The sequence below is a fragment of the Heteronotia binoei genome, chromosome 8 (assembly GCF_032191835.1).
Source record: "Heteronotia binoei isolate CCM8104 ecotype False Entrance Well chromosome 8, APGP_CSIRO_Hbin_v1, whole genome shotgun sequence".
Classification (NCBI taxonomy): Eukaryota; Metazoa; Chordata; class Lepidosauria; order Squamata; family Gekkonidae; genus Heteronotia; species Heteronotia binoei.
This window is the reverse complement of record NC_083230.1, coordinates 131197699-131268415: the sequence shown is the minus strand read 5'-3', so window position 1 is coordinate 131268415 and position 70717 is coordinate 131197699. Positions and strand designations below refer to the sequence as shown.

At 50.4% G+C, this 70717-nt stretch overlaps 2 protein-coding genes across 2 annotated transcripts; both read left to right on the top strand.

The window, feature by feature from the left end:
- The first annotated feature begins 13468 nt into the window (after positions 1 to 13468).
- LOC132575960 (acrosin-like) lies at positions 13469 to 27488 on the top strand. Its single transcript, XM_060244648.1, has 5 exons — positions 13469 to 13565; positions 16491 to 16694; positions 18469 to 18734; positions 21653 to 21798; positions 26681 to 27488. Exons 1-5 carry the CDS (start codon positions 13492 to 13494, stop codon positions 27323 to 27325), a joined length of 1335 nt encoding a protein of 444 aa, XP_060100631.1. The 5' UTR covers positions 13469 to 13491; the 3' UTR covers positions 27326 to 27488.
- An 8191-nt stretch (positions 27489 to 35679) lies between these two features.
- LOC132575838 (acrosin-like) lies at positions 35680 to 53996 on the top strand. Its single transcript, XM_060244526.1, has 6 exons — positions 35680 to 35783; positions 38470 to 38673; positions 43932 to 44197; positions 49918 to 50066; positions 53540 to 53811; positions 53957 to 53996. Exons 1-6 carry the CDS (start codon positions 35680 to 35682, stop codon positions 53994 to 53996), a joined length of 1035 nt encoding a protein of 344 aa, XP_060100509.1.
- Positions 53997 to 70717: the final 16721 nt, after the last annotated feature.

The window sequence follows — 70717 nt, the reverse complement described above, 5'->3', positions numbered from 1 at the left end:
GCCCTTGAGCCTCCGTATGACCCTGAAAGGGATTCTGGGCAGCCAGACTCTCCCAAGGAATTTTTGGACTCCTACGATGAGGGTCTTCCAGATCTACCTGCCAGTGGGTCAAACCCCTTCTACTAAAACTGTCCAGACAGACAGGACATCCTGCTGAGAGCCCATGACGCTTCCAGGCCTCGGGCTGTTCTCTGATAGGCAGTCCGCCACAAAGCGGTGCCATTTCTCCAAAGCCAGTGCCCTGGATTTCCAAAGATGCAGTCAAAGAAAGACGGTAGGAATCACAACTGACCTCTAGTTCTCGGCCGATGCAGGACTTCTCCAGGACATCTGGAAGGGCGTCTTGAATGAGAGTGGGTGGATATAAGTGAACCAGTTGCCCTGGGTGGCAACTGGACATGTGGGAGTGGCAGAGCAATACACAGAGTGAAAAAAAAATCTCTGCACCTATGTCTGGTTTGTTTCACGGGCAACTGGAAAATTCTGCAGGGGTTCGTTCAGACAACAGTTCCTGAGAAGGCTCATGAGAGTGGTCCTCATGAGAGTGCTGATCTTGGCACATGGGGCTCAAGGTTCGACGAAGCTGCACAAGGCTCTTTGCTCCAGAGAGGCAGCTGTGTTAGTCTGTTGCCATCCAGACAACCACTGTATAGAACAGGAGTGGCCAAACTGTGGCTCAGGAGTCACGTGTGGCTCTTTCGCACACATTGTGTGGCTCCCGAAGCCCCCACCACCCCATTGGTCATCTTGGAGAAGGTATTTATCTCATTAAAACACTTCTCCAAGCCCGCTGGCAGCTTGGAGAATGCATTTAAAGTTAAAGTTGCTTTCGTTCTATCCCTTCTTTCTATCCCTCCCTCCCTTCCTCCCTCCCTTCCTTCCCTCCCTTCCTCTATCTCTCCCTTCCTTCCTTCCTTCCCTCCCTTGCTTCCTTTCTTCCCTCCCTCCCTCCCTTCCTTCCTTCCATCCTCCCTTCCTTCCTTCCTCCCTCTCTCCCTTCCTTCCCTCTCTTGCTCCCTTCCTTCCTTCCTTCCCTCCCTCCCTTCCTTCCTCCCTTCCTCTGTCTCTCCCTTCCTTCCTTCCTTCCTTCCTTCCTTCCTTCCTTCCTTCCTTCCTTCCTTCCTTCCTTCCTTCCTTCCTTCCTTCCTTCCTTCCCTCCCTCCCCCCTTCTTTCTATAATACTTCCTGTGGCAGAACATTACGTTAAGGAAGTTTGGCCACCCTTGGTCCATCCAGTCCAACACTCTGGCGGATTACAGACCGGCAGTTTGGGGAGACCCGGAGATGCCTCAGAAACTGACTTTAAAAATCCGTCCAAACAAGCACATCTGCCTGCCGCCCCCATCCCGTCCTCCGGTGTCCTCAGAGCAGCTCAGAAAGTTACCACATTCGAAGTGGTAGCAAATTTCTGAGTCACACACCAGTCGCCTCATTGGTGTCTGGACGCAAAACCACGCAAGCGAGGTGCATTGGCGGTGTGACACTTCTGACTTTTTTAAAAAAAGATATTGCTTTCCAGCACATAGGCGCATAGGTACATGAGCGCTCATGTGCATAACACAAAAGAAGTCCAAACCAAGCTACAGGGAATGGTGAGCAACAGATGTCTGATTGTGCCAAGTTGCCCTGCAGATGGAATGGGAACGGCTTGAGGGGAGTGTTTGGATGATGCTTCTTTTGGAGCCAGCCTGATGTGGGACACCTCCTGTCCACCCCAAACTGGCTGTCTGTTAACCACCCAGGTTCCATCAGGAGGTCCGTCAGTGGGGCCAGAACACTAGAAGTCCTCCCAATGTGCCCCCAAAAGCACCAAGAATACAGAGCATCACTGCCCCAGACATAAGAACGTAAAAGCCATGTTGGATCAGGCCAATGGCCCATCCAGTCCAACACTCTGTGTCACATAAGAACATAAGAGAAGCCATGTTGGATCAGGCCAATGGCCCATCCAGTCCAACACTCTGTGTCACATAAGAACAGAAGAGAAGCCATGTTGGACCAGGCCAATGGCCCATCCAGTCCAACACCCTGTGTCACATAAGAACATAAGAGAAGACCTGTTGGATCAGGCCAATGGCCCATCCAGTCCAACACTCTGTGTCACATAAGAACATAAGAGAAGCCCTGTTGGATCAGGCCAATGGCCCATCCAGTCCAACACCCTGTGTCACACAGTGGCCAAAAACCCCAGGTGCCATCAGGAGGTCCATCAGTGGGGCCAGGACAATAGAAGCCCTCCCACTATGCCCCCCAAGCACCCAGAATACAGAGCATCACTGCCCCAGACATAAGAACATAAGAGAAGCCATGCTGGATCAGGCCAATGACCCATCCAGTCCAACACTCTGTGTCACATAGTGGCCAAAAACCCCAGATGCCATCAGGAGATCCATCAGTGGGGCCAGGATACTAGAAGCCCTCCCACTGTTGCCCCCCCCCCCCCAGTACCAAGAATACAGAGCATTACTTGCTCCAGACATAAGAACATAAGAGAAGCCATGTTGGATCAGTCCAATGGCCCATACAGTCCAGCACTCTGTGTCACACAGTAGCCAAAAAACCAAGATGCCATCAGGAGGTCCACCAGTGGGGCCAGGACACTAGAAGCCCTTCCACTGTTTCCCCACCAAGCACCATCTCAGACCTGTGCCTGTTAATGTTCTGCACTCCCAGAGTCTGTGAGATGAGCACTGAGGGAACCTTTCACTGCTGCAGAGGACAGTCTGGGTAGGGGGTGGGTGTGAAGGCAGAGCTGAGTCTCTGCACCGTAGTCCAGCTGCCTGAGAAAGTCTACACTCAGGCTTAGAAAGGAAATGTAAGTTCGTTGTTGTAAGAGAACTCCACACTGGATAGGAATGGTGGAGTAAAGGATATCTTTCTAAGGTAGGAAGCAGAGAGATTGTAGAAAGCATCCCCCCTGCCCCATTGTAGAGGCCAGCCTCCAGGAGGAAGTGAAACCAAAGAGCATTGTGTTAACAAGAATTGTTAGTGCCATTTTCAGTAACAATTGATCTACAGTAAGAATGAAGACACAATGGAAATGTCTTTACTGGCGCTTTGCATAAATATGGAATCCCATGTGACAGGCAGTTGACCTGATATTCTTCAGGCAAGGGATAATCCAATTTTCATGAATATTCCATAAAGAAGATTGTAGATTTATACCCCACCTTTCGCGCTGAATCAGAGACTCAGAGCGGCTTACAGTCTCCTATATCTTCTCCCCCCCCCACAACAGACACACTGTGAGGTGAGTGGGGCTGAGAGGGCTCTCACAGCAGCTGCTCTTTCAAGGACAACTGCAATAGTTATGGCTGACCCAAGGTCATTCCAGCAGCTGCAAGTGGAGGAGTGGGGAATCAAACCCAGTGTGACGGACTCAGGCCCTTAGCCTGAGTAGCTGAGAAACAGGCTTGCAGCGATTGGCTGAAGCATTGCCCAAGCAACGGAAAAGTATCCTTTTGAGGTTTGCTCAGCAGAAAATCACCTCAGGATTTTTAGTCTTAGCCAGGGGGGCCTTCGAGAGAAGTCTCCAGAATACCAGTCTGAAGTGAAGACAGTGGGCTTAGGCCGGGTAGTTGTAAAACCAACTGGACGAGGGGCTGAGAGCAGCCAGAGTGGCTAAGCTCCTTGTGACAGACACAGCTGAGTGGACTCTGTCTGGAAAAGGGAGTTTTCAGACGGTTTGAAACTCTCTGAGGGAGATTTTGCCAGCGCATCAGGCAACCTCCAAGTACAAACTAGATCACACAAATACACACTGAGGGGAGAACTGGATTCTGGGGATCAGCAGGATTGCCCAAGATGCAGACCAGAGGACTAGCTGTGGGGCTGAGACACATCTGTATTGAGGGGTGGGAGTCCTGGAAGATAGCTAGTGTGAGATGGTCTGTGAGGGAGAATATACTGACACCAGTCAGGCCTTCTCTATGTGTGTGTGGAAGAGTGATTGAAGTTTGTTATTTATATGATTTGGCACTGCCGAAGCTAGGGCTTAAACAACTGACTTGCCTTTTAATATTGAACAGTTACAATCAATATTATCTCATCCCCCTCCTTGACTTTTGTTACCTAATAAACATTTTGTGGTTTTTGCCTTTAAAAACGTCTGGTGCCAATTATTAGGAGTTCTGACAGGATATCTGAGAGTGTTACTGAGTGTTACTGAGGGAAAAGTAAACCAGGAGAAATTTACAGTGGTTGTCCTTCCAAGTAATGGGGTACCTCACACCCAGTTCTCCCAGATAAGAGTTCACACACTTAACCACTACACCAAACTCACACAATATTTCTGAGCACGTTTCTGGTTTGAAAGTATATTGCGGAGACTTGTGACCCTTTTGGAAATTTTCAAAAAACTTCACCAAATTTTGTGACATTATGGAAGTCGACTGCCTGTCACAGAGGATTCCAAATTTATACGGAGCAGAAGTTGAAGAAATTTCCATTGTGTGTCTTCGTTCTTCCACAAGACAGAAGAAGAAGAAGATATTGGATTTATATCCCACCCTATACTCTGAATCTCAGAGCAGCTTTAAAAAGGTAATGGTAGTTCCCAGTGCAAGAACCAGTTGCATCACCCCAGATTACATCTTCTTCCTTCATCTTCTTCCCCACAACAGAGACCCTGTGAGGTAGGTGGGGCTGAGAGAGCTCTTACAGCAGCTGTCCTTTCAAGGACCACCTCTGCCAGGGCTATGGCTGACCCAAGGCCATTCCAGCAGCTGCAAGTGGAGGACTGGGGAATCAAACCCACTTCTCCCAGATAAAAGAGCTCTGGCTGACCCAGGGCCATTCCAGCAGATGCAAGTGGAGGAGTGGGGAATCAAACCCAGTTCTCCCAGATAAGAGAGCTCTGGCTGACCCAAGGCCATTCCAGCAGCTGCAAGTGGAGGAGTGAGGAATCAAACCCAGTTCTCCCAGATAAGAGAGCTCTGGCTGACCCAAGGCCATTCCAGCAGCTGCAAGTGGAGAAGTGGGGAATCAAACCCGGTTCTCCCAGATAAAAGAGCTCTGGCTGACCCAGGGCCATTCCAGCAGATGCAAGTGGAGGAGTGGGGAATCAAACCCAGTTCTCCCAGATAAGAGAGCTCTGGCTGACCCAAGGCCATTCCAGCAGCTGCAAGTGGAGGACTGGGGAATCAAACCCGCTTCTCCCAGATAAGAGTCCGCGCACTTAACCACTACACCAAACTGGCTCTCTCTTGCTATTAAGAAGGCTACTTGAAGAGGATTCCTCTTTTGTAACCAAAAGTGCCCCTGTCTTTGCACCAGTAGGGCTTGTTTCAGTAGCTTTTGTTTCAGTATGTAATTGACATTTTGCTGCTGTCAAGTCTACTTACATTTATTAAGCTCATAAAGTTGTTGAATTGCAAAGTTTATTATTATTCCATCGAACCCTTCATAGCTGTTTGGTCGTGTTGCTTATATTCCTGTGTGATTTCTCTTGCACAACTCGGCGACTGGAGACTCCGGCAGCCTCAGTAAAGTGTCGATTAAGACGGAAGATTGTAAGCTACAAAGGAATCTGGCGTCTTTCTTAAAATGTCCGTGCATAATGTGCTGAAAGTGCAAAAAAAAACCTTTCACCCCGTCTACCAATGTGCTCAGTGCTGCAGCGTCTCTCTTTTTTGTTAATTTTGGCCTCAATATCTTTTCAGGGATAATTGGGGCCCCAATTGAACCTTCTTTCCCACCCACTTTCTTTCGCCTTTGATCTTCCAATTAATTCTGTCTCACTAATTTGCCTGCGGAAGATTCAGGCTCCTTCGCTGCCAGAAAGTAGTAGCAGCTTAGCTCGGCCGAAAGCCGACGGAAGGTAGGAAAAGAATGATTGAAATATGTTCTCTTCTAGTGTTCTGCTATGGTTTAGGCTTGCTTTGGAACTGGTGGCTGCCAGGTTTACAGGCTGTGTATTCAAACTGCACACCTGAAGTCACAGGAAATGAACTGCCCCTGAGAGCAATGCTTATTAAGCACAGATCTGAAGCATCCGGATTAACCAGAGGAGTTCCCCATGGCATCTTCAAGCACTTCCCTAACAGGAAGAATAAAAAGATAATGGTAGTCCCCCCGTGTAAGCACCCAGTCATCACCGACTCAAGAAGAAGAAGAAGATACTGGATTTATATCCCGCCCTTCACTCCGAAGAGTCTCAGAGCGGCTCACGATCTCCTTTCCCTGCCTCCCCCACAACAGACACCCTGTGAGGTAGATGAAGATATTGGATTTATATCCCGCCCTCCACTCTGAAGAGTCTCAGAGCGGCTCACAATCTCCTTTCCCTTCCTCCCCCACAACAGACACTCTGTGAGGTAGATGAAGATATTGGATTCATATCCCGCCCTCCACTCCGAAGAGTCTCAGAGCGGCTCACAATCTCCTTTCCCTTCCTCCCCCACAACAGGCACCCTGTGAGGTAGATGAAGATATTGGATTTATATCCCGCCCTCCACTCCGAAGAGTCTCAGAGCGGCTCACAATCTCCTTTCCCTTCCTCCCCCACAACAGACACTCTGTGAGGTAGATGAAGATATTGGATTCATATCCCGCCCTCCACTCTGAAGAGTCTCAGAGCGGCTCACAATCTCCTTTCCCTTCCTCCCCCACAACAGGCACCCTGTGAGGTAGATGAAGATATTGGATTTATATCCCGCCCTCCACTCCGAAGAGTCTCAGAGCGGCTCACAATCTCCTTTATCTTCCTCCCCCACAACACACACCCTGTGAGGTAGATGAAGATATTGGATTTATATCCAGCCCTCCACTCCGAAGAGTCTCAGAGCGGCTTACAATCTCCATTACCTTCCTCCCCCACAACAGACACCCTGTGAGGTAGATGAAGATATTGGATTTATATCCCACCCTCCACTCCGAAGAGACTCAGAGCGGCCTACAATCTCCTTTCCCTTCCTCCCCCACAACAGACACCCTGTGAGGTAGATGAAGATACTGGATTTATATCCCACCCTCCACTCCGAAGAGTCTCAGAGTGGCTCACAATCTCCTTTCCCTTCCTCCCCCACAACAGACATCCTGTGAGGTAGATGAAGGTATTGGATTTATATCCCGCCCTCCACTCCGAAGAGTCTCAGAGCGGCTCACAATCTCCTTTCCCTTCCTCCCCCACAACAGACACCCTGTGAGGTAGATGAAGATATTGGATTTGTATCCCGCCCTCCACTCCGAAAAGTCTCAGAGCGGCTCACAATCTCCTTTCCCTTCCTCCCCCACAACAGACACCCTGTGAGGTAGATGAAGGTATTGGATTTATATCCCGCCCTCCACTCCGAAGAGTCTCAGAGCGGCTCACAATCTCCTTTCCCTTCCTCCCCCACAACAGACACCCTGTGAGGTAGATGAAGATATTGGATTTGTATCCCGCCCTCCACTCCGAAGAGTCTCAGAGCGGCTCACAATCTCCTTTCCCTTCCTCCCCCACAACAGACACCCTGTGAGGTAGATGAAGATATTGGATTTGTATCCCGCCCTCCACTCTGAAGAGTCTCAGAGCGGCTCACAATCTCCTTTCCCTTCCTCCCCCACAACAGACACCCTGTGAGGTAGATGAAGATATTGGATTTATATCCCGCCCTCCACTCCGAAGAGTCTCAGAGCGGCTCACACTATCCTTCCCCCCCCCCCACCCACAACAGACACCCTGTGAGGTAGATGAAGATTTTGGATTTATATCCCGCCCTCCACTCTGAAGAGTCTCAGAGGGGCTCACAATCTCCTTTCCCTGCCTCCCCCACAACAGACACCCTGTGAGGTAGATGAAGATATTGGATTTATATCCCGCCCTCCACTCCGAAGAGTCTCAGAGCGGCTCACGATCTCCTTTCCCTTCCTCCCCCACAACAGACACCCTGTGAGGTAGATGAAGATATTGGATTTATATCCCGCCCTCCACTCCGAAGAGTCTCAGAGCGGCTCACAATCTCCTTTCCCTTCCTCCCCCACAACAGACACCCTGTGAGGTAGATGAAGATATTGGATTTGTATCCCGCCCTCCACTTCGAAGAGTCTCAGAGCGGCTCACAATCTCCTTTCCCTTCCTCCCCCACAACAGACACCCTGTGAGGTAGATGAAGATATTGGATTTATATCCCGCCCTCCACTCCGAAGAGTCTCAGAGCAGCTCACACTATCCTTTCCCCCCCCCCCACAACAGACACCCTGTGAGGTAGATGAAGATTTTGGATTTATATCCCGCCCTCCACTCTGAAGAGTCTCAGAGGGGCTCACAATCTCCTTTCCCTGCCTCCCCCACAACAGACACCCTGTGAGGTAGATGAAGATATTGGATTTATATCCCGCCCTCCACTCTGAAGAGTCTCAGAGGGGCTCACAATCTCCTTTCCCTTCCTCCCCCACAACAGACACCCTGTGAGGTAGATGAAGATATTGGATTTATATCCCGCCCTCCACTCCGAAGAGTCTCAGAGCGGCTCACGATCTCCTTTCCCTTCCTCCCCCACAACAGACACCCTGTGAGGTAGATGAAGATATTGGATTTATATCCCGCCCTCCACTCTGAAGAGTCTCAGAGGGGCTCACAATCTCCTTTCCCTGCCTCCCCCACAACAGACACCCTGTGAGGTGGGTGGGGCTGGAGAGGGCTCTCACAGCAGCTGCCCTTTCAAGGACAACCTCTGCCAGACCTCTGGCTGACCCAAGGCCATGCTAGCAGGTGCAAGTGGAGGAGTGGGGAATCAAACCCTGTTCTCCCAGATAAGAGAGCTCTGGCTGACCCAAGGCCATTCCAGCAGGTGCAAGTGGAGGAGTGGAGAACCAAACCCGGTTCTCCCAGATAAGAGAGCTCTGGCTGACCCAAGGCCATTCCAGCAGGTGCAAGTGGAGGAGTGGGGAATCAAACCCGGTTCTGCCAGATAAGAGTCCGTGCACTTAACCACTACACCAAACTGACTCTCCTCACGACCTCACATCACAACCTTTTCCTGGCAGATTCCCCAGTCACCTACACTCCCCCCCCCCCCCCCAGCGAGCTGGTTACTCATTTTACCGATGGAAGGATGGAAGGCTGAGTCAACCTTCAGTAGGCTACCCAGCACTGGCACACGGGTGCCAACAAAAGGCCGGCCCTGCAAACAAGGCACTGCCCCTGCCCCATGGCCCGCCCCTTCCTTCCATGGTGAGCCTGGCAGTGCGGTACGCCTCCCGCGTCTGAGAGTGTGCACGCCTGTTGCTGGGCCACTACTGTTCCACCTCCTGGCTTAGGGCTGCCAATCCCCAGCTGAATGGTCTTCTTTATGATATTATGAGTGCTGTGCATAATATGGCTGTGTGATGACACATTTTTGTATAAATTATGTGATCTGACATTCTGTGTACGGAATATTTTGTATGTTGTATCTGCTGTGAATATAGTTTGCGGTGTCTGTGTCTTGTAGCATGTTGCGTTAGAAATATGTTACTTTACCTTTAAGAGGTTTGTGTAATGAGATGCTTGCCTTTTTAAACATGTTAGTTGCACCATTGGGGTGCGCAAGAAGCCTCATACGGAGCTGTAGCCGGTATGAAATTGCTTTTTAAAAAAATTATGTAAAAAATCTATGTAATTGAATGGGGAGGGATGGTGGCTCAGTGGTAGAGCATCTGCTTGGGAAGCAGAAGGTCCCAGGTTCAATCCCTGGCATTTCCAAAAAAGGGTCCAGGCAAATAGGTGTGAAAAACCGCAGCTTGAGACCCTGGAGAGCCGCTGCCAGTCTGAGTAGACAAGACTGACTTGGATGGACCAAGGGTCTGATTCAGTAGAAGGCAGCTTCATATGTTCAATATGTAAGTATTATATTTTTTCACTGGAAGAGTGTTGGTGGTGTCTGAATGTCCTTCTGATATTTTTGTATAATATTTTCTTTTGTTAGTGGTCCCAGGTCTGATGAAGACAGGAAAGAAACAAGGACTTCATCGATTGCCTTGTCAACACACTACTTTGGGACTTGAATGTACATGTTTTGGACATTTGGACTGGTTTCTATATACTGCTTAGTAAAAGCTTGTATTATTTGTTGTGTTATCCATTATAGTGACCTCTCTTGGATTGTATTCTAATCCCCAGGTGGGGGCAGGGGATCCCCAGGTTTGGAGGCCCTTCCCCTGCTTCAGGGTCATCAGAAAGTGTGGGGCAGGGGAGGAAAATGTCTGTGGGAACTCTCTTATTCCCTATGGAGACTTATTCCCATAGGAGATAATGGAGAATTGATCTGCGGGTATCTGAGGCTCAAGGGGGGGGGGGCTGTTTTTTGAGGAAGAGGCACCAAATTTTCAGAATAGCATCCAGCACCTCTACTCAAAATACCCTCCAAGTTTCAAAAAGATTGGACCAGGGGGTCCAATTCTATGAGCCCCCAAAGAAAGTGCCCCTATCTTTCATTATTTTTCATGGAGGGAAGGCATTTAAAAGGTATGTAGTCCCTTTAAATGTGATGGCCAGAACTCCCTTTGGAGTTCAATGATGCTTGTCACAGCCTTGATCTTGACTCCACCCCTAATGTCTCCTGCTGGCTCCACCTCAAAGTCTTCTGGCTCCACCCCCAAAGTCCACAGATATTCGAATTGGCCTTGGCAACCCTATCCTGGCTTCCAGAAGCTTCTGGAAGCTGGGAGACAGAGTGAGGGTGACCCAATGGCAGAGTGCTCTGAGGCGCAGGAGCTGTGCCATGCCACCAGGCTCACATATTTCCCTCACCACGGAGGCGAGGATGGGAGGGAGTGCTGAAACCGATGTCCTCTCCTGCCCGACGGCTGTCTAGTGGACATGCAGCTACCCGAGCTTGGTCTACAATACTCCAGCTGACCACTTTGCACCACCTTATAACCAGAGAGGATTGTGAGGCACTCCAAAGGGATCTGTTGAGGCTGGGTGAGTGGGCGTCAACGTGGCAGATGCGGTTCAATGTGGCCAAGTGCAAAGTAATGCACATTGGGGCCAAGAATCCCAGCTACCAATACAAGTTGATGGGGTGTGAACTGGCAGAGACTGACCAAGAGAGAGATCTTGGGGTCATGGTAGATAACTCACTAAAAATGTCAAGACAGTGTGCGTTTGCAATAAAAAAGGCCAACGCCATGCTGGGAATTATTAGGAAGAGAATTGAAAACAAATCAGCCAGTATCATAATGCCCCTGTATAAATCGATGGTGCGGTCTCATTTGGAATACTGTGTACAATTCTGGTCACCACACTTCAAAAAGGATATTATAGCATTGGAGAAAGTCCAGAAAAGGGCAACTAGAATGATTAAAGGTTTGGAACACTTTCCCTATGAAGAAAGGTTAAAACGCTTGGGGCGCTTTAGCTTGGAGAAACGTCGACTGCGGGGTGACATGATAGAGGTTTACAAGATTATGCATGGGATGGAGAGGGTAGTGAGAGAAGTACTTTTCTCCCTTTCTCACAATACAAGAACATGTGAGCATTCAATGAAATTGCTGAGCAGTCGGGTTAAAACAGATAAAAGGAAGTACTTCTTCCCCCAAAGGGTGATTAACATGTGGAATTCCCTGCCACAGGAGGTGGTGGCGGATACAAGCATAGCCAGCTTCAAGAGGAGACTGGATAAAAGTATGGAGCAGAGGTCCATTAGTGGCTATTAGCCACAGTATACATATAGGCCACTGTGTTACACAAATTGTTGGACTGCAGGGGCCACTGGCCTGATCCAACATGGCTTCTCTTATGTTCTTATGTGACACAGAGTGTTGGACTGGATGGGCCATTGGCCTGATCCAACATGGCTTCTCTTATGTTCTTATGTGACACAGAGTGTTGGACTGGAGGGGCCACTTGCCTGATCCAACATGGCTTCTCTTATGTTCTTATGTGACACAGAGTGTTGGACTGGAGGGGCCACGGGCCTGATCCAACATGGCTTCTCTTATGTTCTTCTGTGACACAGAGTGTTGGACTGGAGGGGCCACTTGCCTGATCCAACATGGCTTCTCTTATGTTCTTATGTGACACAGAGTGTTGGACTGGATGGGCCATTGGCCTGATCCAACAGGGCTTCTCTTATGTGACACAGAGTGTTGGATTGGAGGGGCCATTGGCCTGATCCAACAGGGCTTCTCTTATGTTCTTATGTGACACAGAGTGTTGGACTGGAGGGGCCACTGGCCTGATCCAACAGGGCTTCTCTTATGTTCTTCTATGAAACAGAGTGTTGGACTGGAGGGGCCACTTGCCTGATCCAACATGGCTTCTCTTATGTTCTTATGTGACACAGAGTGTTGGACTGGAGGGGCCACTTGCCTGATCCAACATGGCTTCTCTTATGTTCTTTTGTGACACAGAGTGTTGGACTGGAGGGGCCACGGGCCTGATCCAACATGGCTTCTCTTATGTTCTTCTGTGACACAGAGTGTTGGACTGGAGGGGCCACGGGCCTGATCCAACATGGCTTCTCTTATGTTCTTCTGTGACACAGAGTGTTGGACTGGAGGGGCCACTGGCCTGATCCAACATGGCTTCTCTTATGTTCTTCTGTGACACAGAGTGTTGGACTGGAGGGGCCATTGGCCTGATCCAACATGGCTTCTCTTATGTTCTTCTGTGACACAGAGTGTTGGACTGGAGGGGCCACTTGCCTGATCCAACATGGCTTCTCTTATGTTCTTCTGTGACACAGAGTGTTGGACTGGAGGGGCCACGGGCCTGATCCAACATGGCTTCTCTTATGTTCTTCTGTGACACAGAGTGTTGGACTGGAGGGGCCACGGGCCTGATCCAACATGGCTTCTCTTATGTTCTTCTGTGACACAGAGTGTTGGACTGGATGGGCCACGGGCCTGATCCAACATGGCTTCTCTTATGTTCTTCTGTGACACAGAGTGTTGGACTGGAGGGGCCATTGGCCTGATCCAACATGGCTTCTCTTATGTTCTTATGTGACACAGAGTGTTGGACTGGATGGGCCACTGGCCTGATCCAACATGGCTTCTCTTATGTTCTTATGTGACACAGAGTGTTGGACTGGAGGGGCCACGGGCCTGATCCAACATGGCTTCTCTTATGTTCTTCTGTGACACAGAGTGTTGGACTGGAGGGGCCATTGGCCTGATCCAACATGGCTTCTCTTATGTTCTTATGTGACACAGAGTGTTGGACTGGAGGGGCCACGGGCCTGATCCAACATGGCTTCTCTTATGTTCTTATAACAGGAAGAATCGCTAGATTTAACCACCCTACTCTCTGGGTCACTCTGGGCCTGTCAGTTTGAGGGGGATAATAAGAGGAAGGGTAGGTGAGGGGCTTTGCCTTGAGTCCTTTGGAGGCCGGGCAGAAGCTGAGAGGGCTGGACAGACCGGGCTACACCAGGCCTCGCCGTTCCCCGGGGGGAGGCCGAGAACCGCAGGTTGTTCCGTATGATGTCATACTGCCCGCCTGCTGATTGGACAGCTTGCAGTTTGTGATGTCAAGCGGAGAGGGAGGGAGGGAGATGGGAAGCGGCCCCTGCTGCCCCCAAGAGAATGTGGAGGCTGTTCTTCCATTTCCTGACCCTGATCACGATCCGGCCGGCCCACGCCGTTGAGAGCAACTGCAAGTGAGTAGGAGTCCTCCCAGGGGAGGGTTGTGTCCCCCAGACCAGCCACTTGCTCACTGTGAAGGGGGCTGAGGTTGGTGAGCAGAATTATGCCCCATGATGAGACGGAGGAAGGGGCAGGTCCTGGGTGGGGGGAGCGCTGGGCTGCAGGCCTGGCTCCTAGCTTGGGGCCAGACTTGGAAGCTAGGCTACCGCACGGCTCCCCAGCTGCCTGAGATGAGCCCAGGGGTCCCCGAGCAGCCTCCCAAAGGCCTGAAGAATGGGGAGGGAGACCCACTAGGTCTGGTGACCTTAGGGTTGCCAGGTCCAATTCAAGAAATATCTGGGGACTTTGGCAGACTGTAATTCAACTTTGTCACCTTGAATCTTTAGCAGTTGATTATATGACATCGCTCTTTCTTCCTCAGATTCAGCTGTTATTTTTATTACTTCTGCTGGCACTATCCAGAGCGGCTTTCTCTCATCACCATATTTCTTATATTTTATCGAAGTGTTTAATAAGCTATTTCTAATATAGTGGTGAGAAAAAAGACCGTTCATCTTATTTTTCCCATAGTACAAATAAGCGTGCCAGCCGAATTTATTCCCGTGAGCCTCTAACCATAAAAGCTTTTTATCCAACAGCATTATCCAGTCTTTAATCCATGTCAAGCAAACTGCATCATGATACAATCTTAAATCGGGAAGCTGAAAACCTCCTCTCTCCTTAGCATCCGTTAAGATTTCCATCTTAATCCTTGGTTTCTTCCCGGCCCATACAAAGTCAGAAATCTTCCTTTGCCATTTATTGAATTGTTTGCTATCTTTCACAATTGGAATAGTTTGGAACAAATACATTATTCTTGGCAAAATATTCATCTTAATTGCAGCAATCCTGCCCAGCAAGGACAAATTAAGTCTGTTCCATTTCATCAAGTCTTTGTCCATCTTGCACCATAGCTTTTCATAATTATTTTTAAACAGGTCAATGTTCTTCATTGTTATTTCCAAGCCCAGATATTTAACTTTAGAAGTAACTTCACATCCTGTCAAAGTCTGCAATTCTTTGCAATGTTCTAAAGTTCCAGTCATTATAGGGTTAACACTGTGCCTGATTCCCTGTTTTCTGCATGACCTGAGAAGAAGATACTGACTGCTGTCAATCAAGGTCTAGAAGCGGGAAAACCCATTTTGTCTGTTTGGGCAGTTAGTTAGGTGACTTCCTTTGTTCAGGCAGAGAGGTCAAGAAGAAGGAGGAAGTGGTCTTCCATTAAGCACATAAGAGAAGCCATGTTGGATCAGACCAATGGCCCATCCACTTAGGGTTGCCAAGTCCAATTCAAGAAATATCTGGAGACTTTAGGGGCGGAGCCAGGAGACTTTAAGGTGGAGCCAGGAGACTTTGGGGGTGGAGCCAGGAGACATTGGGGGTGGAGCCAGGAACAAGGGTGTGACAAGCGTAATTGAACTCCAAGGGAGTTCTGGCCCTCACATTTAAAGGGACAGCACACCTTTTTAAATGCCTTTCTTCCATAGGAAATAATGAAGGATAGGGGCACTTTCTTTAGGGGCTCATAGAATTGGACCCCCTGGTCCAATCGTTTTGAAACTTGGGGGGTATTTTGGGGAGAGGCACTAGATGCTACACTAAAACTTTGGTGCCTCTACCTCAAAACATAGCCCCCCCCCCAGAGCTCCCAATACCCGTGGATCAATTCCCCCATTATTCCCTATAGGAATCATTCTCCATAGGGAATAATAGTGCCCAGTAGGCATTTCCCTCCCCCCCCCATGTTTTCTAAAGGGGGGAGGGCCTCCAAACCAGGGAATCCCCTGCCCCCTCCCTCTCTCTCGCACACAAATATACTTACTGGGTCTTGTTCCTGCAGAACTTTACTTGATCTGAAAACGAAAGCAAAACAAAGGGAGGGGCCGTTCTCCGATGCCCGTCCTGTTTCCTGTTTCCTGCTTCCTGCTCAGCCTTAAAGGCACATATTTTAAAAATGGACCTGCAGGAGCTATAAAACTGAATGGAGATTGTGGGGGGGGGGCTTCCCCCGCCTGCCAGCTGGCTGGGGGCGGGGAGAAGCCTGTAAAAATGGGGGATCCCCCGCTGGGACCTGGGGATTGGGAAGCCTACATCCAGTCCAACAGTCTGCATCACACAGTGACAAAAAAAAAAACCCCAAGTGCCATCAGAAGGTTTACAAGTGGGTCTAGGAGCCCATCCTCCCCCCCACCCCCCAAAAGCACCAAGAATATAGAGCATCACTGCCTCAGACATTTCCAAAAATATACTGTGGCTAATAGCCACTGATGGACCTCTGCTCCATATTTTTATCCAATCCCTTCTTGAAGCTGTCTGTGGAATTCACCTCCTGTGGCAGTGAATTCCACATGTTAATCACCCTTTGGGTGAAGAAGTACTTCCTTTTATCCGTTCTAACCCGACTGCTCAGCACTTTCATCGAATGCCCACGAGTTCTTGTATTGTGAGAAAGGGAGAAAAGGACTTCTTTCTCTACTTTCTCCATCCCATGCATAATCTTGTAAACTTCTATCATGTCACCCCGCAGTCGACGTTTCTCCAAGCTAAGAGCCCCAAGCGTTTCAACCTTTCTTCATAGAGAAAGTGTTCCAAACCTTTAATCATTCTAGTTGCCCTATTCTGCACTTTTCCCAGTGCTATTTTATGAGGTGTGGTGACCAAAATTGTACACAAAATTGTAAGCATGTGGTTCTAAATGTGTTGGCATGTAGTCCTTAGAGTTGGTTGTTTTATCTCCCAGTACCCTTTCCCTGTAGAAATAAATATGTGCTTGCTTTTTCATGTTAAAAGTCTCTCAATTATTATTTGATCCAGTGACCCATCGCACTGAGACAAAGAAATAGAATTCCCAACGGAATTCGCTAGCAGGGAGGACTGACTGCGCTTCCTGTTTGCAGTGTTGTCTGCGGTCAACGCCCCTTGGCCCCCAGCCATGGCCACTCATCGCGGGTGGGGGGAGACGCAGACACGTTGCCAGGAGCGTGGCCCTGGATGGTCAGTATCCGAAGGCCTGTCGAGTCCGGCTACCAACATACATGTGGCGCGTCCCTCATCAGCAGTAAATGGATCCTCACTGCGGCCCACTGCTTTAAACAAAGGAGGTAAGACAAGAGGGGCCTTCCCAGCACTGGTGGGGCAGCCCGGGGAATTGGGGCACTGCCTTCAGTTTGGGAGAAGGGGTGGGTCGGAAGGGATCCTGCTTGGGTTGCCAAGTCCAATTCAAGAAATATCTGGGGACTTTGGGGGCGGAGCCAGGAGACATTGGGGGTGGAGCCAAGATCAAGGCTGTGACAAGCGTAATTGAACTCCAAAGGGAGTTCTGGCCATCACATTTAAAGTGACGGCACACCTTTTCAATTCCTTCCTTCCATAGGAAATAATGAAGGATAGGGGCACCTTCTTTGGGGGCTCATAGAATTGGACCCCCTGGTCCAATCTTTTTGAAACTTGAGGGGTATTTTGGGGAGATGCACTAGATACTATACTGAAAATTGGTGGCTCTACCCCCCAAAACAGCCCCCCCAGAGCCCCAGATACCCGCGGATCAATTCTCCATGATTTTCTATGGGAATAAATCTCCATAGGGAATAACAGAGTTCCCAGCAGACATTTCCCTCCCCTCCCCCCGCTTTCTGACGACCCTGAAGCGGGGGGAGGGCCTCCAAACCGGGGGATCCCCTGCCCTCACCTGGGGATTGGCAACCCTAGATCCTGCAGAACAGTGCCCCCCAACCTTTTTGGCACCAGGGACCGGTTTTGTGGAAGACAATTTTTCCATGGACTGGGGGGGGGGCAGTGCTGGGGTTTTTGCCACCCCATCCCTGTCTTTAAATAGGGGGGGGGGGGAGATGTGGCAGAAGGCCAATCTGCCTCCATCTCCCATTTAAAGACCCCCGCCGATCAGCTGAGGGACTTCAGTGGGGTATAATGCTAGGAGTCCACCCTCCAAAGTAGCCATCTCTTTCACCTGGAAATCAGTTGTATAGCAGGAGAGCTCCAGCCACCACCTGGAGGTTGGCAACCCCAAAGGGATGGCACCAGAGTCCCCCCCAACCTTTTTGATCCTGTGGACAGATTTGGAATTCTGACCCAGGATGGTGGGCACAGCCCCAAAATGGCTGCCACAGGAGGTACAGCCAGCAACAAAATGGCTGCCCCAGGAGGCGAAGCCAGCCACGAGATGCCTAGGAGTGAGGTCATGCTTCACTCCAAAATTAACTCTTCGACATTTCAAACAGAAGCTCCTTTTAACAGAATGCCGCGTCAAGTGAACAGATGGTTTTAAAAAATATTTCTGAGCCTGCTTTGGCGAGGAGGGCAGGACATAACTTAAAAATTATTATTATTATTATTATTTCCTTGCATTTTCTCAGCCTACTTTGAGTCATGCAGTTATGATTTATTTCATTTCATTTATTTCATTTTATGAACTTATATTCCGCCTTTTCCCATGAACAGGCTCAGGGTGGATAACAACATCGGTTAAAACAATTCAAACGGACACACTAAAGCCATAACAATACAATAAAACCAATAAAACTTTGGCTGTGGGAGCTACTGCTGAGGGAATCTGCTCAGCCAATCAGAAGCAGCTGTGGGAGCTGCTGCTGCTGCTGAAAAGAATTTGCTCAGCCAATCAGAAGCCCTCCGGGGCAAAAATCCTGATTGGTGTTGCCCACTTTCTGAAAAACTCCCATCACGCACCAGGAAAGCGGTTGGCAGCACCATTGTGCCAATGAGCGTTGTGTTGGGGGCCCCTGTATCAGAAGAAGGATGCCTTGCCTCAACGTGGCACTCCCCCCACAGTCCGCAGCAAAGACCCCCAGAAGTCTCTTCCTAGCCACCTGGTCCAACCACCTCCCTTCTTGGCTCTAGGTCTCTTGAGAATTGGGAACTGGCCTTTGGTGTCACGAAGCTCTCTCACCCTGGTCCCGATGCCCAGATGCGCTTCCCCAAGAGACTGGTGGAGCACCAGGACTACCAGCCGGAAACGGAAACCAACGACATCGCCCTGGTGGAGCTTGACGAGCCCGTCCAGTGCAACGACTACATCCAGCCCGCCTGCCTGCCGGACGGCACCATGGACGTGTCTGAGATGAACCATTGCTACATCAGCGGCTGGGGCTACATCCAAGAGAAAGGTGAGAGCCCTCCCAGGGCCGGTCAAGGTATTTTGCAGGTGCCTCTTCTTGGCTTCTCATCTACAAGACGGTGTGGAGTTGGCTTGTCGTCAACAACAGGGGTGGCCAACGGTAGCGCTCCAGATGCTTTTTGCCTACATCTCCCATCAGCCCCAGCCAGCATGGCCAATGGCTGGGGCTGATGGGAGTTGTAGGCAAAAACATCTGGAGAGCTACCGTTGGCCACCCCTGGTCTACAAGATGGTGTGGAGTTGTTTTCTATGGCCCCAGAAGGCAGGACCAGAACCAATGGGTTGAAATGTATAGTATAGTGCAGGGGTGGCCAACGGTAGCTCTCCAGATGTTTTTTTTGCCTACAACTCCCATCAGCCCCAGCCAGCATGGCCAATGGCTGTGGCTGATGGGAGTTGTAGGCAAAAAAATCAGGAGAGCTACTGTTGGCCACCCCTGATATAGTGGGTTCAACGAAATAAGGAGGTGAGGTGGAAGTGATCGTGGCTCTTTATTAGGTACAGCATAGTATAGGGCTGCACTCAAAGACTGAAGAGCTGGGTCAAAGAGGCCAACTATATGCAACTCAGAGTTCCCGCGCAAGAACATTATTGGGTCATAGCAGGGGGCCCGTGATTGGAGCAGAGCAGCAGGGATTTGGATCCTGCTGCCCGTTGTTCCCAAGTCCCCAAGCTCCGTTCTAATGGCTCCAACGAGCCAAGCAGGAACACCCATACAGGTCTTCACTAGAGTCCCCATACACAACAAAATGAAATCAGAAGAGTTTCCAGCTCAACATTAGGAAGAGCTTCCTGACCGTTAGAGCGGTTCCTCAGTGGAACAGGCTTCCTCCTGGGAAGGTGGTGGGCTCTCCTTCCTTGGAGGTTTTTCAACAGAGGCTGGATGGCCCTCTGACAGCAATGAGGATCCTGTGAATTTAGGGGGAGGGGTTTGTGAGTTTAGACGGGTTCCTCAGTGGAACAGGCTTCCTCCTGGGGAGGTGGTGGGCTCTCCTTCCTTGGAGGTTTTTCAACAGAGGTTGGATGGCCATCTGACAGCGATGGAGATCCTGTGAATTTTTTTTGTTGTTCCGTCACACAGTCGAGTCCAACTCTTTGCGACCCCATGGACAAAGTCACACCAGGCCCTCCTGTCTTCCACCATCCTCTGAATTTATGGGGTGGTATTTGTGAGTTTCCTGCATTGCACAGGGGGTTGGACTAGATGACCCTGGAGGTCCCTTCCAGCTCTATGATTCTATGAGTCTACTCACCTGGGCACCCATCCTCAGGTCCATGCAGCAGAGACAAACTGGCTCAAAACATCAGCTGTTGATTTGCAAGGAGACAACTCCAGCAACCAGCATCTTCCGCTAACGTACACAACTGGAAGCTGAAACAAGAGCCCACCCCATAGGACCAGACTCAATCACACACATATAGAAGTGGTGGTGGTGGTGGGGAAGTGGACTGTTCACTTACATATATACAGTAATACACCACACTGTCTGGGGAGGGGAAACATCTGCCCCCACCCCCAAACAGAGCAACAAGCTCTCACCTGCCTGCTATCTATCTATCTATTAGATTGGTGGGCCTCCCCCTATGCCCTCACAGCCCGCTGCACCCCTGAATTGTGGTGCTGTATTGTGACATTACTTTTGTGCTATACTATCTTGCTTCATATCATCTTGCTGAAATAACCTGTTGCACTTTACCGAACGTTGAAGCTGATTTTATTATGATTTTACTGTGATTTTTATCTCAAATTGTTGTACTCTGCTCTGAGCCCCCCAAAAGGGGGAAGGGGCGGAAAAGAAATAAACACATAATGGTAACAATAATAATAATAAATAATATGAGCTGAGTTCAGATTCCAAAGGGATCCTGATCCCTGGGGAGAATAAGGTGCTCGAATAAGGCAACCACTCTGAGTTGGGAGATCCCTGAAGATTTGGGGGTGGAGCCTGGGAGGGTGGGGTTTGGTGAGGGGAGCGACCTCAACCAGGTATAAGGCCATAGAGTCCATCCTCCAAAGGAGCCTTTTGCTTCTGGAGACCTGGTTTCTGTTGTCTAGAGATCAACTGTAATCTTGGGGATTCTCTCCCCCACCCCTCCCCCCAGAGGTTGAAAGCTAGTTTGATGTAGTGGTTAAGTGTATGGATTGTCATCTGGAAGAATCAGGTTTGATTTCCCACCCCTCCACTTGCAGCTGCTGGAATGGCCTTGGCTTAGCCATAGCTCTCGCAGAGATATCCTTGAAAGGGCCACTTCTGTCAGAGCTTTCTCTGTCCCACCCACTTCACAGGGTGTCTGTTGTTGGGGAGGAAGATTGTGAGCTGCTCTGAGACTCTTCTTCTTCTTCTTGATGAGCAAAACTACAAGAGCACAGCTAGGCTGAGTAAAACTGGAGGAAACCGTGCTATAATAAAGACAATAAAGACAAGGCTTACAAGCACCAAAACTTTTCTGAGTGAACTATTCTCTAATGTGACATAATCATGCAAAATGTTACAGTGAGCACAATATATCGTACTGAGGTATAATAGTAAACTATTGATAGCAAGTCCATCATAAGAGAAAGTCCGTCACGAGGGTCCAAAATACCAAGTCCGAAAAAGGCTTCATTGCAGAAATATCTTGTCCCATGCAGCAATCTCAAAGTACAACACACCCCCTAGGCGAAATTTGCCTGTTTCGATAATAATTCTTCCTCAGGCGACTATTCTCCTGGAGCCAAAGCTCACTATTTTAGGCATGCATTCAGGAGCAGCTTTCACGGTTCTCCGTTTCGGTGGTTATAAGCTTTGCCCTTTATTGTATTTATTATAGCACAGTTTCCTCCAGTTTTGCCCCCCCCCTCCCGAGGTTGGCAACCCTCCTAAAGAGGAAGCGCATTGAAGTAGTGCCACTTCCTTCTCTTTCCAGCTAAGAATCCATCTGACATCCTGCAGGAAGCCATGGTCAATCTCATTCCCCTGTCGCAGTGCAACGGCAGCCTCTGGTACAACGGCCACATACAAGCCAACAACCTGTGCGCCGGGTATGAGGAAGGCGGCACTGACGCTTGCCAGGTGGGTAAGTTGCACCCCCCCCCCCCCGCTCAACCCCACCCTGGAATTCTTACCCACCTGGGGCCATGTGACCAGGAAAAAATACCCAGCCAACGCCATGCTGGGTATTAGTAGGAAGGGAATTGAAAACAAATCAGCCAGTATCATAATGCCCCTGTATAAATCGATGGTGCGGTCTCATTTGGAATACTGTGAGCAATTCTGGTCATCGCACCTCAAAAAGGATATTATAGCATTGGAAAAAGTGCAGAAAAGGGCAACTAGAATGATTACAGGTTTGGAACACTTTCCCAATGAAGAAAGGTTAAAATGCTTGGGCCTCTTCAGCTTGGAGAAACGTCGGCTGCCACTGTGTGACACAGAGTGTTGAACTGGATGGGCCGTTGGTCTGATCCAACATGGCTTCTCTTAGGTTCTTATGTGACACAGAATGTTGGACTGGATGGCCCATTGGCCTGATCCAACATGGCTTCTCTTCTGTTCTTATGTGACACAGAGTGTTGGACTGAATGGGCCACTGGCCTGATCCAACATGGCTTCTCTTCTGTTCTTATGTGACACAGAGTGTTGGACTGGATGGGCCATTGGCCTGATCCAGCATGGCTTCTCTTCTGTTCTTATGTGACACAGAGTGTTGGACTGGAGGGGCCATTGGCCTGATCCAACATGGCTTCTCTTCTGTTCTTATGTGACACAGAGTGTTGGACTGAATGGACCACTGGCCTGATCCAACATGGCTTCTCTTCTGTTCTTATGTGACACAGAGTGTTGGACTGAATGGACCACTGGCCTGATCCAACATGGCTTCTCTTCTGTTCTTATGTGTCACAGAGTGTTGGACTGGAGGGGCCATTGGCTTGATCCAACATGGCTTCTCTTCTGTTCTTATGTGACACAGAGTGTTGGACTGGAGGGGCCATTGGCCTGATCCAACATGGCTTCTCTTCTGTTCTTATGTGACACAGAGTGTTGGACTGGATGGGCCATTGGCCTGATCCAACATGGCTTCTCTTCTGTTCTTATGTGACACAGAGTGTTGGACTGGAGGGGCCATTGGCCTGATCCAACATGGCTTCTCTTATGTTCTTATGTGACACAGAATGTTGGACTGGATGGGCCATTGGCCTGATCCAACATGGCTTCTCTTATGTTCTTATGTGACACAGAGTGTTGGACTGGATGGGCCATTGGCCTGATCCAACATGGCTTCTCTTCTGTTCTTATGTGACACAGAGTGTTGGACTGGATGGGCCATTGGCCTGATCCAACATGGCTTCTCTTCTGTTCTTATGTGACACAGAGTGTTGGACTGGAGGGGCCATTGGCCTGATCCAACATGGCTTCTCTTATGTTCTTATGTGACACAGAATGTTGGACTGGATGGGCCATTGGCCTGATCCAACATGGCTTCTCTTATGTTCTTATGTGACACAGAGTGTTGGACTGGATGGGCCATTGGCCTGATCCAACATGGCTTCTCTTCTGTTCTTATGTGACACAGAGTGTTGGACTGGAGGGGCCACTGGCCTGATCCAACAGGTCTTCTCTTATGTTCTTATGTGACACAGAGTGTTGGACTGGATGGGCTGTTGACCTGATCCAACATGGCTTTTCTTATGTTCTTATGTTCTTAAATTTGAAGTGGGGAGTGAGCAGGGCCCCAGAGTCCTGGCTGCCCTTCAGAAATGCTCCCCTAAAGCAAATTCTGTTTCCAGCAAAGGGACCAGCAGAGCCCAGCGGGGACACCCAGTGCCACAGCAAACCATCCGATGTCTGCCCTAACTAGGGGTGTCAGCTCTGGGTTGGGAAATACCTGGAGATTTTGGGGTGGAACTTGGGGAAGGCAGAGTTTGGGGAGGGAACTCACCAGGGTCTAATCCCACCCAGTCCCCCCTCCAAAGCAGCCATTTCCTCCAGGGGCAAAATTCAAAACTGCACCAGTTGAATTATAAGAACATAAGAGAAGCCATGTTGGATCAGGTCAATGGTCCATCCAGTCCAACACTCTGTGTCACACAGTGGCCAATATATATACACACACACACATACACACACTGTGGCTAATAGCCACTGATGGACCTCTGCTCCATATTTCTATCCAATCCCCTCGAAGCTGGCTATGCTTGTAGCCACCACCACCTCCTGTGGCAGTGAATTCCACATGTTAATCACCTTTGGGTGAAGAAGTACTTCCTTTTATCCGTTTAACCTGTCTGCTCAGCAATTTCATTGAATGCCCACGAGTTCTTGTATTGTGAGAAAGGGAGAAAAGGACCTCTATCATGTCACCCCGCAGTCGACCTTTCTCCAAGCTAAAGAGCCCCAAGCTCTTTACACATCAAGTGTGTAAATAAGCATTTATAAAACAATGCCTGCAGCAAAACATTAGAACGCACCCCCTCTCATCGCTCCCCCAGTCCGTTTTCCTTGTCTAGGTCTTAGAGGTGTTGCCTTCTGCTGTTTTTTGCAGTGTGCAACTTCTCTTAGAGAGAACAAAGACCGTATTTCCTGGATTATTTACGGTTATTTACAAATCTCTGTGAACGTGTGCGTTGATCCATGAATGAAATCAGTGTACTGTGGCTCCAGTAAAAGCAACGCTGAGAGAAGGCTGAGGAAGGGTTACTCCTACTAAACCGTAAATAATCCAGGAAATACCGTCTTTGTTCTCTCTAAGAGAAGTTGTACAGAACGAGACGCCCCCAACTCCACCTGAGGCCTCTAAGACCTTGACAAGGAAAACGGACTGGGGGAGCGATGAGAGGTTGTGCGTTCGAATGTTTTGCCGCGGGCATTGTTTTATATTGCACTAAATGCTTATTTACATACTTTATGTGTGGGAGTAATAATTCAACTGGTACAGTTTTGAATTTTGCCATTGTTAATACACCGGTGCCTGTGTTATTATTTCCCCAGGGGAGCTGATCTCTGCCAGCTGGAGTTCAATTGTAAAAGCCCTCTGGGCTGAAATGCGTTTGGTCCTTTGGTTATTATATATGTGCAACCATTACAGAGATCTGGCATCTGCATACAAACCACTTACACTTGCTGTTGTATGCTCTGCTCTGCGCTTTCATTTGCATTTGATGTAGGTTCTTTTCAAGCTTAAGTTTTGTGTACCGTGTAATAAATAGTTGTATTTTAGGGGGGGGGGGGGGTTGCACTGTGTAATAAATAGCTATATTTTACAGGGGTTTTTTGCACTATTTAATAAATAGCTGTATTTTAGGGGTGGGGTTTTGCACTGTGTAATAAATACTTGTATTTTAGGGGGTTTTGGCACCGTGTAATAAATAGCTGTATTTTACTGGGGGGGGGGGGTTGCACTGTGTAATAAATAGCTGTATTTTACAGGGGTTTTTTGCACTATTTAATAAATAGTTGTATTTTAGGGGGGGGGGGGTTTGCACCGTTTAATAAATAGTTGTATTTTAGGGGTTTTTGGCACCGTGTAATAAATAGCTGTATTTTACGGGGGGGGGGGGTTTGCACCATGTAATAAATAGCTGTATTTTTTTGGGGGGGGGTTGCACCATGTAATAAATAGTTGTATTTTTAGGGGGGGGTGCACCGTGTAATAAAAAGCTGTATTTTAGGGGGGGGGTTGCATCATGTAATAAATAGTTGTATTTTAGGGGGGCGGTTTGCATAGTGTAATAAATAATTGTATTTTAGGGGGGGGGGTTTGCATCGTGTAATAAATAGCTGTATTTGGGGGGGGGATTGCACCGTGTAATAAATAGTTGTATTTTAGGGGGGGGTTGCACTGTGTAATAAATAGTTGTATTTTAGGGGGGGTTGCACCGTGTAATAAACTGCTGTATTTTAGGGGGGGTGCACCGTGTAATAAATAGTTGTATTTTAGGGGGGGTTGCACCTTGTAATAAACAACTGTATTTTAGGGGGGGTGCACCGTGTAATAAATAGTTGTATTTGGGGGGGGGGTTGCACCTTGTAATAAACAGCTGTATTTTAGGGGGGGGTGCACCGTGTAATAAATAGTTGTATTTTAGGGGGGGTTGCACCTTGTAATAAACAGCTGTATTTTAGGGGGGGGGGTGCACCGTGTAATAAATAGTTGTATTTTGGGGGGGGGGGGTTGCACCATGTAATAAATAGTTGTATTTTAGGGGGGGGTTGCACCGTGTAATAAATAGCTGTATTTTAGGGGGGGTTGCACCGTGTAATAAATAGTTGTATTTTAGGGGGGGGTTGCACCATGTAATAAATAGTTGTATTTTAGGGGGGGGGTTGCACCGTGTAATAAATAGCTGTATTTTAGGGGGGGTTGCACCGTGTAATAAATAGTTGTATTTGGGGGGGGGGGGTTGCACCATGTAATAAATAGTTGTATTTTAGGGGGGGGTTGCACCGTGTAATAAATAGCTGTATTTTAGGGGGGGTTGCACCGTGTAATAAATAGTTGTATTTTAGGGGGGGGTTGCACCATGTAATAAATAGTTGTATTTTAGGGGGGGGGTTGCACCGTGTAATAAATAGCTGTATTTTAGGGGGGGTTGCACCGTGTAATAAATAGTTGTATTTGGGGGGGGGGGGTTGCACCATGTAATAAATAGTTGTATTTCAGGGGGGGGGGTTGCACCGTGTAATAAATAGCTGTATTTTAGGGGGGGTTGCACCGTGTAATAAATAGTTGTATTTTACGGGGGTGGGGGTTGCAATAAATAGTTGTATTTTACGTTTTTTTTGCACCGTGTAATATATAGTTGTATTTTAGTTCATGTTCATGTTTTAGCTGCTCAACCTTTTAGGTCCCAAAGCCCCTCCCCGCTTCTGCTGCCTCCTCCAGCCTCTTCCAATGCAGATCACCCTGCAGAGCCCCCGCTGCTCCTCACGACTCCTTTTCTCCTTCCTGCCGCAGGGTGACAGCGGTGGCCCCCTCATGTGCCGGGAAGAGCGGTCGGAGCGCTTCTGGGTCGTGGGCATCACCAGCTGGGGGGCCGGCTGCGCCAGGTCCAAGAGACCAGGGGTCTACACCTGCACGAGGCACTTCTACGACTGGATTCAGGCCTACGTCAAGGGAGAGAGTGCGGCCGAGACCGAGCCTCCGCCCCACACCACCCTCCCGCCCCAGCCACCCTTAGAGCAGCCAAGTTTGACCACCCAGCCTCAGACAGAGACGACACCCCCGACACAAGAGACGTCCACGACCGAGCTGCAGCCACCCCCACCCCCCGAGCCGGAGCCTGGGTCCCAGCCTCCAGCACAGTCAGAGGCCAACCCTGAGACGGTGCCCATCCAAGCTGAGGAAAGACCCCCAGAACTTCCTCTGCCCACCCCGGCTGAAGCCGAGGAGCCCTCGGAACCCACCACAACCGAACCCACTACCACGCCTGAGACCACTACCACAACCACAACCACCACAACCACCACCACCACGCCTTATCAGCCTTATTACTGGACCCAGCCCCGCCGCACCCGCCGCAAGCGACCAATGATTGTCTCAGGGGCCTATTATGTCAGCAGTGGGTCCCAGAAGAAACCTTGGGAGAAACCCGGCTCCTGAGCAAAGGACTCATCTTGACCCATGCTGGGCCTCCAACTGTGTCCTCCCCTCCGTGAGCCACACAGCCCAGTGGCTGGATCCACTGGTGTGGGATGCCCTCGAAAGAGGCAACGCACACCAAGAAATAGCCACAGTTACACAAATAGATAAAATGAGAATATGCAAAGCTGGTGGAGATGATACGTGTCTTTGGTATTTGCCAGATGCTGCAGTGGAAATTGGGTGGAGACGGCCAGGGAGGGTTGCCAACTCCAGACTGGGGAATCCTGGTGATTTGAGGGTGGTGGAGCCTGGGGCAGGCTGGGTTTGGAGAGGACCTCTCCCCAGCAGAGTATAATGCCAGAGAGTTAGCTTTGCCAGCTCCAATTCAAGGAATATCTGGGAACTTTGGGGGTGGAGCCAGGAGACATTAGGGGTGGAGCCAGGAGAGATTGGGGGTGGAGCCAGCAGCAAGGTTGTGACAAGCATCATTGAACTCCAAAGGGAGTTCTGGCCATCACATTGAAAGGGACCGCACACCTTTTCAATGCCTTCCCTCTATTGGAAATAATGAAGGATAGGGGCACCTTCTTTGGGGGCTCATAGAACTGGACCCCCTGGTCCAATCGTTTTGAAACTTGGAGGGTGTTTTGAAGAGAGGCACCGGATGCTATGCTGAAACTTTAGTGCCTCTACAAAAAAAAAAACCAGCCTCCCCAGAGCCCCAGATACTCGCGGAACAATTCTCCATTATATCCTATGGGAATCGATCTCCATGGGGAATAATGGCGTGTGCAGCAGGCATTTCCCTCCCTCCCCCTCGCTTTCTGATGACCTTGAAGTAGGGGGGAGGAGAGCCTCCAAAGCAGGGGATCCCCTGCCCCCGCCTTGGGATTAGGCAAACCAGAAACCACAGTGTGAAGATTGATAAGAAAACAATAATCATGCATAAACAATGGTGAGAAAAATGCACTTAAACAACATTGTCCATACGACTCATACATATTGCATCCCATTCATAACTATTTTACAACGGTTGTTGTATTGCGTACAATCCTAACGTTCAGTCTTCATAAGTCCAACATCCAGTTTAGAACTTTATAATGAAAGTCCAACATCCAGTTCAGGAATTTGTAGCAAAGATAAAGTGCTGGTATAGGAAAGTGCTTGTGCAAGCCAGTGTGGTGTAGTGGTGAAGTGCGCGGACTCTTATCTGGGAGAACCGGGTTTGATTCCCCCACTCCTCCACTTGCAGCTGCTGGAATGGCCTTGGGTCAGCCTGAGCTCTCTTATCTGGGAGAACCGGGTTTGATTCCCCTCTCCTCCTCTTGCAGCTGCTGGAATGGCCTTGGGTCAGCCAGAGCTCTCTTTTCTGGGAGAACCGGGTTTGATTCCCCACTCCTCCACTTGCAGCTGCTGAAATGGCCTTGGGTCAGCCAGAGCTCTCTTATCTGGGAGAACCGGGTTTGATTCCCCACTCCTCCACTTGCAGCTGCTAGAATGGCCTTGGGTCAGCCAGAGCTCTCTTCTCTGGGAGAACTGGGTTTGATTCCCCACTCCTCCACTTGCAGCTGCTGGAATGGCTTTTGGTCAGCCAGAGCTCTCTTCTCTGGGAGAACCGGGTTTGATTCCCCCCTCCTCCACTTGCACCTGCTGGAATGGCCTTGGGTCAGCCAGAGCTCTTATCTGGGAGAACCGGGTTTGATTCCTCCCTCCTCCACTTGCACCTGCTGGAATGGCCTTGGGTCAGCCAGAGCTCTTATCTGGGAGAACCAGGTTTGATTCCCCCCTCCTCCACTTGCACCTGCTGGAATGGCCTTGGATCAGCCAGAGCTCTCTTATCTGGGAGAACCGGGTTTGATTCCCCCCTCCTGCACTTGCACCTGCTGGAATGGCCTTGGGTCAGCCAGAGCTCTCTTATCTGGGAGAACCGGGTTTGATTCCCCCCTTTTCCACTTGCAGCTGCTGAAATGGCCTTGGGTCAGCCAGAGCTCTCTTATCTGGGAGACCCGGGTTTGATTCCCCACTCCTCCTCTTGCAGCTGCTGATATGGCCTTGGGTCAGCCAGAGCTCTCTTTTCTGGGAGAACCGGGTTTGATTCCCCCCTCCTCCACTTGCACCTGCTGGAATGGCCTTGGGTCAGCCAGAGCTCTCTTATCTGGGAGAACCGGGTTTGATTTCCCCCTCCTCCACTTGCACCTGCTGGAATGGCCTTGGGTCAGCCAGAGCTCTCTTATCTGGGAGAACCGGGTTTGATTCCCCCCTTTTCCACTTGCAGCTGCTGAAATGGCCTTGGGTCAGCCAGAGCTCTCTTATCTGGGAGACCCGGGTTTGATTCCCCACTCCTCCTCTTGCAGCTGCTGAAATGGCCTTGGGTCAGCCAGAGCTCTCTTTTCTGGGAGAACCGGGTTTGATTCCCCACTCCTCCTCTTGCAGCTGCTGAAATGGCCTTGGGTCAGCCAGAGCTCTCTTTTCTGGGAGAACCAGGCTTGATTCCCCCCTCCTCCACTTGCAGCTGCCAGAATGGCCTTGGGTCAGCCAGAGCTCTCACAGGAATTGTCCTCGAAAGGGCAGCGGCTGTAAGAGCTCTCTCAGCCCCACCCACCTCACAGGGTGTCTGCTGTGGGGGGAGAAGATGTAGGAGATTGTGAGCCGCTCTGAGACTCTGATTCAGAGAGAAGGGCAGGGTATAAATCCAATTCTTCTCTTTTCAAAGGCCTCTTGAAGCTGCCTTTGATGGAGTCTGTAGCTGGCATATTTGTGTTTCTCCTGCCAAAGAGCTCAGTATGAGGTTCTTTCTTCCCACCACCAGAACAACGTCTGAGTCCAAGGGCATCTCTAAGACCAACAAAGTTTAGTTCTTGGTATGAGCTTTTGTTATCCCGCAAATCAAGCTCTGTTGGTCTTCAAAGTGCCACTGGACTCAGCCTTTGTGCTGTTGCTTCCGACCAGCAATGTGACCCAGCTGAATCTATCCTCACCTCCATTTTATCCTGCCAAAACCTTGAGAGATAGGTGAGGTGGAGAAGGAATGGCTGGTCCATGGTCACACAGCAGAGTGGGAATTCAAACCTGGGTCTCCTCTGTCTTAGCTTTATGTTCTGACTCCTGCCCCACACTGGAGAGGGCTCTGCTGGAGTTCCTGAGAAATATCCCTGGCCTGCCCGGTTTCCCAAGGGGGCTGACCTCAAAAATAGGGTTGCCAGGTCCAACTCAAGAAATATCTGGGGACTTTGGGGGTGGAGCCAGGAGACTTGAGGTCGAGCCAGGAGACGTTGGGGGTGGAGCTGGGAGACTTTGGGGGGGAGCTGGGAGACTTGAGGTGGAGCCAGGAGACTTTGGGGGTGGAGCCGGGAGACTTGAGGTGGAGCCGGGGGACATTGGGGGTGGAGCCAGGAGACTTTGGTGGTGGAGCCAGGAGACTTTAGTGGTGGAGCCAGAAGACTTGAGGTGGAGCCAGGAGACTTTGGGGATGGAGCTGGGAGACTTTGGGGGGGGGGGGGGAGCCGGGATACTTGAGGTGGAGCCAGGAGACTTTGGAGGTGGAGCCAGGAGACTTTGGGGGTGGAGCCAGGAGACTTGAGGTGGAGCCAGGAGACTTTTGGGGTGGAGCTGGGAGACTTTGGGGGGAGCTGGGGGACTTGAGGTGGAGCCAGGAGACTTTGGGGGTGAAGCTGGGAGACTTTGGGGGTGGAGCCGGGATGCTTGAGGTGGAGCCAGGAGACTTTGGGGGTAGAGCCAGGGGACTTTGGGGGTGGAGCCAGGAGACTTGGGGTGGAGCTGGGAGACTTTGGGGGTGGAGCCGGGAGACTTTGGGGGTGGAGCTGGGAGACTTTGGGGGTGGGGCCAGGATACTTGAGGTGGAGCCGGGAGACTTTGGGGGTGGAGCCGGAAGACTTAAGGTGGAGCCAGGAGACTTTGGGGGTGGAGCTGGGAGACCTGAGGTGGAGCCAGGAGACTGGGGGTGGAGCCAGGAGACTTGGGGTGGAGCTGGGAGACTTGGGGTGGAGCCGGGAGACTTAAGGGGTGGAGCCAGCAGCAAGAGTGTGATAAGCACTAATGAACTCCAAAGGGAGTTCTGGTCATCACATTGAAAGAGACCGCAGTCCTTTTAAATGCCTTCCTTCCGTTTGGAAATAATGAAGGATAGGGGCACCTTCTTCTGGGACGCATAGAATTGGACCCCCTGATCCAAAATCTTTGAAACTTGGTGGGTGTTTTGAGAAGAGGTACCTGATGCTATGTTGCAAATTTGGTGCCTCTTCCTCAAAAAACAGCCCCCCAAGCCCCAGATACCCACAGATCAATTCTTCATTATATCCTAGGGGAATCGGCCTCCATAGGGAATAATGGAGTGCCCAGCTGACATTTCCCTCTCCCCCACCACTTTCTGGTAACCCTGAAGTGGGGAAAAGGCCTCCAATCCAGGGGATCCCCCAGCCCTCACCTGGGGATTGGCAACCCTACTCAAGAACCCCAAAAGGAACGTGATGGGTGATATCAGACGGCCGGTTTGAGGCGAAGCCACCCCAAATAAAACCTGCCGGAAATAGAGCTTCCGCATAGCGCTCGGGGAAAGGGGTGGACCGTGGGTGCCATCGGGAAAGCTCATGCGTCCCGTCTGTGGCTCTTCCCGGACTTCCAGACAGCCAGGAGGAGCTTCAGAGGTGCCCCAGCGAAAAGGCACCACTTTTGAATCAGCCTAGAGCAGGGGTGGCCAACGGTAGCTCTCCAGATGTTTTTTGCCTACAACTCCCATCAGCCCCGGCCAGCATGGCCAATGGCTGGGGCTGATGGGAGTTGTAGGCAAAAAACATCTGGAGAGCTACCCTTGGCCACTCCTGCTCTAGAGGACGGGGTGAGTACGGAACAGGAGTGTGCGGCAGATGTTGCCGTCTGGATGGTTCTTTGGGGTCAATCTCAGAGGCATATCTGAGTCGACCCAAAGTGCCAATCTGTTAGCAGCTGCAGAGTCATGACCTAGGCACACACTGAAGGAGGAAGAGAAGAACGTGGCCTCCTTCGCCTGCCCCTTCCTTTCCCAAACAACCTCCCCTCCGAAGAACATTGCTGAAGCCATTTCTCCGCCACAGGGACAAGAAGAAAAAGAAGATGATACTGGATTTATATCCCACCCTCCACTCCGAAGAGTCTCAGAGTGGCTCACAATCTCCTTTCCCTTCTTCCCCCACAACAGACACCCTGTGAGGTGGGTGGGGCTGAGAGAGCTCTCCCAGAAGCTGCCCTTCCAAGGACAGAGTCTCAGAGCAGCCTACAATCTCTTTTCCCTTCCTCCCCCACAACAGACACCCTGTGAGGTGGGTGGGGCTGACAGAGCTCTCCCAGAAGCCGCCCTTCCAAGGACAGAGTCTCAGAGCAGCCTACAATCTCTTTTCCCTTCCCCATAACAGACACCCTGTGAGGTGGGTGGGGCTGAGAGGGCTCTCACAGCAGCTGCCCTTTCACAGCGGCCTACAATCGCCTTTCCCTTCCTCCCCCACAACAGACACCCTGTGAGGTGGGTAGGGTGGAGAGGGCTCTCACAGCAGCTGCCCTTTCAAGGACAGAGTCTCACAGCGGCCTACATTCTCCTTTCCCTTCCTCCCCCACAACACACACCCTGTGAGGTGGGTGGGGCTGAGAGGCTCTGACAGCAGCTGCCCTTTCAAGTACAACCTCTGCCAGAGCTCTGGCTGACCCAAGGCCATTCCAGCAGGTGCAAGTGAAGGAGTGGGGAATCAAACCCGGTTCTCACAGATAAGAGAGCTCTGGCTGACCCGAGGCCATTCCAGCAGCTGCAAGTGGAGAAGTGGGGAATCAAACACAGTTCTCCAGATAAGAGAGCTCTGGCTGACCCAAGGCCATTCCAGCAGGTGCAAGTGGAGGAAGGGGGAATCAAACACAGTTCTCCAGATAAGAGAGCTCTGGCTGACCCAAGGCCATTCCAGCAGCTGCAAGTGGAGGAAGGGGGAATCAAACCCGGTTCTCCCAGATAAGAGAGCTCTGGCTGACCCAAGGCCATTCCAGCAGCTGCAGGTGGAGGAGTGGGGAATCAAACCCGGTTCTCCCAGATAAGAGAGCTCTGGCTGACCCAAGGCCATTCCAGCAGGTGCAAGTGGAGGAGGGGGGAATCCAACCCGATTCTCCCAGATAAGAGAGCTCTGGCTGACCCAAGGCCATTCCAGCAGCTGCAAGTGGAGGAGTGGGGAATCAAACCTGGTTCTCCCAGATAAGAGTCCACACACTTAACCACTTCACCAAACTGGTTGCTTGTGACATCATACTGCCTGTGAGCTGATTGGACAAAGCTCAGAAGCGTGTGGTTTGTGATGTCATGAGCTCAGGGAAGAGGCAGCGGAGAGCGGCACCAGCTGCCCCCATGTAGGATGAGGTGGCTGCCGCTTCCTCTTTTGGCCCTTCTTGTATTCTGGCCCACAAGTGCCCAAGAAGACTGGTGCAAGTAAGTGACCCCACAGCCAGGGGTGGGGGGCCAAGCTCCGGGAGGGGACTGAAGGCCCCCAGGATTACAACTGACCTTCAGTCGACAGAGATCAGTTTCCCTGGAGAAAATGGCGGCTTTGGAGGGTGGACTCTAGGGCAGGGGCGGCCAACGGTAGCTCTCCCGATGTTTTTTTGCCTACAACTCCCATCAGCCCCAGCCATTGGCCATGCGGGCTGCGGCTGATGGGAGTTGTAGGCAAAAACATCCGAAGAGCTACCGTTGGCCGCCCCTGCACTATATTATACATTTCAACCCATTGGTTCTGGTCCTGCCTTCTGCGGCCATAGAAAACAATTCCACACCATCTTGTAGACCAGGGGTGGCCAACGGTAGCTCTCCAGATTTTTTTCGCCTACAACTTCCATCAACCCCAGCCATTGGCCTTGCTGACTGAGTCTGATGGGAGTTGTAGGCAAAAAAACATCTGGAGAGCTACCATTGGCCATCCCTGCTCTATAGCATTGGACCCTGCTGAGGCCACTCCCCAAACCCCGCCCTCCAGAGGCTCCACCCCCAAATCTCCAGGAGTTTCCCAACCCAAAGTTGGCAACTCCCAATCTTTGCTAAATAACATGGAAGTCGTCAGATCTCAGAAGCAAAGCAAGCAGTTAGATGGGCTGTTCGTTTCGTGAGTCGGAGCCAGCCTGGCCCATCCAGGTCAAGGGAAGAGGCGTTCAGAGATGGTTTCCCATCGCCTGTCTCTGTGTAGCAACCCTCACACTCCCATCCAAGAAGAAGAAGAAGACTGCAGATTTATACCCCAATTTTCTCTCTGAACCGGACACTCCGAGCGGCTTATAATCTCCTGCATCTTCTCCCCCCACAACAGACACCTTGTGAGGTGGGTGGGGCTGAGAGAGCTCTGACAGAAGCGCCTCGTTCAAGGAAAACTCCTATGAGAGCTCTGGCTGACCCAAGGCTATTCCAGCAGCTGCAAGTGGAGGAGTGGGGAATCAAACCCGGTTCTCCCAGATAAGAGAGCTCTGGCTGACCCAAGGCCATTCCAGCAGCTGCAAGTGGAGGAGGGGGGAATCAAACCCGGTTCTCCCAGATAAGAGAGCTCTGGCTGACCCAAGGACATTCCAGCAGCTGCAAGTGGAGGAGGGGGGAATCCAACCCGGTTCTCCCAGATAAGAGAGCTCTGGCTGACCCAAGGCCATTCCAGCAGCTGCAAGTGGAGGAGTGGGGAATCAAACCCAGTTCTCCCAGATAAGAGAGCTCTGGCTGACCCAAGGCCATTCCAGCAGCTGCAGGGGGAGGAGTGGGGAACCAAACCCGGTTCTCCCAGATAAGAGAGCTCTGGCTGACCCAAGGCTATTCCAGCAGCTGCAAGTGAAGGATTGGGGAATCAAACCCGGTTCTCCCAGATAAAAGAGCTATGGCTGACCCAAGGCCATTCCAGCAGCTGAAAGTGGAGGAGAGGGGAATCAAACCCGGTTCTTCCAGATAAGAGAGCTGTGGCTGACCCAAGGCCATTCCAGCAGCTGCAAGTGGAGGAGAGGGGAATCAAACCCTGCTCTCCCAGATAAGAGAGCTGTGGCTGACCCAAGGCCATTCCAGCAGCTGCAAGTGGAGGAGTGGGGAATCCAACCCGGTTCTCCCAGATAAGAGAGCTCTGACTGACCCAAGGCCATTCCAGCAGCTGCAAGTGGAGGAGTGGGGAATCAAATCTGGTTCTCCCAGATAAGAGCCCCCACATTAACCACTACACCAAACTGGCTCTCTAGGACCAGCCCAGCTTATATTCAGAGATCTGAGGTGTTTGATGCTACTTAGCAAAGGCCCTTCAATCATTTATTTAAATGGTGCAGAGGCAGAAGCAGAAAACGAGGGCAGAGTCAATACATCCAAAGATCACTTTGAAACTTTATGAATGGGCATAACATTTATACCTGTAAGAATCAACCGAGTCACCACATATCAGCAGCCCAGTGAGAATGACAAATTATCCATTTCCAAGGAGGCAGTAATATCTTTGTAAGGTTTGAACTACATACTCAGTAAATCCAATCCACAGGATGCTTAGTCTATTTTAGTAACAGGCATAATTTCCTAGCCACCTTTCCTATGACAAGACATGAGTCTCAAAGAGAAGGGCAGGCTACAAATGAAGTAGTTAAGTACCACGATTTGGGTCATTAATTGTCTTAAGAACATAAGAATATAAGACAAGCCATGTTGGATCAGGCCAATGGCCCATCCAGTCCAACACTTTGTGTCACACAGTGGCCACAAAATCCAGATGCCATCAGGAGATCCATCAGTGGGGCCAGGACACTAGAAGCCCTCCCACTGTTCCCCCCCCCAAGCACCAGAAATACAGAGCATCACTGCCCCAGACATAAGAACATAAGAGAAGCCATGTTGGATCAGGCCAATAGCCCATCCAGTCCAACACTCTATATACATACAAACACACACACACACTGTGGCTAATAGCCACTGATGGACCTCTGCTCCATATTTTTATCCAACCCCCTCTTGAAGCTGGCTACGCCTGTAGCCGCCGCCACCTCCTGTGGCAGTGAATTCCACATGTAAATCACCCTTTGGGCGAAGAAGTACTTCCTTTTATCCGTTTTAATCTGACTACTCAGCAATTTAATTGAATGCCCACGAGTTCTTGTATTGTGAGAAAGGGAGAAAAGTACTTCTCTCTCTATCCTCTCCATCCCAAGCATAATCTTGTAAACCTCTATCATGTCACCCCGCAGTCGACGTTTCTCCAAGCTAAAGAGCCCCAAGCGTTTTAACCTTTCTTCTTAGAGAAAGTGTTCTAAACCTTTAATCATTCTAGTTGCCCTTTTCTGCACTTTTTCCAATGCTATAATATCCTTTTTGAGGTGCAGTGACCAGAATTGTACACAGTATTCCAAATGAGACCACACCATCGATTTATACAGGGGCATTATGATACTGGCTGATTTGTTCTCAATTCCCTTCCTAATAATTGCCAGCATGGCGTTGGCCCTTTTTATTGCAATCGCACACTGTCTTGACATTTTCAGTGAGTTATCCACCACGACCCCAAGATCTCTCTTTTGGTCAGTCTCTGCCAGTTCACACCCCATCAACTTGTATTTGTAGCTGGGATTCTTGGCCCCAATGTGCATTACTTTGCACTTGGCCACATTGAACCGCATCTGCCATGTTGACGCCCACTCACCCAGCCTCAGCAGATCCCTTTGGAGTTCCTCACAATCCTCTCTGTTCTCACCACCCTGAACAATTTAGTGCCATCTGCAAACTTGGCCACTTCACTGCTTACTCTCAACTCCAAATCATTTATGAACAAGTTAAAGAGCATGGGACCCAGTACTGAGCCCTGCGGCACCCCACTGCTTCCCGTCCTCCACTGCGAAGACTGCCCATTTATACCCACTCTCTGCTTCCTATTAATCAGCCAGTTTTTGATCCACAAGAGGACCTGTCCTTTTACTCCATGACTCTCGAGCTTTCTAAGGAGCCTTTGATGAGGAACTTTATCAAAAGCTTTCTGGAAGTCAAGGTAAACAACATCTCTTGGGTCTCCTTTGTCCACATGTTTGTTCACCCCCTCAAAGAAATGCAACAGGTTAGTGAGGCAAGATCTTCCCTTACAGAACCCATGCTGAGTCTTCCTCAATAACCCGTGTTCATCAATGTGCCTACTCATTCTGTCCTTGATAATGGTTTCTACCAACTTTCCCGGTATTGAAGTCAGACTGACTGGCCTGTAATTTCCCAGATCTCCTCTGGAACCCTTTTTAAAGATGGGGGTGACATTTGCTACCTTCCAGTCCTCAGGAACGGAGGCAGATTTCAATGAAAGATTACATATTTTTGTCAGAAAATCCACAAGTTCAACTTTGAGTTCTTTCAGAACTCTTGGATGTATGCCATCCAGACCTGGTGACTTCTTAGTTTTTAATTTGTCAATCAGTTTTAGGACCTCCTCTCTTGTCACCTCAATCTGACTCAGGTCTTTCAACACCCATTCCAAAATGAGTGGTTCTGTAGTGGGCAAACACTTCTCATCTTCCACAGTGAAGACGAAGGCAAAAAATGCATTCAGCTTCTCAGCCATTTCCCTATCCTCCTTCAGTAATCCTTTGAACCCTTGGTCATCCAAGGGCCCCACTGCCTCCCTGGCTGGTTTCCTGCTTCTAATATATTTGAAGAAATTTTTATTGTTAGTCTTTATGTTTTTTGCAATATGCTCCTCATAGTCCCTTTTTGCCTGCCTGATCACAGTTTTGCATTTGATTTGCCACAGCCTGTGTTCCCTTTTATTAACCTCACTTGGACTAGGTTTCCACCTCTTAAAGGAATCCTTCTTACCTTTTAGAACACAGAGGGCTGGACTGGATGGGCCATTGGCCTGTTCCAGCATGGCTTCTCTTGTGTTCTTATGTCTGGGGCAGTGATACCCTGTATTCTTGGAACTTGGGGGAGGGCAACAGTGGAAGGGCGACTGGAGTTCTGGCCCCACTGGTGGACCTCCTGAAGGCACCTGGGCTTTTTGGCCACTGTGTCACAGAGTGTTGGACTGGAGGGGCCATTGGTCTGATCCAGCATGGCTTCTCTTATCTTCATATGTCCTTTCCTGCTCCTCTGATGCGTATCCCATATATGGCTGGCCTTGTGACACATCTCTCCTCTGGATTTCCCCCCCCCCCTTTAGTGGCGTTTGCGGAAGACGTCCATTGGCTCCCAGCCACGGTGGGACAACACGAGTGATCGGAGGCACGGATGTTCTGCCAGGAACGTGGCCTTGGATGGTCAGCATCCAGATCCCATCCCGCGATGGCTACAAGCACGCCTGCGGGGGTTCCCTCATCAGCTCTCGCTGGGTGGTCACGGCAGCCCACTGCTTCATACAAAGACAGTGAGTGAACTGGAGTGTCAAGCATTAGATCTCAAAGTAACCAGTCCTTGGATCTTGAAACAAAGTTTGGTTTATTGATAATCCATGTGGCTCAGATGAGCTAGGTATTGGAACTGATACAGTGTAACAGCAAAAGGCATACTTAAAGATGGCACATCAAAGGTTCTATAAAGAATCCTACATTCCCTAAACAATTTTACATGTGAAATCTCTCACTGTTCTTTCTTTATCTCTCCTGCGGTTGGCGCTTCCTGGGTTCCAGCTTTGCTGGCATGGGAAATCGTCCTAGGAGGTTTTATCTTCAAAGAGTGCATTCCTGCATTTGTTAGTAACAGCGAAAGGAGCAGGAGAGGGGGAGGGGGGGAATTTGCTATTTTGCTACTTTGATGTGCCGAAGCTAAAGTCATGGTTAGTAACATTTCTATAATCTGGCAACTATAATCAATAAAGAATAGACAATGCTTGACATGGGGGCGGTGGGGGGGGAAGAGATTGGCCAATACAGTGCAAGCTGTGCCAGGCTTCTGCCTTACCCAGGGCCAGGGGTGGAATTCTAGCAGGAGCTCCTTTGCATATGAGGCCACCCCCCCTGATGTAGCCAATCCTCCAAGAGCTTACAAGGCTCTTTTTCGTAAGCTCTTGGAGGATTGGTACATCAGGAGGTGTGGCCTCATATGCAAAGGAGCTCCTGCTAGAATTCCACCACTGCCCATGGCTATGCATCCCAAACCACAACCAACTTGTAAGCAGGGGGTGTTTTGTAGAAAAATAGCTGGCAGAGCTCATTAGCATACGCTGCCCCCCCCCAGCCAAAAGCAACCTGATACAAAAAAAGAAGAGCCCCGGGCAAGCGAGGCCTGCTTGGGCTGGCTAGAGATCCAGCCATCCAAGAAGGCCTCGCTCACTTGGGGCTCTCGTGCCCCCCTCCCCCAGTCAAAAGGCCAGCAAGCCACCTGCTGCCCCAAATCACATAAGAAATGGAGAAAGGGTGGTGTGGGCTTCTCCAGGGGTTAATGAGGGCTGCTGGAGGTGTGGCAGAGCCCCTGGTGGCTGGCTGGCTGCCCGCTCTCCTCATCCAGGGATGGTTATGCAGCTGCACCTGCTATTCAATGGAGAAGGTAGGTGGGGAGGAAGAGGGGAAAGTCACAGAAAGGTTGCTACTGAATCTGAGGTCTCCTTGGAAGTATAGAAAACATTCTGGCCCAGTCCTTGTGCTCATGGTTCCCCCTCTCTGCCAATCATTGTCCAATATCAGTGGTGTGCGGAGATCTTCCTGATTCTGCTTGACCTGGGTACCAGTGAATAGGTGAGCTGTTCTTTCTTTGTAGCCGTGCTTGGTTGAAAGGGCAAAGGCTTTGCTCACAGACGCTGCACCCCCCCCCCAAAAAAGGCTATGAAAGCAAACTTGGGGGTGTGGGGAAGCAACAGCTCTCCCTCTTTTCCAGGCAGCTGGTCTGCAAGCTGTTGGGTGAAAACATGGAAACACCAAACTAAGCAGAGCCCATTGACTTCAGTGGGCATCCCATTGTTTAGGATGGCCCAGTAAATCTCTCTCTCAGCCAGCCTGGCGATTCTTATCTGGGAGAACCGGGTTTGATTCCCCCCTCCTCTACATGCAGCTGCTGGAATGGCCTTGGGTCAGCCAGAGCTCTCTTATCTGGGAGAACCGGGTTTGACTTGCCCCTCCTCTACTTGCAGCTGCTGGAATGGCCTTGGGTCAGCCAGAGCTCTCTTATCTGGGAGAACCGGGTTTGATTCCCCACTCCTCCACTTGCAGCTGCTGGAAGGGCCTTGGGTCAGCCAGAGCTCTCTTATCTGAGAGAACCAGGTTGGATTCCCCACTCCTCCACTTGCACCTGCTGGAAGGGCCTTGGGTCAGCCAGAGCTCTCTTATCTGGGAGAACCGGGTTTGATTCCCCACTCCTCCACTTGCAGCTGCTGGGATGGCCTTGGGTCAGCCAGAGCTCTCTTATCTGGGAGAACTGGGATTGATTCCCCACTCCTCCATTTGCAGCTGCTGGAATGGCCTTGGGTCAGCCATAGCTCTCTTATCTGGGAGAACCGGGTTTGATTCCCCCCTCCTCCACTCGCAGCTGCTGGAATGGCCTTGGGTCAGCCAGAGCTCTCTTATCTGGGAGAACCGAGTTTGACTTGCCCCTCCTCTACTTGCAGCTGCTGGAATGGCCTTGGGTCAGCCAGAGCTCTCTTATCTGGGAGAACCGGGTTTGATTCCCCACTCCTCCACTTGCAGCTGCTGGGATGGCCTTGGGTCAGCCAGAGCTCTCTTATCTGGGAGAACTGGGATTGATTCCCCACTCCTCCACTTGCAGCTGCTGGAATGGCCTTGGGTCAGCCAGAGCTCTCTTATCTGGGAGAAGTGGGTTTGATTCCCCCCTCTTCAACTTGCAGCTGCTGGAATGGCCTTGGGTCAGCCAGAGCTCTCTAATCTGGGAGAACTGGGTTTGATTCCCCACTCCTCCACTTGCAGCTGCTGGAATGGCCTTGGGTCAGCCATAGCTCTCTTATCTGGGAGAACTGGGTTTGATCCCCCACTCCTTCACATGCAGCTGCTGGAATGGCCTTGGGTCACCCATGGCTCTCTTATCTGGGAGAACCGGGTTTGATTCCCCCCTCCTCCACATGCACCTGCTGGAATGGCCTTGGATCAGCCACAGCTCTTTTATCTGGGAGAACCAGGTATGATTCCCCACTCCTCCACTTGCAGCTTCTGGCATGGCCTTGGGTCAGCCAGAGCTCTCTTATCTGGGAGAATCGGGTTTGATTCCCCACTCCTCCACTTGCAGCTGCTGGAATGGCCTTGGGTCAGCCAGATCTCTCACAGGAGTTGTCCTTAGAAGGGCAGCTGCTGTGAGAGTCCTCTCAGCCCCACCCACCTCACAGGCTGTCTTTTTTGGCGCGAGAAGATATAGGAGATTGTAAGCCCCTCTGAGACTCTGATTCAGAGAGAAGGGTGGGGTATAAATCCAATTTCTCCTCTCCCTCCTCCTCCTCCCTCCCTTCTTCCCTGCCTTCCTCTTCTTTTTCCAGAGTCAAAGAGTTAACTTTCAAACTCTCAAAGGGAAGGCAGATTTTGAAGGGGACAAAGGCAAAGCAAGCCATGCTATGAGCAGGCAGGTGCGGGGCCAACCTGGTTTGCAGGACTGCAGAGAATATGGGGAAGCTTTTGCTTGTGATAGGCAGGCAAGCAGAGCTGTGGGGCAGGCGATGGCAGTAAAGAAGCAGCGCAGAGTTCCTCTCCTTCAGTGACAGGCAGCCCACATTTCCCTTAGACAGGCTGGATGGAATCAGATGCTGAGGCTTTGCTCCCACTCTCAACAGGAAGTTCTCCCAGTCGAAGAACAGCTTTTAAGTGGAATGCTCGAGATTTTAAGGGGCGATTAATCACACGTAGCTCAGCCTCTGCTTTGCTTGATTTTGTCCTCTTTCTGGCTTCTGAAGCAGCAGAATAATTAGCGCTTGGGGGCGGTAGAGAATGGATCGTGCCCTGCTGCTTCTGTTCCTGGCCTTCATGTGCGAATTCATTGTCTGAACACAGCCCATGTGCACGATGCAGAGAACTGAAAGCCCCCAAAGTCATTGCTCCTCCCTGGCTCTTTCCATGAGGTTGCCTGCCACAGCACTAGGCAAGGAAGCAGAAAGCCCCTCGTGTTATGTGAGGAAAAGAAGACAACTGAAGATTTATACCTTGCCATTCTCTCCAAATCAGAGTCTCAGAGCAGCTCACAATCTCCTTTATCTTCCTCCCTGTGAGGAGGGTGGGGCTGACAGAGCTCTGACAGAGGTTGCCCTTTCAAGGACAGCTCTGCGAGAGCTATGGCTGACCCAAGACCATTCCAGGAGGTGCAAGTGGAGGAGCGGGGAATCAAACCCAGATCTTCCAGGTAAGAGTCCGCTGTCAAGACCTCGAGTCAAGGTGCAACACAGTCAAATAGATCAGGGGTGGCCAAGGGTAGCTCTCCAGATGTCTTTTGCCTACAACTCCCATCAGCCCCAGCCATTGGCCATGCTGGCTGGGGCTGATGGGAGTTGTAGGCAAAAAACATCTGGAGAGCTACCCTTGGCCACCCCTGCAATAGATCAGCAGTTTATTCCATAAGTATCTTAAGGCAGTACACCATCTTTGCTAAGACTAACGTCTTAGCCCAGTGGCTCTCCTTTTAACCTTTTGCCCCAACCGTTACATTTCAAGCACATAAGCACGGGGAAGCAAAGCGGGAAAAGTCTTTTGGCAGGTCCTCTCCCTACCCAAAAGCCTTAGAGTCCAGGTGCCGAATCTTTACTTCTCAAGCATCTGACCTTGGAGATGGGAAGAAGCGGCTTGAATAATGAGTTCCATAGATAAGAAGATAGAAGAAGATGATATTGGATTTATATCCCGCCCTCTACTCCGAAGAGTCTCAGAGCGGCTCAGAATCTCCTTTACCCCCCCCCCCCCAACAGACACCCTGTGAGGTAGATGAAGATATTGGATTTATATCCCGCCCTCCACTCCGAAGAGTCTCAGAGCGGCTCACAATCTCCTTTACCTTCCTCCCCCACAACAGACACCCTGTGAGGTAGATGAAGATACTGGATTTATATCCCGCCCTCCACTCTGAAGAGTCTCAGAGCGGCTCACAATCTCCTTTCCCTTCCTCCCCCACAACAGACACCCTGTGAGGTAGATGAAGATATTGGATTTATATCCCGCCCTCCACTCCGAAGAGTCTAAGAGCGGCTCACAATCTCCTTTCCCTTCCTCCCCCACAACAGACACCCTGTGAGGTAGATGAAGATATTGGATCTATATCCCACCCTCCACTCCGAAGAGTCTCAGAGCGGCTCACAATCTCCTTTCCCTTCCTCCCCCACAACAGACATCCTGTGAGGTGGGTGGGGCTGGAGAGGGCTCTCACAGCAGCTGCCCTTTCAAGGACAACCTCTGCCAGAGCTCTGGCTGACCCAAGGCCATTCCAGCAGGTGCAAGTGGAGGAGTGGGGAATCAAACCCGGTTCTCCCAGATAAGAGTCCGCACACTTCACCACTATACCAAACTGGCTCTCCAGATAAGTGGGGGGGGGGGGGGGAAGCTAAGCCAGGCAAATTTGCACAGCCATAGTTGCCATACAGAGTTCAGGACAAGAGGAATACAGAACTGATATACGACTCTTGACATCGGCACCCTTAACCACGACACCCATCTGGCTCTCTCTCAAGTTCACCTCAGGTAAACGGAATCCCTTCCCTCCTCTGTTAAGGTTCCTGGAGCACTGGAAGCTGGTTATTGGTGCAACGCAGCTTTCCCAGCCGGGGCCGGATGTGCAGGAGCGCACCATCAAGAATCTGGTGGAGCACGAGCTGTACCAACACCGGCGGAGCCTCAACGACATCGCCTTGATGGAGCTGAGTGCGCCCGTCAACTGCACTGACTACATCCAACCAGCCTGCCTGCCGGACGAGGAGGTGGACCTTTCTGAACTGTCTCACTGCTTCGTCAGTGGATGGGGCGTCACCGATGTCTCAAGTGAGAGTCCCAGGATGCACATCAAAGGAAAAAAACACGGGGAGATGCCGGCGGGGGGAGGGGAGGGGGTTAGAGCAGTGCTCCCTTTCAAGCAGCATCGCCTGCTCCAGTGGTAGGGTTGCCAAGTCCAATTCAAGAAATATCTGGGGACTTTGGGGGTGGAGCCAGGAGACATTGGGGGCAGAGCCAGGAGACATTAGGGCTGCCAAGTCCAATTCAAGAAATATCTGGGGACTTTGGGGGTGGAGCCAGGAGACTTTGGGGGAGAAGCCAGGAGACATTGGGGGTGGAGCCAGGAGACATTGGGGGCGGAGCCAGGAACAAGGGTGTGACAAGCATAATTGAACTCCAAGGGAGTTCTGGCCATCACATTTAAAGGGATAGCACACCTTTTTAAATGCCTTCCTTCCATAGGAAATAATGAAGGATAAGGGCACCTTCTTTTGGGGCTCATAGAATTGGACCCCCTGGTTCAATCGTTTTGGGGAGAGGCACTAGATACTATACTGAAAATTGGGGACAGGCACTAGATACTATACGGAAAATTTGGTGCCTCTAACCTCAAAAAACAGCTCCCCCAGAGCCCCCGATACCTCCAGATCAATTCCCCATTATACCCTATGAGAATTGATCTCCACATTGGGAATAATGAAGTGCTCAGCAGACGTTTCCCTCCCCCCCACACACACACACCTTTCTGGTGACTCTGAAGCTAGGGTTTGGCCTCTCTACTCACGAGTTGCTGCCAGCTTCTTCACAGCAACACAGACACCCCATCCCAAGAGGAAGCCTTTCAATCGGAGACAGGAGCCTCCGGAGGGTGAAAGTCACATGGTGGCTTTGGGGGCGGGGCTTCCCCCCACTGGCCAGCTGATCGGGGGTGGGAAGGAGCTTGGGAAAGCAGAAGAACCCCCGCTGGGACCTGGGGATTGGCAAGCCTATCCAGTGGTCAAACTTGGTGGTCAAACTTGGAGTCTGATGCAAGCATGGCACAGGGCTTCAGAGCAGAGGCCTGGCTCAGTGGCAGAGCATCTGTTTGGCATGCGAAGGCCCCTGGTTCAGTCCCCGACATCTCCAGCGGAAAGGATCCAGGGTAGGTACGGTTGCCCATCCCCAGGTGGGTTGGTACTCGTGTACAAAAAGCTGCCAATTGTTCGCACTGTAAATTCATATCTGAGTAGACAAGGTTGACTTTGATGGACCCAGGGGGGTCTGATTCGGTAGAAGGCAGCTTCATATGTGTCACGGCTGGGGCCGGGTCAGGCAAAGTCCAGGGGCAGTCCGAGGTCTGTAGCCAGTAAGCAGGAGGGTCCGAGGCGCCAAATCCGAATCACTGTACAAGTATCGCAGGTCCGAGGTCCAGAAGCCGAGGTCAGGGAGTCCAGAAGTCACAAGCCAAAGTCAGGGAGTCCAGAAACCAAAGTCAAGCCGGAGTGGATGCTAGAACGTCAGGGAGATGACTAGTTGCTTCCACAAAGCCTCCTCCCAAAGCCTACAGCTATATAGCCCTCTGCTGGCTGTTGCCCATTTGGGCTAATTGCTGGCTCAGAGAGGCAGCCAGGATCCTGTTACAACTCAAGCCTCCTTGCTCTTAGAAGGGCCAGAATCCTCTCAAAACTCAGGGCTCAGGGAGCGTCTTGCTCGTGAGCGTGCCGCCCTCCTCCGATCCCTGAGGTCCTGACGGAGGCGGTCACGCACACGCGCCACCCGAGAGGGCGAGGCAGGGGGGCTGGGATCTTCTCCAGCAGGAGGCAGGGGCACTGGTGCAGGTGGCAGGGGCACAGTTTCTTCTGCAGGCTCCACTTCCTCTGCAGGGTCCCCAGCACCCATGACAATATGTTCATCCTGGCCGCAATTTCCCTTTGTTCTTGTTGCTGCAATTACTTGCAGTGCTGTCCTGGGCAGCAGGCTGGAGCTGCTCTTTTTAGGCACCATTTTCAAGTCCTCTTATTATACTTGAAGCGTACGTCACCAACCGCTTACGAAACTTTACCAAGAACGTTCAAAATATACACACCTGCCTCTCCAAAAACGATGCGCAGCCGTCTGTAGACGCTGTTTAAAGGGACAGCCCCAATAATGTCCACGTGTGTGTCTGTTGCACTGCTGACGCAAACTTCCTTGTGGGAATGGATGCTTGTTCGTTGCACAAGCAGCCGGCTTCAAACACACACTCACTGAGGACTTCTCCGTGGTACGCTGACACAAGTAATTGCAGCAGCGTGAATCCTAGGTTAATTCCATGTTTCCGTTTCCATTTCTGTAAGCAAAAGGTCCCAGGTTCAATCCCCAGCATCTCCCATTAAAAAGGGTCCAGGCAAGTAGGTGTGAAAAACCTCAGCTGGAGAGCTGCTGCCAGTCTGAGTAGACAAGACTGACTTTGATGGACCCAGCGGGGTATGATTCAGTAGAAGGCAGCTTCATAGGTTCATATATATATGGGAAGGGGACAGTGGCTCAGTGGTAGAGACTCTGCTTGGTAAGCAGAAGGTCCCAGGTTCTATCCCAAGCCTCTCCAGCCAAGAAGGGTCCAGGCAAAGATGCGTGAAAAACCTCACCTTGAGACCCTGGAGAGTCGCTGCCAGTCTGAGTAGACAAGGTTGACTTCGATGGACCCAGGGGGGTCTGATTCAGTAGAAGGCAGCTTCATAGGTTCATATATAGGTTCTCTCTCCCAGATGTCCCCCCCAGGATACTCGGTCTTTCACCAATCGCGGATGAGCGGGCGGGGGGGAGGGGTAGCATTACTCATACGGGAGGATTACTCCTTTCGGGCTCTCCCGGACCCAAAGATTGACGGGATTGAATGCACCGGTCTGGCATGGGATGTCGGAGAGGGGTTGGCAGTTTGGCTGGTGTACCGTCCGCCCAACGCGCCAGCTAACGCCTTACCATCACTATTGGAGGCAGTGGCGGGCTGGGCGTTGGAGTACCCGAGGCTTATGGTCCTGGGTGACTTCAACGTCCATGCCGACGACACGGCCTCCATTCAGGCGATGGACCTAGTGTCGTCCATGGCGACACTGGGACTCTCTCAATTTGTCACGACTCCCACGCATCAGGCCGGGCACACATTAGACCTGATCTTTGCAGCCGGGATTTTGGTGAACGATATTGCCGTAGAAGCGGTACCATGGTCGGATCACCTAGCCCTTAAGGCCCGTGTGGGGATGCCGCCCCAACCCTGTATGGGCGGAGAGCCTATTTTGGCTCGCCCTCGGGGCCTGATGGACCCGGAACGGTTCCAAACGGCCCTGAGGGATCCCTGGCCCACTGGCAATTCCCTCGATGACCTGGTGGAAATATGGCAGGGCCAGCTGTCCAGGGCTATCGACGAAATTGCACCCCGGCGCCCTCTGCGCCCTCGTATGAAGCTGGCTCCATGGTACACCTTGGAGTTGCGCCAGCTGAAACAAGGGCTCAGACGACTAGAGAGGCAATGGAGGCATACTCGGGACGAAGCAACGAGAACATCCTATAGAACGTTTATGAAGTCTTATGAGATGGCAGTCAAGGCTGCAAAGAAAGATTACTTTGCAACCAAGATTGCATCTGCAAATTCGCGCCCAGCACAATTATTTAGAATAATTGGGGATCTTACAACGTTGCCACAAGGCAAACCAAATGTTAGAGAATTAGAAATAGGCTGCGAGGCATTTGCGAAATATTTTGCAGATAAAATCTCGCTGTTCCGCCAAGACCTGCCTACCACATTAGATACAGTGAGTGAAATTGAGGCTCCGTGCCTGTCTTCGGGTTTAGTGCTGGACCACTTCGACCCACTCAGCCTGGAGGAAGTCGACAGAGTCCTCTCTGCTGCTCGCCCGACAACATGTGATCTGGACCCTTGCCCCTCTTGGCTGATTAAATCCTGCCAAGGGGAGCTTAGATGTCCTTTACGGGACATCATAAATAGATCCCTTTTAGAGGGGCATTTTCCAACACCTCTGAAAGAGGCTTTGGTCCGCCCTCTCCTGAAAAAAGTTACAGCAGACCCGGCTGAATTGGCGAATTACCGGCCGGTGTCCAATTTACCGTTTTTAGGTAAAATTATTGAGAGGGCCGTGGCGCAGCAGCTACAGGGGTTTCTGGATGACGCTTCTGTCCTAGACCCATGTCAGTCTGGTTTCCGGCCGGGCCATGGGACGGAGACGGTGCTGGTCGCCTTAGTGGATGACCTCCAACGGCAACTGGATCGGGGCAGCGTTGCGGTACTGATGTTGTTAGACCTGTCGGCTGCATTTGATACAGTCGACCATCGGTTACTGACGCGCCGCATCGCCGACATTGGGGTTGAGGGGTCGGCCTTGCAGTGGCTTTCCTCCTTTCTCCTAGGTCGGGGACAGAGGGTGGCTATCGGGAGCGAGCGGTCCTGGAGGCGCACACTGGATTGTGGGGTGCCTCAGGGAGCAGTTCTCTCCCCAATGTTGTTTAACATCTATATGCGCCCCCTTGCCCAGATTGCCCGGCGGTTTGGGCTGGGTTGCCATCAATATGCAGATGACACCCAGCTCTATCTACTAATGGATGGCTGGCCCGACTCCGCCCCAGGGAACCTCGACCGGGCATTACAGGCTGTTGCGACATGGCTCAGGCTGAGTGGGCTGAAGTTGAATCCAGCGAAGACAGAGGTCCTATGCGTGGGTCGCGGCGCTCTGGGAAGGGAAATAGCTCTCCCGACCTTTGATGGTGCGCCATTGAAAGCAGCGCGCCAGGTAAAGAGTCTGGGTGTTTTACTGGAGCCTTCACTATCGATGGAGGCCCAGATAGCAGCCACTGCCAAGTCAGCATTCTTCCATCTGAAGCGGGCAAGGCAGCTGGCCCCTTTCCTTGAGCGCCGGGACCTCGCAACAGTGATCCACGCAACGGTCACCTCAAGACTAGACTACTGTAATGCCCTCTACTTGGGGCTACCTCTGTGCCGGACCCGGAGATTGCAGCTAGTGCAGAACGCGGCGGCCAGGCTGTTGTTGGGACTCCCAAAACGGGAACATATACAGCCGGGGCTACGTGAACTGCACTGGCTGCCGATTATATACCGGGTCCAGTACAAAGTGTTGGTCGTTACCTTTAAAGCCTTATATGGCCGAGGACCTGTCTACCTGAGGGACCGTCTTTCCCCATACGAACCCCAGAGAGCACTGAGGTCAACCGGGAAAAACCTAATGACTGCCCCTGGGCCGAAGGAAATTAAATATCAGAGTACCAGAGCACGGGCCTTTTCGATCGCGGCCCCTACCCTGTGGAACCGACTCCCAGAGGAGGTGCGGGCCCTGCGGAACCTTGAACAGTTCCGCAGGGCCTGCAAGACCACCCTTTTTAAATTAGCATACTCGGACTGCTAGGAAAAACGGTAACCAAGGGTCCGCCAATGCGGTCTAAAGATCTATACCGCATCACAACTGTATTACTGGATTGGTTTTAAGTTAATATTTTAATGTTTTATTGCTCTATATTGTAATTTTAAGGTTTTACTTGTTATTGTATGATTGTAGAATGTTGTTAGCCGCCCTGAGCCTGCCGTGGTGGGGGAGGGCGGGATATAAATGAAATAAATAATAATAATAATATGTTCCCTTCATCCTGGCTGCAATTTCCCTTTGTTCTTGTTGCTGCAATTACTTGCAGTGCTGTCCTGGGCAGCAGGCTGGAGCTGCTCTTTTTAGGCACCTGCCCACTGGATGCGGGCAAAAAGCCAACCGAGTCTTTCCGTCTCTCAGAACCGTCGCAGACAGCAGACATCATGCAGGAGGCCAAAGTGAACCTCATCCCCCTGAAAGTCTGCAACAGCAGCGGCTGGTACAGTGGCCGGATCCACTACAACAACCTGTGTGCCGGCTACGAGCAAGGAGGCATCGACAGCTGCCAGGTAGGGGGGCCTCCGTCCCAGGCTGCTTCTCATGACCTTCTAGGGTTGCCAAGTCCAATTCAAGAAATATAAGAACATAAGCCATGTTGGATCAGGCCAATGGCCCATCGAGTCCAACACTCTGTATCACACAGTGGCCAAAAATTATATATATATATACACACTGTGGCTAATAGCCACTGATGGACCTCTGCTCCATATTTTTATCTAACCCCCTCTTGAAGCTGGCTATGCTTGCAGCCGCCACCACCTCCTGTGGCAGTGAATTCCACATGTTAATCACCCTTTGGGTGAAGAAGTACCTCCTTTTATCCGTTCTAACCCGACTGCTCAGCAATTTCATTGAATGCCCACAAGTTCTTGTATTGTGAGAAAGGGAGAAAAGTACTTCTTTCTCTACCTTCTCCATCCCATGCATAATCAAGTAAACCTCTATCATGTCACCCCGCAGTCGACGTTTCTCCAAGCTAAAGAGCCCCAAGCGTTTTAACCTTTCTTCATAGGGAAAGTGTTCCAAAGTGTTCCAACCCTTTAATCATTTTAGTTGCCCTTTTCTTCATTTTTTCCAATGCTATAATATCCTTTTTGAAGTGCGGTGACCAGAATTGCACACAGTATTCCAAATGAGACCGCACCATCGATTTATACAGGGGCATTATGATACTGGCTGATTTGTTGAGGAACTTTATCAAAAGCTTTCTGGAAGTCAAGGTAAACAATATCTATCGGGTCTCCTTTGTCCACATGTTTGTTCACCCCTTCAAAGAAATGTAACAGGTTAGTGAGGCAAGATCTTCCCTTACAGAACCCATGATGAGTCTTCCTCAATAACTCGTGTTCATCAATGTGCCTACTTATTCTGTCCTTGATAATGGTTTCTACCAACTTTCCCGGTATTGAAGTCAGACTGACTGGCCTGTAGTTACTCAGATCTCCTCTGGAACCCTTCTTAAAGATGGGGGTGACATTTGCTACCTTCCAGTCCTCAGAAACGGAGACAGATTTCAATGAAAGATTGCATATTTTTGTCATTAGGGGTGGAGCCAAGATCAAGGCTGTGACAAGCATAATTGAACTCCAAGGGAGTTCTGGCCATCACATTTAAAGAGACAGCACACCTTTTCAAATGCCTTCCTTCCGTAGGAAATAATGAAGGATAGGGGCACCTTCTTTTGGGGCTCATAGAATTGGACTCCCTGGTCCAATCATTTTGAAACTTGGACGGAAAAGTCTGCTGGGAACTCTATTATTCCCCAGGGAGATTTATTCCCATAGGAAATCATGGAGAATTGATCTGCGGGTATCTGGGGCTCTGGGGGGGGGGCTGTTTTTTGAGGTAGAGGCGCCAAATTTTCAGTATAGCAGCTAGTGCCTCTCCCCAAAATACCCCCCAAGTTTCAAAAGGATTGGACCAGGGGGTCCAATTCTATGAGCCACAAAAAAGGTGCCCCTATCCTTCATTATTTCCTATGGAAGGAAGGCATTGAAAAGGTGTGCCGTCCCTTTAAATGTGATGGCCAGAACTCCCTTTGGAGTTCAATTATGCTTGTCACAGCCTTGATCTTGGCTCCACCCCTAATGTCTCCTGGCTCCACCCCCAAAGTCCCCAGATATTTCTTGAATTGGTCTTGGCAACCCTACGCTAGGCCCAAATGGGACAAGCGTTTGAGCTCCTTCTGCCCCTTCCCTCCTTCATCTCTTGCTGCTCTTCAAATCCTCTTTCTTGAGCTCCAGCTGCCTCTCTTCCCCTTCCTGATAGAACACTGCTCTTCACACCTTCCTGCCTGCTCACAGGGTATTCCTCTCTCCCGGGCAGGCCATCTTGAACTAGGGATGCCAGCAGCCTCCAGGGGAGAGCAAGGATCCCTTGGAACTACTGCTCCTCTCCAGGCTACAGAGATAAGTTTTCCTAGAGAAAATGGATGCTGTGGAGGGTGGACGCTGTGGCATTGTACCCCACTCAGCAGAGCCGGATTAAGAATCAGGCCAACGCATCTGCTGGTGTGACCTTGGGTCAGCCACAAGTTCTCTCAGAGATGTTCCGCTCATGAGCAGTTTCTGTCAGAGCTCTCTCAGCCCCACCTGCCTCACATAGGGTGTCTGTTGTGGGGAGGGGAAGGGAAAGGAGATCTGTAAGATGCTCTGGGTAGCAAAGGGTGAGGTATATATATCCAACCACTTCTTATCTTCTTGGTAACCACAGGGTTTTTTTTTTAAGCAGGAACTCCTTTGCCTATCGGGCCACTCATTCCTGCCGCAGCTTATAGCAGGCCTTACAGTAAGCTCCTGGAGGATTGGCTACATCAGGGGGTGTGGCCTAATAGGCAAAGGAGTTCCTGCTTCAAAAAAAAAAGCCCTCGTTAGCCCCATCTTGGATAAATCTCCTCAGGAATTTTTGTGACAGTCTATGTTAACTTGCCCCATAACATTCCTTTCCCCAGACAGGTTGCCTGTATCAGTCATCTGCTCCCTGATAAGCAGGTTCGGTGTTGGGGTGAAGTGCTTGGACTCTTATCCAGGAGAACTGGGTTTGATTCCCCACTAGGGTTGCCAAGTCCAATCCCAGAAATATCTGGGGACTTTGGGGGTGGAGCCAGGAGACACTGGGGTGGAGCTAGGGGGAGGGGGGGGAAACGGCGCCGGGGAGCATGGTGAGCCGCCCCGTCTCGGAGCGGGCGACGCCGCTGTGCGGCTGCCGCCCCACCGCAGCTACTTCTCCGAGATGGGCTCAGGCTGAGCCCATCTCGGAGAAGCAGCTGCGGGGGGGGGGGGGGCAGCAGCGGCGCGGTGGCCTCGCCCGCTCCGCCTCTGGGGTGGATTCGGAGGGGGGGGTGGAGGCGGGCCGGGGGCGTGGCCAGCCGCGAGTCCGGGTCCTAGAAGGGCCCGGATTCACGGCTCGCCATGCTCCTGGCCTGCCTCCGCCCTCCCCTTCTCTGGTTTTGCCTCGCTGGTTTTGCCTGCGCTGCTGCCACCTCTTGGCTGCTCCTCCGAGATGGGCTCAGCCTGGGCCCATCTCGGAGGAGCAGCTGCGGTCGGCGGGGAGGGGGCGGCAGCGGCGCAGCGCGGCAGCCTCGCTCGCTCCGGGATGGGGCAGCTCGCCATGCTCCTTGGTGCCGTTTCCCCCTCCCCCCGCTTCCGTTTTTTTGGGGAGCGGGGGAAGAGGCTGGAAATCCTGGGGTCCCCTGCCAGGGTGGGAGGGTTGGGAAGCCTATTCCCCACTCCACTTCTACCTGCTGGAATGGCCTTGGGTCAGCCAGAGTTTTCGTAGGAGTTGTCCGTGATTGTGCAGCTGCTGTGAAATCTCTCTCAGCCCCACCCACCTCACAGGGTGTCTGCTGTGGGGGGGGGGGAAGGTAGCTCTGAGACTCTGAGAGTATAAAGCGGGATATAAATCCAATATCTTCTTAAGCCAGCCCACACGCTTTGTGCTCCCTGTTCCTCCTGATGCCTTCGTCTTCTCCTTCCTACCGCAGGGCGACAGCGGTGGCCCTCTCACATGCAGAGAATCCAGGTCAGAGCGCTTTTGGGTTGTCGGAGCCACCAGCTGGGGCAGTGGTTGCGCCAAGGTCCGGAAACCGGGGGTCTACACCTCCACGCAGCACTTCCTGGACTGGATCAAGGGGAAGACCAAGGATAAATTCTTGACTCCTGCTGGCCGCCCAGGTTCACACTCCAGGCCCCTAAAAATGACCACCGTGGCAACGCGCAAGCCCTGGAGGCCTCCTTCCCAGCAGGAGATCCAGCAGTTTGCCAACTGGGTGAACGCTCACCCAAAGCCCACCTACCCTCAAGCGACCACCCCCCCTCCCCTAACCCGGCCACCAGCAGGGGGATGGAATCAGGGGTGGGTTAATCCGTGGTCTCGTCCTCCACCCACGTCTCTACCCCAGTCCTCCTTCTATGGGCAGCAGGCCCAGAACGCGGGGCTAACCTGGCCCCCCAGAACTCGCCCCCCGCCTCGTCCCTACGGGCTGCAGAACTGGAATGCGGGGCTGACCTGGCCTCCCAGAACGCGCCCCCCACCTCTGATGCAGGCTTCAACCTACGGGCAGCAGAGCTGGCAGGGGGGGGCGACCTGGCCTGCCAGGACACGCCCCCCACCTGTGACACAACAGTACTGGCAACAGACCTGGCCTCCTCGAACCCGACCCCCAGCACAGTGGCAACCCCCCAAGTGGACCTGGGGGAGACCCTCAGGGCAGGCCCAATATGCCAACACCTGGCGCCCGATACGGTAAGGACCGGCCATAACAGCTTCCGTCCCCACAGGGACAGCCCAGCCTCGGCCCTTACCCACAGCAAGCCAGTTCCTGATGCCCTGCCCTTACAGCACTGCACCAGCCAAGCGCCAACAGCCGCCTGCACCTTGACCTTCCTTTCCTCGCCAGGGCCCCAAACCAGGCCGCATGTGCCCCTACCGCAGACTTACCCCGCTTTGTTTCAGCAGAGTAGAACGATTATCTTTGAAAACAAATGAGCAATTGCTGTGGTGTCTTGGCAAGACATGAAGAACTCTGGAGGGGTATGGGAGGAAACGAATTTGCCCCCTACGCTCTCTGCGCTTGAGGGTCGAGTATGAGTGCCTGGACTCTGGCAAGCTGGACCTGATTGTTACCGGAAGATCCAGGTGCACATCGTGAACACTGCGGTGCACTCGTTTCTGGGCTGGGAGCCTCTTGTATTCATGGGCGTCCAGGGGTGGCTCTTCTGTGAGGATTTCTTGGAATTTGCATCAGCAATAAATTGGTTCCCTCCCTCGCCTGAAGTTTGTCTTGTGTTCTCCACAGTAGGAACGGCACAGTAGCAGAAATGCTCCTGGTGCCACGCTTGCCAGGATTCGAAGGCACCAGAGTTCCTCACGAGGGTTGGCTTGAGGTTAGCGAGCGAGATATGCAGAAGCAGAAACCGGGTACATTTAGACATCAGATTAAGCCATGATTTAGAAATCACAGGTTCATCCCAAAGCAAGACTGCCAAGAAAACTGAGGTTTTGTGGTTGCAGCTAAAAGCAAGAGGAGCCCTGCTGGATCAGACCAATCATCTATCTAGTCCAGCATCCGGTCTTTAACAGTGGACAACCAGTTCTTCTGGACAGCCAACTACAGTGGCCAGCCAGCTCCTCTGGAGGGACAACAATAGGGCAGAGAGGTCAAGGCCTTCAGAAGAACATCAGAAGAGCCCTGCTGGGTCAGACCAGTGAGAGTCCATCTAGTTCAGTCTCCTGTCTCACTCAGTGGCCACCCATTTCCTCTGGAGGGCCAACAAAAGGGCAGATAGGCCAAGGCCTTCATAAGAACATCAAAAGAGCCCTGCTGGGCCAGACCAGTGAGAGTCCATCTAGTTCAGTCTCCTGTCTCACTCAGTGGCCAACCAGTTCCTCTGGGGGTCCAACAACAGGGCAGAGAGGCTGAGGCCTTCCCTTAAGAAGAACATCAGAAGAGCCCTGCTGGGTCAGACCAGTGAAGGCCCATCTAGTCCAGCATCCTGTCTCACACAGTGGCCAACTACTTCCTCTGGAAGGTCAATAACGGCAGAGAGGCCAAGGCCTTCCCCTGAGGAGAACATCAGAAGAGCCCTGCTGGGTCAGACCAGTGAGGGTCCATCTAGTCCAGAATCCTGCCTCACAGAGCGGCCAACCAGTTCCTCTGGAGGGCCAAAAACAGGACAGAGAGACTGAGGCCTTCACAAGAACACCAGAAGAGCTCTGGATCAGACCAGTGAGGGTCCGTCTAGTCCAACATCCTGTCTCACCCAGTGGCCAGCCAGTTCCTCTGGATGGCTAACAATAGGGCAGAGAGGCCTGGGGGTGGAACCAGGAGCAAGAGTGTGACAAGCAATAATTGAACTCCAAAGGGAGTTCTGACCTTCACATTGAAAGGGACCGCACACCTTTTAAATGTCTTCCCTCCATTGGAAATAATGAAGGATAGGAGCACCTTTTTCTGGGGCTCATAGAATTGGACCCCCTGGTCCAATCTTTTTGAACCTTGGAGGATCTTTTGAGGGGAGGCACTGGATGCTATGCTGAATCTTTGGTGCCTCTATCTCAAAAAACAGCCCCCCAGAACCCCAGATACCCCCGGATCAATTTTTCATTATGGAAATTGGTCTCCATAAGGAATAATGGAGTGTGCAGCAGACATTTCCACCCTGCTCCCCAGTTTCTGATGACCCTGAAGCGGGAGGAGGGCCTCCAAACTGGGGGATTCCCCTGCCCCCACCTGGGGATTGGCAACCCTATCAGGGTTCACAGGTGCAATTCAAGACATATCTGGGGGTGGAGCCAGGAGAATTTGGGGGTGGAGCCATGAGCGAGGTTGTGACAAGCATGATTGAACTCCAAAGGGGGTTCTGGCAATCACATTTAAAGGGACCGCACACCTTTTCAATGCCTTCCCTTCACTGGAAGTAATGAAAGATAGGGGCACCTTTTTCTGGGGCTCATAGAATCGGATCACCTGGTGCAATCCTCTTGAAACTTGGAGGGTGTTTTGAGGAGAGGCATTGGATGCTATGCTACAAATTTGGTACCTCTACTTTAAAAAACAGCCCCCCCCAGAGCCCCAGATACCCATGGATCAATTATCCATTATACCTAATGGGAATTGGTCTCCATAAGGAATAATAGAATACCCAGAAGACATTTCCCCTCCACACCACATTCTGATGACCCTGAAGCGGGGGGAGGGCCTCCAAACCGAGAGATCCTCTGCCCCTACCTGGGCATTTAGCAACCAAACAGAGTAACGTGAAAAGATAGAACAGGAGGAAAAAGCTACGTGGGCATTCACGTTAAATCAACCTCAAATCCTTAGAAATGTGATTATTTATATACAATTGTTCATGGGAAATACAATGTGGTGCAAAGTGCAAAAGAAAAACTACTCCCGAAACAATAAGTTCAATATTAATGTCCGACAGTTTGTTCCTAGAAATTGGAGTCGGGAAGTAGTGCGTAATGCCGCGAAAACAGAGCCCAATGCTCCAATTCTTCTCTGTTAGCCAATATCAAGATGGATTGCTGCAAGGTATTTATAAGTATTATATTAGTAGGGTTTGTAGAATCTTTCGGGCTCAAGTGCCGTGTTCTACTGGAGAAAGTTTTTCTTCCAGACGTTTTGTTCTCAGCTGCGGAGAACATCCTCAGTGGCGTTGCAGCCGGAGCAGGCGCTCAGACCTTCTTGGCTGCTGAAGCCCAAGGAAGCCCCACCAAACAATGGGCACATCCACAAACCAATTGCCCTTTCATCACACCCCCTCCAGCCTACAAATAGCAGCTCTCCAGCAGCCCTGGCACCACTCAATGCACAGCAGCCAAGAAGGTCTGAGCGCCTGCTCCGGCTGCAACGCCACTGAGGATGTTCTCCGCAGCTGAGAACGAAACGTCTGGAAGAAAAACTTTCACACTAAGGAATGGAGAGGATCAATAAACTTCTGTTACTCCATATCAACACCTTTACTTTTTACCCACTTATATATGGGATCCCATTCCTCCTGGCATTTTTGCACATTGCCATCTCTTAATCTTATGGACATTAAATCAGATTCTGCGGCATCTAACAGTTTGGTAATGAATTCCTCTCTGTTGGGGATTTTATTGGTCTTCCAATACTTGGCATAAAGTATTCTGGCAACAGTAACTATGTATAGTAATAGTTTTAGTTTTGTCTTAGGAAAGTTTTGTCTACAAATATTCAAGAGGTATAGTTCTAGTACATGACTAATTTTTATTTTCAAGATTTTTTGTGCCCAAATATTGACTTGGGCCCAGTATTTTCTGGCATCTTCACATTGCAACCAAATATGAAACAAGGATCCTTTAATTTCTCGACACTTCCAACATTTGTTTGAATATGTGGGATATATTCTAGCCAGTCTATCTGGAGTGAGGTACCATCTGTATACCATTTTATACAGGTTTTCTTTAAAATCTGCTGGTTTTATTAATTTCAAATTCTGTTTCCATAGTTTTTCCCACTCAACCAAGTCATTCAGTTTATTGATCCTCTCCATTCCTTAGTGTGAATGAGTTTGTAGTTGTAGTGGTTTTTCTTTTCAATTGTATTGTTGTGTATTCCCTATTGTGTTCTATTGTGTTCTATTGTGTTTTATTGTGTTCTATTGTGTTTTATTGTTTTTTATTATCTTTTCGCTTATTGTTGTTTTGGATGTATTTGTTTCTTTTTTATTATTTGTTTGTTTGCTTGCTTGCTTAATAAAACTATATACTACGTGAAAAACTTTCTCCAGTAGAACACGGCACTTGAGCCCGAAAGATTCTACAAACCCTAATGATGATGCCAGCCGTGAAAACCTGAAATCTTTATTATATTAGTATTTATAAGTATTATTATAATAAGTATTATAAGTATTTATAAGTATCATGATCGAAGGTATTTATAAGTATTTTATATATTGCATTGTTTGATACTGTAATGTTGATGTATTAGTGATTTTTAATTCTTCGCTCATGCAGCTCGTCGAATCCTTGTGTGAAACGGCAATTAGCGCATCCCTGTTGTGTCCTACCGCCTTGCTGCAATCCATCTTGATACTGGCTAACAGAGAAGAGTTGGAGCATTTGTTTTCACGGCGTTACGCACTACTTCCCGACTCCAATTTCTAGGAACAAACTGTCGGACATTAATATTGAACTTATTGTTTCGGGAGTAGTTTTTCTTTTGCACTTTGCGCCACATTGTATTTCCCATGAACAATTGTATATAAGTAATCAAATTTCTAAGGATTTGAGGTTGATTTAACGTGAATGCCCACGTGGCTTTTTCCTCCTGTCCCACCTGGGCATTGGCAGCCCTAGATGGAGTTCTTCTTTCAGCTTCCAGTTTCGTATGTCAACTGATGAGGTTGGTTGTTGGAGTTGTCTCCTTGCAAAGAAACGGCTGAATATCTTGAGCCAGCTTGTCTCTGCTGAGTGGACCTGAGGATGGGCGTCTGGATGTGCACTGTAATAAGGGAAACCTCAGCCAAAGGGGGACTTGACGCAGACAAAGGCTCTGACAGAGTGATTATTGGGGGGGGGGGGGCTGCACTTTTCTTTTGGTCTTCAGCCCCTTTTGCATGTCTTCTTCTGCCTTGTCCATTCTGAAGAAGAGAGAACTCTGGGAAGTGGGCATTCTACATGAGGCCACACATTTTATGATGTCACGTGTGTGAGAGGAGGTGGTGAAAGCAATATGCGAAGTGATGAAGAATGTGAGGTTATGGTTCCAGGTCTCCCTCCCAGTTCTGATTTTTGTTGTTTTCCAGCACAGGTCCAGTGGGCAAGACAACTGCGAGTAAGTGGCAACAGAACTCTGGGCCCAAAGAGTAGCACATGAAACTACTTCACCAGAGCCTTGGTCCATCAAGGTCAGTAAGGGCTGCGGAGACTGGAAAGGGCTCTCCAGAGTCTCAGGCTAAGGTCTTTCACGTCACCTAAGGGAGGGACGGTGGCTCAGTGGTAGAGCATCTGCTTGGTAAGCAGAAGGTCCCAGGTTCAATCCCCGGCATCTCCAACTCAAAAAGGTCCAGGCAAGTAGGCGTGAAAAACCTCAGCTGGAGACCCTGGAGAGCCACTGCTGGTCAAGGGAGGGATGGTGGCTCAGTGGCAGAGCATCTGCTTGGTAAGCAGAAGGTCCCAGGTTCAATCCCCGGCATCTCCAACTAAAAAGGGTCCAGGCAAGTAGATTAGATTAGATTAGATAATTTTATTTATATCCCGCCCTCCCCGCCGGGGCAGGCTCAGGGCGGCTAACAGTAACAGTAACATTCCATTGTATAAAAACAAGGTTACATTCAACATTAAAATTCTAATAGATTTAAAATTAATTACAGTTATAAAAGTGCTAATGCTATTGCTATTTGTTCTTTATTATGATGGCGGTATCATTAGTACTTAATTTTCTACATCATCGAAAGCCAGTCGGAAGAGGAAAGTCTTGCAGGCCCTGCGGAATTGTTCAAGATCCCGCAGGGCCCGCATTTCCTCTGGAAGTTGGTTCCATAAGCTCGGGGCCACAGAGGAGAAGGCCCGATTGCGGGTGCATTGCAACTTCACCTCTCTTGGTCCGGGGATAGTCAGCAAGTTTTTTCCAGCTGACCTCAGTGCTCTCTGGGGTTCATATAGGGAGAGACGGTCCCTGAGGTAGACAGGTCCTCGACCATATAGGGCTTTAAAGGTAATGACCAGCACTTTGTAACGAACCCGGTATATAACTGGCAGCCAGTGCAGCTCGCGCAGCCCAGGCTGTATGTGCTCCCATTTAGGGAGCCCCAACAGTAGCCTGGCCGCTGCGTTCTGCACCAGCTGCAGCTTCCGGGTTCGGTACAGAGGCAGCCCCATGTAGAGGGCATTACAGTAATCCAGTCTCGAGGTGACCGTTGCGTGAAGTACCGTTGCCAGATCTTGGCGCTCTAGGAAGGGAGCCAACTGCCTTGCCCGCCTCAGGTGGAAGAAGGCTGACTTGGCAGTGGCTGCAATCTGGGCCTCCATTGATAATGAAGGCTCCAGTAAAACTCCCAGACTCCTAACCCGGTGCGCCGCTTTCAGCGGCGCCCCGTCGAAGACCGGAAGAGGTGTTTCCCCTTCCCGGGCGCCCCGACCCAGACAAAGGACTTCTGTCTTCGCTGGGTTCAATTTCAGCCCGCTCCTCCTCAACCACATTGCCATATCCTGCAGGGCCCGGTCTAGATTCTCAGGGACGCAGTCAGGCCGGCCGTCCATTAGCAGATAGAGTTGGGTGTCATCTGCATATTGATGGCACCCAAGTCCGTATCTCCTGGCAATCTGGGCAAGAGGGCGCATGTAGATATTGAATAATATTGGTGAGAGAACTGCCCCCTGAGGCACTCCACAGTCCAGTGTGCGCCTCCGGGACCGCTCGCCACCAATTGCCACCCTTTGTCCCCGATCCTCGAGGAAGGAGGAGAGCCATTGTAAGGCAGACCCCCTCACCCCTATATCGGCGAGGCGGCGGGTCAGTAGCCGATGGTCGACCGTGTCGAACGCGGCCGACAGGTCTAACAACATCAGCACCGCCACACCGCCCCGATCCAGATGCCGTTGGAGATCGTCTACCAGGGCGACCAGTACTGTCTCCGTCCCATAGCCCGGGCGAAAGCCGGACTGGCAAGGGTCTAGGATGGAAGCGTCATCCAGAAAGCTCTGCAACTGCGACGCCACTGCCCTCTCAATTATTTTACCTAAAAACGGTAAATTAGAGACCGGTCGGTAGTTTGCCAATTCGGCCGGATCTGCTGTAGTTTTTTTCAGGAGGGGTCGGACCAAAGCCTCTTTCAGGGATGATGGAAAACGCCCCTCTGAGAGGGATCTATTTATGATGTCCCGTAAAGGACATTCAAGCTCCCTCAGGCAAGATTTAATTAGCCAGGAGGGGCATGGGTCCAGATCGCAAGTTGTAGGGCGCGCAGAGGAGAGGATTCCGTCAACTTCCTCCAGGCTGAGCGGGTCGAAATGATCCAGAGTTAAATCAGAAGACAGGCAAGGGGCCTCGGGCTCATGTACTGTATCTAAGGTGATGGGCAGGTCCTGGCGGAGCGACGTGATTTTGTCTGCAAAAAATTTCGCAAAAGCCTCACAGCCTATTTCTAATTCTCTTACGTTTGGTCTGCCTTGGGGCAGAGTAGTTAAGTGTCCAATTATTTTGAATAATTGTGCCGGGCGCGAATTTGCAGACGCAATCTTGGCCGCAAAGTACTTCTTCTTTGCGGCCTTGACTGCCATCTCATACGACCTCATAAGCGTTCTGTAGGATGTTCTCGCCGCTTCGCCACGAGTGCGCCGCCACTGCCTCTCTAGTCGTCGGAGTCCTTGTTTCAACCGGCGTAGCTCCAGGGTATACCAAGGAGCCAGCCTTGAACGAGGGCGCAGAGGACGTCGGGGTGCGATCTCGTTGATTGCCCCAGATAGCCGGTCTTGCCAGGCATCAACCAGGGCGTCAAGGGAATCACAAGGGGGCCAAGGATCCCGAAGAGCCGTTTGGAACCGTTCCGGGTCCATCAGGCTCCGCGGGCGAGCCAAAATAGGCTCTCCGCCCTTACAGGGTTGTGGTAGCGTCTCCATACGAGCCTTGAGGGCTAAGTGATCCGACCATGGTATCGCCTCCGTTGCGATTTCGTTCACTTTAATCCCGGCCGCAAAGATCAGATCTAATGTGTGCCCCGCCTGATGCGTGGGAGTCGTAACAAATTGGGAGAGTCCTAGTGTCGCCATGGAAGACACTAGGTCCATCGCCTGAGTGGAAGCCGCGTCATCGGCGTGGACATTGAAGTCGCCCAGGACCAGAAGCCCCGGGCACTCCAACGCCCAGCCGGACACCGCCTCCATCAGGGATGGTAAGGCGCTGGCCGGTGCGTTAGGCGGACGGTACACCAGCCAGATCGCCAACCTCTCCCCGACATCCAACGCAAGGCCGACACAAGTAGGCATGAAAAACCTCAGCTGGAGACCCTGGAGAGCCGCTGCCAGTCTAAGTAGACAAGACTGACTTTGATGCAGTATAAGGCAGCTTCATAGGTTCTTATTATCTGACCCTTCTGGATGGAGGTGCTGGGGATTGAACCTGGGACCTTCTGCATGCCAAGTAGATGCTCTACCACTCAGCCATGTCTCTCCCTCACATACTAACCCAGTTGTCCTCTCTCTCCATATAGCAGGAGACCTTGTTGCCTGATGCCACTCTGCTAAGCAGCAGGAAGAAATTCCCTCTTGAAAGGGCAGGGTGGGTGGGAACAATTGACATCCCCACCACAATGACTTCATTTCTGGTGCAACCTGGAAGTGGCATCTTACTTCAGGTGGTGCTCTAGCATTTGTTCAAAACTCTATGGTTAAAATATATGATTGTGGTTAAATGCTCCAGCGTCACCCCCGTGTGATGACATCCCTATTGGGTCATGCTGGAAATTACATCATTGTGTTGGGGAATCGATGGCTCCGTAGGGTTGCCAAGTCCAATTCAAGGGACTTGGGGGTTGGATCTAGGAGACTTTGGGGGTGGAGCCAGGAGCAAGGATGTGACAAGCATAATTTAACTCCAAAGGGAGTTCTGGCCATCACATTCCTTTTAAATGCCTTCCCTCCATTGGAAATAATGAAGGATAGGGGCACCTTCTTTTGGGTCTCATAGTATTGGACCCCCTCGTCCAGTCTTTTTGAAACTTGGGGGGTATTTTTGGGAGAGGCACCAGATGCTATGCTGAAACTTTGGTGCCTCTATCTCAACAAACAGCCCCCCAGATACCTGCAGGTCAATTCTCCATTTAACCTTATGGAAATCGGTTTCCATAGGGAATAATGAAGTGTGCAACAGGCATTTCCCTCCCCTCCCCTCCCCCCGCTTACTGATGACCCTGAAACGGGGAGGGCCTCCAAACTACCTGGCCCTGCCCCTACCTGGGGATTAAACAACACAGAGAATCACAGCAAAAGCTGGCGGAAATAAACCCTAAGGTTCTGTGATGACCAGCCGCCAAATAAATGAACCGACTTAGAAAAAAACTTACAAAAAAACTTTATATAATATTCTAAACATTCACATAAACCTTATCTTAACCAATGTACCCTGATAAACAGAACACCTAAAGTGGAAAACAAAAAAGGACAAAGTCTCAAATTTTATGATGTATCGTCCCATGTACATCATACATGTACATGAGACAGGTTAAAATGGATAAAAGGAAGTACTTCTTCACCCAAAGGGTGATTAACACGTGGAATTCACTGCCACAGGAGGTGGTGGCGGCCACAAGCATGGCCACCTTCAAGAGGGGTTTAGATAAAAATATGGAGCAGAGGTCCATCAGTGGCTATTAGCAACAGTGTGTGTGTGTGTGTGTATATATATATATATATATATATATATAATTTTTTTTCCGCCACTGTATGACACAGAGTGTTGGCCTGGATGGGCCATTGGTCTGATCCAACATGGCTTCTCTTATGCTCTTATGTACATGATATGTCCCTCCAAATTCAAGATAAATCCTCAGTCCGCTTGCTCTTGAGGAGATCCCACAGTCTTTCTGAGTTGTTCCACTTCCCATAATGTAGAATGTACACAGCATAACACAGAGACGAGGTTGTACTTTGTGTTCCCTCGTTTATTTGGAGGCTGGTCATCGCGGAACCTTCGGGTTTATTTCTGCTACCTACCTGGGGATTAAAAAAACCAAAGGTACATAGCCCACCGTGAAAACCGGCTTCTATCATTAAATTATACAAAGTCAACAAAAATAAACATGCTCATATCATAAATTACAAAACAACCATAACATTCAGTCCTTAATGAAAGGGGAAGCATTAACACCCAGAGTCCTTCTTTTCATCTTGTGAAAACTTCCCCTCTCATTCCATGCAATCCTGGTGCAGTACTCCAGATGATTAATGTCTGTCCGAAGATGCAGCCAATAATCCAAGTTTCCAAGGACAAGGTCGTACTGAACCCTTGTTTCGCGTGAGCTTCTTCAAGCTGCAGTAATCCTTTTAGCCATTTTTCTTAAGTATTAGGCCAAATAGGCGGCTTGTTTAAGCGAACACCCACCTGGGGATTGGCAACCCTATCGCTCCCCTAAATCTAGTTCCCCACCTCCCACCCATGGCCAGGCTGTGGCACCAAAGGAAGTTCTTGACTTGGACATTTTTGTGGAATCTACTGGGCTCCTCAGCGACTTGGAGTGTTTTCTTTGTTTCAAACCACTTGCGAGATCTAGAAAGGGGGAAGTGGTGAGAGGTTGTCCCCTTCTGCTTCTTGGGTTTCGGTTTCCGGCAGTGGGCAACCTTGAACCACTCTGTGCTAAATGGCATGTGTAGACCACTAACAATCTGTGTCTTCTTGCAGTGGGGTTTGCGGAAGGCGCCCGCGGGCCCCCAGCCATGGCGGTTTGACCCGGATCATAGGAGGCATGAACGCTCTGCCGGGAACGTGGCCATGGATGGTCAGTTTCTGCAAAGTGAAGGGGAATATGTTCTCCCATTTCTGTGGAGGGTCCCTCATCAGCTCTCACTGGATCATCTCTGCGACCCACTGTTTTCTTAAAAATAAGTAAGCCAAAAGGAAGTCATCTACCTCAATATTTTTTGTCTGGGACAGGGTAGTGGGGCACAGCAAAGGAGGTGTTGTGCAGCCCAGTCTGAGGGTCAGGCAGTTACTGGGGGGGGGGGGGATGTCAGACCCAGAGTCAAGGAAAAGACAACTGAAGTTCAAGATCTTTATTCCAGCTTCATGGGCATACACAAGTGTTGTTGGAACTGACCTCTCTGTCAGTTCCCCCAACTTATTGTTTTCAAACAATTTTATTAGTAACATATGGTAATAAATTTCAATTTCTTTCTTCATTAATAATTACTTTTTTTAATCTATCCCATATATTTATTTATTTATTTTATTTATTTAGGATTTATATCCCGCCCTTCCCACGAGGTGGCTCAGTAGTAGTAACTTTAGTACATTTCAGAAATATATTACTTTCTACCCACCCCTCCCCCTGTTACTTGACCCCCGCTGGTGTTATATACTTAAAATCTTAATATTAAAGGTACCCTTAATTAATAAGAACCAAAAGTAATATCCTCCTCCCTCTTGTACTTAGTCATTATCAAAAAATGTCCAATGTCCTTTTATTTTTTACTCTTTTTCTACGTATCTTCTGAATTTTTTGCACTCCAGTTCCCCCAACTTATAAACTTTTGCCCTGACCATTATAATTCAAGCCAAAGCGCGCCGAGCAAAAGCGGGGGTTTTGTGCGGAGTTTTTGCTAAGCTCTCATCACTACAGGTGCCCACTATCAGTTTATGGTGCTCATCTCCTCCAGCTCTTTGACTTTGGTTACCTAGCAACTACCCAATTCCCAGACATGCCATCCTCCCTCCAGATAAGCAACAAGTTACAGTTATATCAAAGGCATAGCGAGCGCAACTCACAAACACTTCCTGCTTAATAACCGATAGGCTTTGTTAGACTCCAAGTTTCTCCTTTAGACAGAAGGCTTAAAATATAGGTAGAGAGGCAAAACACCTTAGAAACTTTAGTACATTTCAGAAAACAGTTACACAGTTACAGAAGATAGTCAAGCATAAAAGCATATTTCTACAATCAAGCATTTATTTATTTTATTTATTTATTTGATTTGATTTATATCCCGCCCTCCCGGCCGAGGCAGACTCAGGGCAGCTCACAATATAAAAAATCACAACAAACAAATTAAATCGATACATATTATAAAAATTACACGTTCAATAGTTAAAACAATCAGAAAAATTTGGTGCTAATCTCTTTGATATATGTTAATTCTAAAGCATAATTCTATAGTCTAAATCTACATCCTGTTAGGCTACATTTTCCCCGTTAGAGTTTAGAGTCTAAATCCCAAGACCCATTTGTTTGGAATGACCATCATAGAGACAGTCTCCTGTCTCCATCCAAGGCAGCCGAGGCTGAAATCAACAAAGGCTTGTTAAGTTCTTGGGGTGACCAGCAGAGAGGTCCCTTGCCTCTCATGCAGTCTAGCGGCTTTTGTTCAAAAGCCCAGGGTTTATAAAGAGTTTCCTCTGGAAAACTTTTATCACTTATCTCTATCTTATCTAATATTTTTCATTCCAGTCACTGCAGATGCAAATCCAGACGGCAGTTATCTTGCTTCCTTCCCGTACCATCTAAGGATCACGCCATATAAAGCTATTCTTGTCCCGAAACAGCTTTCAACTTTCACCCGCTGACCTAGATTCTCAATCTAAACTGTTGACTGAGAGCAATGCGGATGCTATGAATAGTGCTCAATAGTTTGGAACTCTTGTTGCCGGTTTCATAAGAGACCCAATTCAAAAGAAATCCTGCCACAAAGTCAAAATGGTGAGGCCGAAACCCCACTTATAGGCATGCAAAAGAACCACCCACTGGATCCCTGGATCCAATTACGGCAGTCAAGCTTCGTGCCAAAACTGCTCATTGGTTCCCATTTAGAGTCTAAGTCTCAAAGGTGTAGCGAAGAGTCTCACTGCATCCGGGGGCGCAAAAGCAACCCACTGGACATAAAGTCCAGTTAGGCTTGCCAATCCCCAGGTCCCAGCGGGGAATCCCCTGATTTTGCAGTCTCCTTCCCGCCCCCAGTAAGCTGGCCAGCAGGGGAAGCCCCGCCCCCACAGCCTGGCACCTGCCTTTCCGCTTTAGAGCTAGTTCAGGGGTGGCCAACGGTACCTCTCCAGATTTTTTTTTGCCTACAACTCCCATCAGCCCCAGTCAGCATGGTTGATGGCTGGGGCTGATGGGAGTTGTAGGCAGAAAACATCTGGAGAGCTACCGTTGGCCACCCCTGAACTAGAAGAACCTTGGAAAGGCTTCCTTTCTGGATGGTGTGTCTGTGCCTTTAAATCTAGGACCCAGCCAGGCTGAATGGGGGTGGGGTGAGCCGGCAGAACAAGATGGCTGCTCCCAGTTAGCTGTGAAGCTGTAGCAGTCCAGAGACCTTCCATTTGTTTCACAATCCTTTTACAAGACGTTTGCATAGTAAAGGAGGAACTAGAGCTTTTGCTTTCCCTGTGCTAGTCTGATAGAACCTGAAACTTCAGCAACTCGTGAGTAAATTGCCCCACTGAGACCACACAAGTGTGGGGTCGCAGACTGTTTATTTTGGCTGCTCTCTCTCTCATATGAACATATGAAGTTGCCTTATACTGAATGAGACCCCCCTGGGTCCATCAAAGTCAGTATTGTCTACTCAGACTAGCAGTGGCGCTCCAGGGTCTCCAGCTGAGGTTTTTCACACCTCTTTGCCTGGATCCTTTTGAGTTGGAGATGCTGGGGATTGAACCTGGGACCTTCTGCTTACCCAGCAGATGCTCTGCCACTGAGCCTCCATCCCTCCCCAAATCAGTATTGTCTACTCAGACTGGCAGCGGCTCTCCAGGGTCTCCAGCTGAGATTTTTCACGCCTCTTTGCCTGGAGCCTTTTGAGTTGGAGATGCTGGGGACTGAACCTGGGACCTTCTGCTTACCCAGCAGATGCTCTACCACTGAGCCACTGTCCCTCCCATATAGTTTTTGCCTCGAGCCTTTTGAGTTGGAGATGCCGGGGATTGAACCTGGGACCTTCTGCTTACCCAGCAGATGCTCTACCACTGAGCCACAGTCCCTCTCTGTGTGTGTGTGTTTGTGTGTGTGTGTGAGAGAGAGAGTACAGGGACATGGGCTGCCTGGGTATGAGGAAATGAAGGCTGTATTCAGGGGAACTGCACTGTTGTATTTTTATGTATTTATTTTGGGAATGGGAAAAGTCTCCTGGCTCCACCCACAAAGCCCCCAGATATTTTCTGAGTTAGACTTGGCAGCCCTAACACTCCCTGTGTCCCCATTCTCTGTTCCAGCGACCTCGAAGAGATTCGGGCAGTGATCGGCATCACCGACTTCGCTAATCCTGGCTCTGAATTCCAGGTGCTTCGCCTCAAGAGGATCATCAACCACGAGTTCTACCACCAAGGGAACAACAACGACATCACCTTGATCGAGCTGGAGAAACCAGCCCGATGTAGCGACTACGTCCAGCCCGCCTGCCTCCCCGACCGCACCGTGGACGTCCCCAACTTACCCCATTGCTACATCAGTGGCTGGGGTGTCATGAATGTAACCAGTAAGAAATCAATGGGATTCCTCGTCCCATGGAAATAAAGCCTGTCTCATGAATTGGGGGGGGGGGGCGGGCTGTGGACAGGTGGAAGGGCATCTGTTAGGCATGCAAAAGTTCCCAGTTTCAATATTTTGTCGAAAGCTTTCATGGCCAGAGTTCCTTAGTTGTAGATTTTCCAGGCTGCATGGCTGTGGGCACTGTGAGACAGAAGAAGACATTGGATTTATATTCTGCCCTCCACTCAGAGTCTCAGAGTGGCTTACAATCTCCTTTATCTTCCTTCCCCACAACAGACACCCTGTGAGGTGGGTGGGGCTGAGAGAGCTCCGACAGAAGTTGCCCTTTTAAGGACAACCTCTGCCAGAGCTATGGCTGACCCAAGGCCATTCCAGCAAGTGCAAGTGGAGGAGTGGGGAATCAAACCTGGAGAGCCAGTTTGGTGTAGTGGTTAAGTGTGCAGACTCTTATCTGGGAGAACCGGGTTTGATTCCCCACTCCTCCACTTGCACCTGCTGGCATGGCCTTGGGTCAGCCATAGCTCTGGCAGAGGTTGTCCTTGAAAGGGCAGCTGCTGTGAGAGCCCTCTCAGCCCCACCCACCTCACAGGGTGTTTGTTGTGGGGGAGGAAGGTAAAGGAGGTTGTGAGCCGCTCTGAGACTCTTTGGAGTGGAGGGCGGGATATAAATCCAATATCTTCTTCTTCTTCTACTCCTAGATAAGAGTCTGCACACTTCACCACTACACCAAACTGGCACAGACCTGACATTTCGCCAGCAACAGCATCCTCAGAGGTATAACACGGAAGGCTAGAGTTTTCTCTGTGTCAAAGAGGAAAGACAAAGAAATTGTAGGATAATGACTCAGCCCTACCCCACTCAGGAAGGTGGGGTAGGGCCAAGGCACTATCTTGTAGGAATTTCCTAGGCAGTGACATGTTAATGGAGGAGCTTTCCTGAGGAGGTTCTTTTGTATATGGAGCTTTTCTGAGGAGGTTCTTTGCGTACGGAATCTCTCATTCAAAAGATCAGTATAGAGTGATGGGAAAGACCTCCGCCTGAGACCCAGGAGAGCAGCTGCCAGTCTGAGTTGACAAGACTGACCCTGAAGAACCAAGGGTCTGATTCAGTAAAAGGTAGCTTCATTGTGTTCATATGTTACATCTGAATGATGTTGCAGTGTTGGAAAACAAGGAAGGTCACCTGGGCTGATGTTCAAGGAAGGTCCATTAGGGGAGAGTCTGTAGCTCAGTGAAAGAGCCTCTGCTTGGCATTTATTTTATTTATTTCAGTAAATTTATATTCCTCCCTTTCCCAAAGGGGCTCAGGGCGGATCACAGCCAAGTAAAACCAGTCAAATACAATAAAACCAATAAAATGCAATTAAAAGCAAACAACACAACGCAGTACTATATAATAAAGGTGGGTGGGCTCATAGTGCAGGTTGGAATATAATCATTGTGGGGGAGGATAGCAGATGGCATAGGCCAGGGGTGGGGAACCCTTTTTCTGCCAAGGGCCATCTCTCTCTCTCTCTCTCAGCTTGGCTTCGCGAACGAAGATCCAAGAAGGGTGCAATAGTCCACGTCCGCTGCAGGCTCGCTGGTGGCTGACAAGACCAATGCGGGACAGGCAGGTCCGGCCACAGTGGCTGCAGGGAAAAGTCTGACCTAGGGCTGGTGCTGCAGCAGTGCGATTCTTCCTCAATCTCCTTTTGTCCTCAAGACCAGCTATGCGTGCGTTCTCAAAGGAAGAGACAGCCTGGTGGATGGTGTGTCTCCATGCTTTGCGATCTGAGGCTAGGTCAGACCACTGGTGATGGTTGATGCGACAGGTGCCAAGGGATTTCTTCAAGGAGTCCTTGTACCTCTTCTTTGGTGCCCCTCTATTTCGATGGCCGGTGGAGAGTTCGCCATACAGGGCAATCTTGGGAAGGCGGTGGTTTTCCATCCTAGAAATATGCCCTGCCCAGCGCAGCTGCGTCTTCAGCAGCAGTGCCTCGATACTGGTAACCT

Excerpts from the sequence above, each read along its gene's own strand:
- LOC132575960 (XM_060244648.1), top strand. The coding sequence starts at position 13,492 with ATGTGGAGGCTGTTCTTCCATTTCCTGACCCTGATCACGATCCGGCCG. Across the intron at positions 13,566-16,490 it reads GCCGTTGAGAGCAACTGCAA|TGTTGTCTGCGGTCAACGCC; the intron begins GTGAGTAGGAGT and ends TCCTGTTTGCAG. Across the intron at positions 21,799-26,680 it reads GCGGCACTGACGCTTGCCAG|GGTGACAGCGGTGGCCCCCT; the intron begins GTGGGTAAGTTG and ends TTCCTGCCGCAG.
- LOC132575838 (XM_060244526.1), top strand. The coding sequence starts at position 35,680 with ATGGGCATAACATTTATACCTGTAAGAATCAACCGAGTCACCACATAT. Across the intron at positions 38,674-43,931 it reads CACTGCTTCATACAAAGACA|GTTCCTGGAGCACTGGAAGC; the intron begins GTGAGTGAACTG and ends TCCTCTGTTAAG. Across the intron at positions 44,198-49,917 it reads GGGCGTCACCGATGTCTCAA|AACCGTCGCAGACAGCAGAC; the intron begins GTGAGAGTCCCA and ends TCCGTCTCTCAG.